The following is a 60,000-nucleotide window of genomic DNA, read 5'->3' on the forward strand; positions in this document are numbered from 1 at the left end:
CCCAAGGTCATCTGCCATCTGCTTGGAAATCTGCTAACATCACTGCCCTGCATAAAAAAGGTGCAAAAACAGATCCCTGTAACTACAGACCAATCAGCCTTCTCCCAATCATGAGCAAGGTGATGGAATCCATCATCGCTTCAGACATGAAATCCTTCCTCTTCTCCAATGGCTTGATTTCCAATCATCAATTTGGTTTCAGACCAGGTCACTCTACCCTGGATATGCTGCTTCTGCTCTCCAATCAATGGATGGAGGTTCTCAATGCCAGACAGGAAATCCGAGCCGTATCCCTGGACATATCACGTGCTTTTGACACAGTCTGGCACCCTGCCCTACTCACCAAACTCTCTTCCCATGGTATTCAAGGCCATCTCCACTCATGGCTCGCAGACTTCCTCTCCTGTCGCAGTCAACGTGTGGCCCTAAATGGAGTTCTTTCATCCCCACTTCCTGTGCAGGCTGGAGTTCCTCAAGGTAGCGTTCTGGGCCCTGTTCTTTTTCTGGTTTTCATCAATGATCTCTCGGACTCTCTGGAAAATCCTCTATTTGTCTTTGCCGACGACTCCACCCTCTGCCGTACCATCTGTCATCCCTCAGACCGGCAAGCAGCAGCTTCTTCACTCACTGCAGATCTGGATAAAATCACAAACTGGTCCAACACGTGGAACATGTCTTTTAATCCAGACAAATCTCACACTCTCACTATGTCTCTTCGAAAGGACCGTTTACAAAACCCCCCCATCCACTTTCTCAACAATCCTCTGGAAGAAGTCTTTTCCTTCAAGCTTCTAGGTCTCACTATCTGCCATGACCTTTCCTGGGAAAGTCACATTTCCAACCTCGCCTCAAAAGCCAGTCGCCGACTGGGAATCCTCTGTCGTGCTAAGTCCTTCCTGGGCCCTCTTGAGCTCCTGACCACTTACAAAGCTTTTGTCCGTAGCCTGATGGAGTACTGCTCTCCCCTCTGGGCTGGTGCTCCTGCCTCCCACCTTTCTCGGCTTCACGCTGTCGAAACCAGGGCATTTAAGATCATCGGCATCTCCCGCAATGAAGCTGAGTCTTTGGGCCTCTCACTCAATCACCGCAGGTTGGTCGGTGGTCTTTCTGTCTTCTACCGACTCCTCTCCAGCCTTGCCCCCCCTGCTCTCTCTGCGATTTGTCCCCACCACATTTCCACAGGGCGCTCAAGGTCCGCCAACAACCCCCTTCTGGTAAAACTACCAAAATCACGATCCAAAATCACGATCCGGTCAATCCAGCCGTTTGTCGCACTGAACTTCTTGTTGTTGAACTTTTCCGCGAACTGAGCCGCTTTCTCCCGCATCAGAGGTCCAGAAAGCGGTGCTTCCTTTTCTCGAGAAGTTTGAATCCACTTGACCATTGCTGATTCGACATCGGGTGCGTTGCCGCTTCGCTTGCATTTCTGAGAAGAAGACGAATCCACTTTATCTTTCAGAATGGCCTCTCGATCTTTCAGAATCTTGCATAGGATCGGCTGGTTAATTTCCAACTTGTCTGCAGCTTCTCGTTGGCTCATTCTGGGCAAAGCGTCATCGTCCCTCAGGATTTGTGCTTTATCAATGTTTGAACGATCCGTCCGCTTTCGTTTTCTGTCCATCGTGGAAATGACGACACGCCTAGTGCTTAGACTGCAGCTGTCAGCCGTCTGCCTATCTGTACAATGACTACCGAAATCACTGTAGTGGCATAGCGTTATTTTTAGCGTGACGTCAGCCACCTGGTGGCAAAAGTTGGAACTGTGCGGCCAGTAGGCGCTGAACTGTCGAAGTGGATGGCCAGCAGCTGATTCTATGAAGCGGGTTTTTGATTCTAATAAACGGGAAAAATTGTGTACATTTAGATACAATGGAATCGGTCTCAACGATTTTGATTCTATAATACGGGTGATTCTGTTAACCGTGATTCTATTAAGCGGGTTCCACTATATATATATATATATATATATATATATATATATATATATATATATATATATATATATATATATATATATATATATATATATATCGTCATTATCATCATCATCATCATCATCATCACCATCACCACCATATACTGCAAATAAAGTTATTTCTAATCACTCACCCACTCATCACTCACTGATATAAATCTTTAGTACACTTTATGTTGGCTAGAAATCTGAAATTTTGAATATTTATGCAAGTCGAAGCCAACACTCCAGGAAAAAAAATATAAATCACAAAACCATCAAAAATGTCCATCAATGAAAATATACGCAAATAAAAGACAGCTGGTGCAGCTTTGCTCTGCTTACGGCGGGTCACGTGACGCAAGACAGGCACAGTTGCCCATCTTGCGTCACAATGGACGTCATGGGCACAATTGCATGGGCACGATTACTCTCTGAAGGAGCTGTTGTTTCTCGGTTTTATGGTGGCACGATATGAGAAGTGCCTGTGAGTGTGTATCGTTTACAGGTGATGTACATTAAGTGAAAGGGAGTCATCAACATATGTCGTTTACAGGCGATGTACAGTGTCAAACAAGTGTTGCAGTGCATATTTCAAAGTGTTGCATGTTGTCATTTAGTCAGACCGCTGTATCAGGAACCCTGGTTAGAGTAAATTCAGAACATGTTTTCGTCAATGCATAATTTCTCTGTATTCACTATCGACAAAGCTGGAAATTATCCCGCAAATAAAGAAAGATCGCATTGTCCCAGAAAGTGGAATGCAGATACAAGGCTGTACATACGAAAACCCAGTTTTGCGGTTTTTTGGAAGTGGAATTTATGCATAGCAGGATATTGCCATGGCAACAATTGATATCTTCAGCTTGGCGTACCAAACTTTTCATTTCACTTTAAGCAGTGATCGTGGTTGGTTGTGCAATGCAAAGCACGACCTTTTTTTCGATGTTTGACGGTTTTTTTTGTGGTGCTTTGACTTTCCCTTTTCAGACTGTACAATGGTAAGTGTTACAGTGTATACTTTAAGTATTGCATGTTTATTACTTGTCAAAAATTTTTATTGCCTAAACCACTCAGCCGATCGTTCTGAAACTTTCGCAGATTGTAAGCACCATCCCTGCGACAGTCGCATGTTGCAGGGATGGTGCATTTTTTGAGGTCAGCATAGGCCAAAGGTCAACAGCTTAGGTGCAATTTCTAAAATCGTCAATTTTCATCCGATTGACTTGAAATTTGACGACACAGGAAATACCCAAGCTGTGTCTGCACGGCACAGCTGGCAAGGATGCATGTGGGCAGACATATCGCATCCCCTTTCAGGCCCAGTCAGTGTGCCGGTCATCACAGAGGGAAAGAGGAGAGGCATGGTTGGCTGGGTGACAACGTGGCACGGCAGGATAGCCTGGTAAAATGGCACAGCCTTCAGTGGCGTTTGGCTCGGGAAACTTCTCCAATCCCTGCAGGCTTCTCAAGTCCCTACCCCCCACCTCTAGCCCTTATGTGCTTCACCCTCCCCTCTCACTCACTATTGGGCCAAAGCTCAGTGGGGGGTGGAACGACCCTTCACGACCCTTCTTTCTGAAACTCTGACGTAACGGGCTGTCAGCTAACGGCACCTATACCATTCTCTTGCCGATATACCTTGGCCGCAAGGCCTAGTGAGTGCTTTAAAGCACATTTAGACAAATTTCACAAAGGAAGAATATAAAACATAGGATCACAGGGATGAGGATACTTAGACACGAACACCAGTGTAGGTAGATTGTGTCTGTCTATTACATAAGCAATGCATATCTAATATCACAATTAATTGCTTTATGCTTATGCTAAACATTCACTTTAAAGGGGAACCCAAACACAATTTTATTTTCTGGAAAACCATTGCAAATCATTAATGATGGTCTAATTTGAAGGGAAAGCCTGGTGTTGGTTTTGTGGTGAGGGTGGCTGGCTTGGAATCCTAGGATCCTGAGTTCAAGCCCTATTGGCTGCTGAATTAACACCAGGTGTGGTTTACTCAGGTTGACTCAGCCTGTCATCCTTCTGATGTGGACAAAATGAGTACCAGTGTACTGGTGGAGGGGCACAGCATCAGTAGCACAGCTGTGCTCCAAGAAATGGTCAGAGTGGTGACCTGTCCAAGATTGTGCCAATTAGCCAAGGAAAAACTGCTTTGGTAGTTCCAATGCTCTGTTCAAGAGTATGGTCCACGATAACAATAGTTTGAAGGGGAATTTTTTTTTGCCAATCACAAAGTTCTGAAAAAAGTTCTGAAGTGTCAATTTTCGATTTTCGCCAGTGACGTCACACCTTGAACCCACCTTGATCCAAACAGTGGCTTACATAGAGAAACAGTGTATTTCGAGCTTGGATTCTGGAACCGATTCCACCATCATCAGGAACTCTGAAGGTTCTCGATGTGTTGAAACTGATCAGTGGGATTTTGAAGAAACTATTGGAGACAAAATTAGTGATGGAAATGATTTGGGGGGAATTATGGAGCCATTTCGTTTTGAGCCTTATGCGAGCGATTTCAACGACAATGGAGGTATTAGAGAAAATGAAAACACCGGTCGCACGTTCACTACAGATTGGTAGGCTTTGTTTTTCCATTCAATTGACGATTTATAATGGACTTTGTATTCATTGATAAAGCAGTTATATTACTCCATCTGTCCATCAGAAACATGACGCTGCATGACATGGCATGGACACTGCCCAGACACACACAGACACCACAGACAAAATGGGTGATGACTGCTTTGTCCCACCATTGTAGGCTTACCAGGTGTCTTGTATGATATGGGATCATCCTGTTCCATACTTTCCATGGATGCCATTTGTGTCTGTGGTCATGCCGTGTCCGTGCTGTGTCGTGTCGTGCTCATGCCATATCAGTGATGTGGTGCCGTGTCCATGCTGGGTCATGCCGTGTCGATGTCCTTGCTTTTGGGCATTTATTATTATTCGTTCTCCGTCCCAGTTGAGCTGACCTCTTCTTCGCCATTCCAATGAGTCTTCTTTGTCCATCCCAACTCGGTCCAATTATTTTTTGTATTTTCCTGCTGTTTTGTCGTTCTCCCAGTTCGTAGTGTATATTTGTTGATATTTCTTTTTCTATATTTTTTTTGTCTTTTTGGTAATTGTTGGGGCTGTATTTGTTGCTGTTTCATTTTCCTGTGCGGCATCTTCTATTCACACCTGTTTTTGTAAATTCCTTCCAAGGTGAATTAGGGATACTTTTTCAGGTTTGTTGTTTTCATGTTTGTTTCCAAATTAAATCTGATAGCCTGTTGAGCATTTCTCAAGCTCAGGTCGTCCGCCACTCGTCGCTCTGTGCACCTGGTTGAGTTCCACCAGGCCGCTCCCTCTCTTTCGTCTCGACAGGTACATTCTCAGCATGTACTGGTTTTTGTGGAACATTTTGTGGATGGTAAGCAGTTTTCTTGTTTTGATGTCAAACTTATTGATTTATGATTGGGGCCAGTTTATTGTTCCACAGCTGTATTGGAACACTGGTGCTGCGAGTTCGTTTATGGGTTTGATAATTATATATCTTCGGGAGGGATACGTTTTCAGGATCAGCTTCGTTCTATGCAGGTATCATTTGGTAATTGTTTTACACATTTGTTTGTGACATATTTTGTGGCCCTCTTCTACTCCGAGGTAATTGGATAATGCTTCATTTTCTAACTGCTGTATTCTTATTTCAAGGTCAATTTTTATGTTGTCTATTTTTCTTGGTTTACCTTGTACAAATGTACACTTGGCACGCTTATTGAGTCCAAATTCATTTGAATGTCCTCAGAGAACTGTTTTACTAGTTTTAGCTGTTCTGTAAATTTTTCGTCATTTGGTGTGAGGAGCTTTAAATCATCCATGTATCGTACGTGTGTCACCTTTCCTGTTTCTTTGGGTGTTCTATTGATGGTTAGGGTATATCCGTGTCCTTGTTACCTCCACCACTGAAGGTGGAAGGGGGTTATGTTTTCACCCGTGTCTGTCTGATTGTTTGTCTGTTTGTGTCAAAAAGTTGTGGACGGATAAAATTTTGTGGACAGGTTAGGTGCGTGACAAGGACGAACTGATTCGATCTTGGTGAAGATCAGGATCCGGATCCGGCTACGAGAATTATTTAATTTTTTGAGTGATTCTTCACCATTGAGAGATAGAGCCAAAAACGATATATAGCACGATATCTCAAAAAGTTGTGGAAAGATTCGGACGAAACTTGGTGGAAATGGGTGTGTGACAAGGAAGAATTGATTCAATTTTGGTGAAGTTCTGAATCCGGATCCGGATCTGATAATTTTTTAAGTGATTCTTCACCATTGAGTGACAGGTATACTGTCGGAGTAGCGACGCGGCACTATACCATGAGTGCCAGCATGCTGGTATACTATGTCGGAGTGGCGACCTGTCCAGAATTGTGCCCAATCGCCAAGGAGACTGCTTAAGCAGCACCAACGGTCTGCACAGAGTATGGTCCCAATGGATGGAATGGATGGAGAGATAGGGCGAAACCGATATATAGCATCATTTCTTAAAAGGTTGTGGACGGATTTGGATGAAACTTGATGGACACGTTGTGTGTGTGACAAGGACGAATTGTTACAATTTGGTAGAGATCCGAATCAGGATCCGGATATGAGAATTATTTAATTCTTAATGTGATTCTTCACCATTGAGAGATAGGGCCCAAAACGATATAGTACTGTATAACATGATATTTCAAAAATGTATTGGGCCTGATATGTTCTCCTGGATCAGGCATTGCATGGTGGAGGTATGCACTCTACCGAGTGCCCTTCTAGTTTGATGATGAAGATACTCAGTGGGTCCAGAGCCAGACAAAACAAGAGTGGGGGGAGAGCCTGTCTCCCGGAAGATCCCACGCCATATCTTCACATCTGGTGATTTCGATATTTCTTTCTGAGTGCTGTAATATCAATGTGGTATTCCAAAGCTTCATTGTTTTCTCAATCAGTTTGATAATTTGGGGATTGATTTTGTAGATTTGCATGCATTTTATCATCCATGAATGTGGGACACTGTAGAAAACTTTCTTATTATTTATCCAGGTGGTGGACAACTTGGTTCTTCACATTTTGCAATTTTCAAGTGTGGCCTTGTTCAGTAGTAGTTGTAAATTGTTCCATAACAACCTCTCTAATATCCTTTTTGTTCTGCTTCCAAATCTTCTTGTTGTGTTAGGTGATGGTACATCATTTCTGTGATGATGCCTGTTAGAAGTTTGTATGTTGGTAGTAAATAATTTACTAGTATTTATGAGGAAGTTGCGTTTCTTCAGATTTTGGGATGAGAAGTGTGTGTGTGTGTGTGTGTGTGTGTGTGTGTGTGTGTGTGTGTGTGTGTGTGTGTGTGTGTGTGTGTGTGTGTGTGTGTGTGTGTGTGTGTGTAAAATAGCCTTCAGTGCCAATAAATAGTCAAAAAGCTTCTTTATTTTGTACAATGATGGGAAATTAGATTAGAAAGTGTATCTTTTGTAGTTTATCTCTGGATTGTCACTTAAGTGAAACTCGACTCGCTGAATGTATGCCCTTTGGAAGATATGTCCTATTGAGTAATCACGATGGGTAACAACATGCCTGCTGATTGCAGCAAACATGGTAGGGACCCAAGAGGATATGCCAGGAATTGAGTGGCGTCTAAACGCCTGTTGTTTTTTTTCCTCTCTTGCTACTGCTTGCAGACTCTCCCTCCACCTGTCTGTAAAAACCATCATGGCTCAGATAGAACAGCTTTGCCCCTGACATCAGTATCCCTCGAGAAGAAAGCTTGCACCATCTGCCAAATGCAGTAGGATCTGGCCACTGGCCTGGTTCCCTCATGAATGTGGACAAGCATGCAACTTTGAAAATAGGCTAAATTTGGAAGATTGATGGATATACTCCCCCCCACACCCTCCCCCCACCCCTCCTCCCCAAGACAATCACACTACAAATGAGTATAAATATTATGTCACATGTAATTATTGTTTACTCTAAGACCTATTTTAAGGCAATAGCTCAAATCTAATTGTCCTACATGACGTAAGCTGCATATTCTTGCCACAAGTGCTGTCACGACAAAACCACCATAATTATGTTTACTGACTTGCTGTTTATTGGTAGTTATCCATGGTAACAGAGACAGAGTATAATGACTTGGTGTGGTGTGCAGTGCAATGGAGTAGAGGGAGGTCCTCTTTGGGCTGTGGCTCTTATGCAAACTTGCATTTCTGGACACAGTATGGGTTAAGGCCTTCCACAAAATTGATACCTCTGGACTCTTAAGCAAGAGGTATAAGTATAGGACCAGCTGTTTCCCCACCCCAGACATATAGGCATAGTCATTTTCACCCCCTGAAGTTTTCCATCGATTTCAAATTGTATCCACTTGTTCCCAAGCTTGTTCACAAATTTGTCTTCTCTTCATTGGCCATTCATCTTAATTCGGTTTTTCCATGAGTTTCAATGTCTGCGTAAAATTAATTCATTTATACAATATAGTTCCAGCGAAGCAAGATGGGCTATGAATATATTTTGGTCATTGTCGACCACATCACCAGATTCGCTAAAGTATGTGCCACCACAAACAAACACACCAAACACAAACAACTACAGAGAAACTTTTCATTGACTACTTCCAGTGCTTTGGCTTTCTCAGCGGATTCATCATGATCAGGGGAAAGAATTTGAGAATAGACTTTTCCATCAACTGTAAAGGTACGCAGATGTCGAGAGAAGTCGTACAACACCATACCACCCACAGAGAAATGGTAAGGCCGAACGTTTTAATTGGACCTTGTTGAGTATGCTGAGGGCCATGTAAGAAAAATCAAAATCAAATTGGAAAGACCACCTCAACAAAGTTGTTCATGCATGCAACTGCACAAGGCAAGACTCAATGGGATTTTCACCACACCACCTCCTGTTTGGACTTGTACCAAAGTTGCCAGTTGTTTTAATTTTCAGACTTGATGTAGATAGCCCAGAATGTAGTAATGCAGCTTATGCTCACAAATAGAAGCCATGCATGCAAGAGGCATATGCAATTGCCCAACAGAATGCCGATAAAATGGCAGAGCAGTCAAAGACCCAGTATGATAAGGCAGTCAGGAGTTTGCCGCTACTGCCAGGTGACGGGGTGCTGATGAGGCCAGTGGACCAAGTAAAGCCTGAGGTTGGAAATGGATGCATGTCGGTACTGCATCAGAATTTGTTCCTGCCCTTCAGTGGGCTGCCACTTAAAACTCGGTTCGTCCCAACGCTCCGGCCAGAAGGAACCACCAGCAAAGCGGTAGGGCTATTATCTCCATGCTGCACTATACCTAATGATTCCATTGAGGAGAATATGGAGCCACATCTAGTCCCTTGCAAAGGACAATAATGCCCTCAAAATGGACCACATGAGGTAGAAGAGGACCTGACTGATAGAGCTTGAGAGGAACTTCGAAGTCCAAAGAAGAAGCTGCACTGCTCTTCGAAGAAGAAGCTGCACTGCTCATCGTAAGTTCGGAGAATGAGCTAGAAACAGACCCTGGGCCTGACCCCGAAGACAGAGGGGATGATGACCTACTAGCCGGTCGGATGAGTATTGATCGACCTATGCGCCAAGTATGACCACCACCTTGTTTTACCTATGATAGGCTAGGAGAACCCACAGTAAGAGCTCATGTTAACTTGATCTATTTTCCTGTTTGGCAAGTGTTGCCATAGGGGTCTTCCACCAATCACATGGTACTCATGTCTAACAGTATGTAAGGTAGGTGGACTCGAGGACAAGGCACAAAGAGTCGTGGTAATTGCTTTCACAATGGATTCCATGTTGATGTTTAATTTGCGATTGGTGATCTGAACATGGTTAATGTTGAGGCCAACATTTGTTTTACCCAGGGAGAGTGTAAGGACGTCAAAACATTCGTTTTGTTTTTGAAAACAAAATAACAGTTGGTTGGTTGATCACGGGGTTTGACAGCCAATCACGTCGCTTGGCACTCTTGCTCTAAATCACCGCATCAAAATAAAAACGTGGCAAAAGAGAAATTTACAGCAATTCAGAGATCCTCAGTGTGCACAGTCTGCTCAAATGGTTTCATGTGTTTTATTTTACTGTCTCTCTGTGTCTGTCTCTATCTCGTCTCTCTCTCTCTCTCTCTCTCTCTCTCTCTCTCTGTACCTCTCTCTGTACCTCTCTCTCTCTCTCTCTCTCTCTCTCTCTCTCTCTCTCTGTACGTCTCTCTCTCTCTCTCTCTCTCTCTCTCTCTCTCTCTCTCTCTCTCTCTCTCTCTCTCTCTCTCTCTCTCTCTCTCTCTCTCTCTCTCTCTCTCTCTCTCTCTCTCTCTCTCTCTCTCTCTCTCTCTCTCTCTCTCTCTCTCTCTCTCTGAGCCCAGAAGAAGGCTGTAACATTTGAAAAGCTGCTGATTATTTATTTTGCAATTTCATTTCGCATTTCTTGATGTCAATCACTTCATTGTCCCTTTCAGTAATCTTTAAAATCAACATGAACATCTGGATTAAAGTATATTTAATAATGATCTTCATGGAGGAACACAATTTAAAACTAGAAGGGCACTCTGTAGAGCGCATACCTCCGCAACGCATTGCCTGATCCATGAGAATATATCGGGTTCAATGCATTTTTGAAATATCATGCTATACAATACGAAATCGTTTTTGGCCCTTTCAATCGTGAAGAATCGCTTTAAAAATTAAATAAGTCTCCTATTCAGATCCGGATTCGGATTTTTATCAAAATCGAATTAATTCGTCCTTGCAACACAACCAACATGTCCACCAAGTTTCGTCCGAATCCGTGCACAACTTTTTGAGATGTCGTGCTATATATCGTTTTTGCCCTATCTCTCAATGGTGAAGAATCAGTTTTAAAATCATAGTAGTCGGATCCGGATATGGATCTTCACCAAAATCTAATCAGTTCGTCCTTGTCACACACCCAACCTGTCCACAAAATTTCATCCGGATCCGTCGACAACTTTTTTGAGATATCCAGTACACAAACAGACAAACAAACAGAGAGAGGTGAAAGCATAACCTCATTCACCTTCGGTGGTGGAGGTAACAACTTTATTTTGCCCTCTTTTTAACCAAATTCAACATCTGCCACCTGATGTTGCACCACCATTTCACGATTAGCGGTACAAGTAGTTCAGAGCTTTGGCTCTGAGCGAAACCAAGAGCTAACACAATTAACCTTTTTAAAGTCCATGAAATAATTTAAATTGATGGATTAACATAAACTTCTCCCATCACTTGGGATGGGTACTTTTGCTAGTGTCCTTATCATGTAACTTGATTAATCTATCCAAAACATAAATCTTGCAAGTTTAAATAGATTGTTATATCATAATCACATGTCAACTTTTAGTATTATAGCATACCACTAGACACATAGATGTCACCAGGAAACAAGTTGTCCAGAAACAACAGTACTCTGTTAGATGTTTGTCACGAACCCCGCCTCCCCAGCAACACCTATTTGGGGCAACACTGTCAGGATATAAATACCACACTGTGAAGTGTGGTGGCAGTGTTGTCTACCTTGGTAGGGGTGCCCTTTGTTTGTCCATTGGTTTAAAAAAAAAACGATATGTATAAGAGAGCATTCTGTAGTGGACAAACAGTAAGTCCATAACTACATAACTACCCAATTTTAAATTGTAGCAGTTGCTTTTTTTTATTTATGAAATGAAACAAAATGTTTTATTCACAACTCTTTATACTTCCACATGTGCTCCGGAACCGTCAACGCATTTCGTTGATCCGACCGGCACATTCGCTCTTGCTGATCGCAGCATGTTTTTCGGAATGTTGGTGAGAACATTGGTTATTCTCTCTTCCAGTTCATTCAGGTTTTTTTTTTTGCTTCATGCTATTGGACACTCTATCATTTAAATTTTGTTTCATTAAAATCGGTTCATAAATAAAGTTGCAACAACAGCTTAAAATTGGGAATTGACTCATCAGACACCCTGTAGTGGAGGCTCGAGTTAGCATAAGTGTGTTGAACAAGAGTACATTTAGAATGGTCGATACCCCAACAAAAGTAATAAGTGGTGAGTCATCCACTGAAAATAAATAATTAGCTTTACAGCTCATAATACCAAAAAAAAAAAATGTTGTACATCTTGTCACAGTCATCAACAATTGTGGAAAAGTTTTTCTTGATATGTTGAAATTAACCAATATTTCATGCTTGCAGGAGAGAACAGTAACCATGACTATGGATTGGCTGCAGAATACATGTCGAGTATGTTGTTGGTGTTACAAGACAAAAATACACAATGCTGTATGGCACAATATCTATCACTTCATTACAATCTGACAGTAATGATTTAACAACTCTGCACAAAACTGTCCATGTGGCAAGTGCATTGACCAATTTGTCACAACCAACTGTTCTTTTTGAATGAATGTGTACACAGGCATATATTCGTCTGATTTATATGACATTTACATTACATGGCAATAGCAAAGGTTCAAGGGCCAGAATGTACATTACTTGCATAATGGATATTATCACTATAATGTAACAATTTTGCTGTCATATGTACTTTAGATCTTTGAAAGAAACATTAACTGCTGACAGTGGTGGTTCAGTTGGAAAGGAAAGATGAAATACTTGGATACACGGTGGGTGAATATATGAGTAAATGTGCCGTTGTGATATTGGTGCCCTTGCCCACTCATCGCCAAGGAATGAAACAGGATTTTGGATCAGACAGGGGTGGGGGTCTATTTGTGGCACAGAGAGTGGTGGGAGGTGTGAAATAGATGATCAAATTTTATCGTGCTTCTCCATGGGGGTCAGCAAGTGTCCCGGCAAGCTGTAGTGATCTATGTTTCCAGTGAATTCTAATTTATGGATATACAGGTGCTTGCTCTGTTTATCGAAATGACGAACGACATTGGATAAGCTCGAGCCACTTCCAGTTGCAGATATTTCTCCAGAAATTTTGAGTGATCCTGATCCGGATTGTTTACAATCTGGATGACCGACAAAATGGCGGATCCAACACGTGGTGACGTCACAAGCACATGTCAGTGAGAGACCTCAATACAGGCAGCCCGAGGGCTGCTTTAACCTCAGCGTTGCCCGGTAAAAAAGGAAATTGTAATACCCTCTGCCACCACCACTAGGTGGTGCTACATGGTACACATTTACATGGCGAATTTACACACACACATCCCTGCCCCCCCCCCCCAACCACATCTCCACGTGAGGCCTCGGCCACAGAACCAATGTTACCCCCCCCCCCCACACAAAGTTGGATTTGTAACCCAAGTTTGGAGTTTGTAACCTAAAAGATGTGGCTGTGCATAAGGAATAAAGCCAGAGAGAGAGAGACACACACAGAGAGACAGAGACATTTTTATATACACATATATATATATATTTACAGTCTGGACAGTGTTTTGTCTGTCTGCCTGTATCTGTGTTTTTTTTATCTCCCCTCACCAGGGCCAGCCCAAGTACAAATGAAGCCCCAGGCAAGGGGCGTCTTCGGTGCCCCCTCTCCATTTGTTCATTTTTTGAATACTTTATGTGGTCGTAGCAAATACAGGCAGTAGTTAGGGCAGGCAGTGGTGAAGAGATAGCGAGGCCAGGAAATGGTGAGGGGTAGCATAATATCAAGACATTCTTTAAGTATAAAAGGAGTGAAGAACAGGTGAGGACAAGTATGGGCCCATTGAAGAATAGCACAGGAAGAGTGGTTAGTGAAGAAAGTAAGATGGCAGGCTTATTAAACAGTTTTTAGGTCCTCGTGGAGGATCTCTCAGTCTTACTCACGTTGTTGTTCTTCATCTTCTTCTTGTGGACTTTTTAGATCCTCGTGAAGGATCTCTAAGTCTTACTCACGTTGTTGTTCTTGTGGACTTTTTTGTTTCACAGCCTCCAGTTTTCATGGAAACTTCCTGAAACTTGGCATATATATGTAAAAATACCCTGCGCAGACAGTAACCATCTCAGATTTTGAAAATTCCTCCTAGAAAAAAAAGTTATGACGTCAAATATCTTCACTAATTGAAATCGCCTAAAAATTATCTATGAAACTAGGCAAGCTTTTTGAATTCTGTTTGCGAGAATTGAACAGGGCATTAGCAGAGATGAATCACCGCACATATGATACATCACTATGACGTCATATCAATTTTTATGACGTCATTCCTATTTTTTGACATTTTTTGTTTCACAACCCAGAGTTTTCATCGGATCTTCGTGAAACTTGCCAATGTATATGCAGAAAGCCCACGCGCAGGCAGTAACCATCTCCGATTTTGGAAATTCTTCCTACAAAAAAGTTGACATAATATCACCGCTAATGGAAATCGCCAATACCATTATCTCTGAAACTAGACAAGCCGTTTGAATTTTGTTTGCGGGAATCAAGCTGGGCATTAGTACAGACAATTTATCGCAAACCTGATACATCACAATGACGTCATATTCGTTTTTATGACGTCATCATTAAGAGGATGAGGATCTTAGCTCATTTGAGCTTGTTTTGCTTCAATATTTACACAAGAACAGTCAGGAGAATTGCCAATAGCGGACAGTATCTATCAACGAGGTGAGAACTCTTTCAAAAGATTCAGGTCGGAGTGGAGGAAGTAAAGAAATAACTTGGAAAGCGAAGAGTAGATAAAGTTCGGGGCCAGATAATATACCCCCAAGGGTTTTGAAGGAGGTGGCACAGCAGATAGGCAGGATGTTAGATGATATCTATAATAATAAATGTCAGTGTATGTCAGTTAGTTGGTCAGTCAGTCAGTCGGTGTGTGTGTGTGTGTGTGTGTGTGTGTGTGTGTGTGTGTGTGTGTGTGTGTGTGTGTGTGTGTGTGTGTGTGTGTGTGTGTGTGTGTGTGTGTGTGTGTGTGTGTGTGTGTTTTCATGCATACTCCAAAACCATGAAACCTCGCAGCCTGAAACTTTGCAAGTGTACTAAAGGAATTCCAAGGGAGTGCATGAATGAAAATTGGTTTGGGTTCATTAAAACACCCCTTTTGAGGATAATTCATGGCCTTATTTAATTATCTTTTGGTAAGGCATCATCTTTTTGTCATCTCGCTGTCCCTCGCAAGGGTCTTAAATTTGCCTTTTGTTTTTTTTTTTTGGCCTGCTCGACAATGCCTCGACTTGGAACAGGCCACAAAGATTTCTTAACGAAATGCGCTCAAAAATGTTTTTCAATTTCCTCACTCATATCATTGAATTCCTCATCTTCATTATTCATACCTTCAAATCACTTATAAACAGCTGGGGACACCAGTGTCTGTGGCTTTATTTCACTTCCACACATACCATAACCTCTAGAATCTCTTGACATTAACATTTTTGTGTGATCTGCTCTCATTATCCAACTGTCACTTCAACATAGATACATATATTAAAAAAAATGTACACATCTCACATAGACTGACTGTGTTGAGCCTGCAGTGCCACGAGGGGCCTCGGGTGCCTTACCTGCTGAAAATGTGAAAATTCAGTTTTTGGATGACATCGCTTTGTTCAACATTTTTGTGCGATCTGCTTTCATTATCCACTCATCACATCGACATAGATACATATAAAAACTAGAATGACAATTTTCGACGTCACGACGTCACCAGATGTGCCTCCACCCACATTATCACATCATTATACATACTTATACCAAGTTTGATTTAAATCCCTGAACCCAGATTTAAAATATTTAATAATTCTGGCTGCCATATCATGTGTCCGATCAGGTTGAAATTTAAAACATATATTCCACATGTCTATTAGATCATAACTGTGACATTTCACATCGATTGATGAAGTGGTTCATGAGAAAGATTTTAAAAAGAATTTTGTGCAAACCAATATGGCTACCAGACAATGTGACCTATTAATTATTCGTGAACACCCTGATATCCCCGAGGCTTGGGGAACATGTGTGTGAAGTTTCTCTTCGATCTGTAAAGCCGTTCTGGAGAAGAAGATTTTAAAATGTTTGTTGTTCAAAAATCATAGCTGCCAAACCACATGACCTATGACATCATAATTGGAGAACTTTTTGTTCCTCATGGATAAGCGATCATACCTGTAATGTTTCACCTCGATCTGTTCAGCCGTGACCGAGAAGATTTTTGACCGTGTGTAGGTTAAAAACAACATGGCTGGTGAACCACGTGACCGATGACGTCATCAATTTTTTTGCCAATTCCAATTTAGCCATGTACCGACTCTTTTTCCTCCTTCTTCTGCCGACCTACCATCTTCTTTATATTTTAGCCAACCCATATTCACCATATACCTTCACAATTTTTTCTTCAACCTTTAACCTTTCCTTTACCTAATCCTTTCCAATCTTCATCAAAAATAAAAATAAAAAACAGTCTTTTAAAATGTTTCAACTTCCCCTTTCACACATGTGGTTCTCTGTATTGTATCATAATTCACAGCTCTTCTTTTTCTTCTTCTTCAAAAGACTTCAATTCGACCTTTCCTTCATCTCGTGTCTAAAATGTCCCTCTGTTACAATGTCTCTTTTCTCCATCAATCTATAATTTCCCTTTATTGCATCCCTCATGTAATGTCTTTAACCGCATCTCTGACTTAAAAATTTGTAAAATCCCAGTTTGTAATGTATGTCCATGTTCAATCAATCGTCCTTTTTTTCCAACTTCAGTGCCAATTCACCCCACCAACTTAAATCTACCTCCTCTGAACCCCTCACCCTGTTATCCACTCTCCTTACCCCTCCCATCTTGCCCACCATCCTACCTCCACTCTTAGCACCTCTTCACGGTCTTCTGTTTCAGTATCAGTTCCTCCTCTGTTGTCCCAAAGTGTGTGGTGTTCTAACATCTGTGGGCTCCATTCTAACCTAACAGATATCTCTCTCTCAATCATTACACTCCACCACAAACATGCTCCTTCCTTCCTCTCAGCACACTACCCCCCCCTTCCCAACCCCTCAAATATTGTACCTCCCCCTGCCCACCCCCTTCTTCACCATATCATGACCAAGTCTCTTCCTTCCCCTCTCCCCACTTCTCTGATCGCCCTCCTGCATCTTGGCCGTGCCTGCTCTTATTGTCTCCCCTCTCTCTCAAAGCAACCTTCACATTCTTCCCTATCCAAGCTTCCCTCTCACCTTTCCCAAAAACCTCCCCCTCACCCTTCTCTCTCAACTATTCCCCCTCACCCTTCTCTTTCAACTATTCCCCCTCACCCTTCTCCCTCAACTCTCTCCTCTCACCCTTCTCCCTCCAATCTCCCCTCACTCCCCCTTCTCAAAGCCCCCCCTCACATCCACAAAACCGCCTTCTCCCCCCACTCTCCTCTCTCTTCCATGTCATCACTCCACCTCCTACAATCTTCAACTGCCCTCTGCCCCCTCTCTTATTACTCCCCACTGTACCTCAACCCATCACCACTGAGCCTTTTCTCCTCATCATCCGGCCCTCTCCCCTAGCTATTCTGCAATCCCCCACACCACACTCTTTCAACAACTCACCTTACCTCCCCCCCTCCTCCCTCATCCTACCCTCCCCCTCCCCTTGCCCCCTCCCCTGCACCCAAGGCCTCCTCCCCTCCCTCTTCCTTAACAGTGTGGACCTCAAACATCTGGGACCTTCACTCAAACCTGACAGATCTTTCCATACAGGTCACCAATGACAAACCAGACATAATCTGCCTAACAGAAACTTTCCTCCTTCAAGACGTCTCTGACTCTCTAGTATCTCTCCCTGGTTACTCCATCCTCCGGTTTGACAGACCTGAGCCTCGTCCTGGTGGAGGAGTTGTTCTCTTCATCAAAGACTCTATTCCTCACTCTCCATGCACTGCCCTCACTCCTCCACACCCCAGGAATGCCTCTGGCTACGGCTTCCCCTCCACTCCCACCTCATATTTATATATGTGTTGTACCATCCACCAAACAGTGATGACTCCATTTGCATCGCACTCTCTGAAAACATGGAACAACTTCCATCCTCTCATCCCAACTCTCTCTTCCTCATATGTGATGACTTCAGTTGTTGTCATGCCAGTTTGCTAGGTGTGGGTACCTCTCTCACCTGCATGGCATTTCAGCAAAAGACTTCTGGGAGTCATTGGGACTGACACAATCTGTCAACTTCCCGACCCGGATCTCAATCAACAGTACTCCATCTCTTCTGGATCTGATTTCGACCAATTTTCCTGAAAATATCTGCTGTTCTTCCTCTACCCCAATCGGTTCATTATGCCAGTCTATGCCAGTCAGCTATAGGTAAAGCAAATATGGGTTTAGGCTGTATAATGAGGGGGATCGAAAATCAAAAGAGGTGGTGTTAACATTGTACAGGAATTTCGTGAGGCCATATCTAGAATATTGTGTGTAGTTTTGGTCACCATAATTCAGGGAAGACACAGATGCCATCGAGAGGGTTCAGCGCAGGGCTACTAGATAGTTTCTGGGCCGAGCTAGACTCAGCTATGAGAAGCGGTTGAAGGAGACAGGGCTTTATACACTAGAAAGGAGGAGGTTTTTTTTTTTTTTGTATACCTTGTTAAGGCTCGTATGAGAGCTAACACACAACGCATATCAAGGGGGGCATGAGACAAGAGGGGCGGGAGTGGGAAGGACAAAACAGTGGGGAACAGTCATAAGGAGATCTGTGGAAGGGAGAGGGATGAGGCGGGGAATACAAGATGGACATAACAGGGATTTTCAGGAAGGAAAGCAGGGAATTTGAAGGAGGTGGGCTTGGGTGGATTATCGGGGGTAGAAAAGATCGAGGATTTGGATGGGGGATGATAAGAGGTGGTGGTGAACAGCTGTTTTGAAGGCCTGGAGGGAAGAATGGGATTGAACAGAGTGAGGGAGTTGATTCCAAAGGCTGGAAAAAAGAGGAATGAAAGAGTGAAGATGAGAAGTGATTCATGATTTTGGTAGTTTTACCATAAGGGGGTTGTTGGCGGACCTTAAGCGCCCTGTGGAAATATGGTGGGGACAACTCGCAGAGAGAGTGGGGGGGGGGGGACGAGACCGGAGAGGAGATGGTAGAAGACAGAAAGACCACTGATCCACCTGAAGTGAGAGAGTGAGAGTCCCAAAGACTCAGCCTCATCACGGGAGATGCCAATCATCCGAAATGCCTTGGTTTCCACAGCGTCAAGACAAGAAAGGTGAGAGGCAGGAGCACCAGCCCAGAGGGTAGAGCAGTACTCCATCAGGCTGCGGGCGAAAGCTTTGTTTGTGGTCAGGAGCTCAGGTGGGTCAAGGAACGACTTTGCATGATGGAGGATTCCCAGTTGGTGACTGGCTTTGGAGGCAAGGTTGGATATGTGACTTTCCCAGGAAAGATCATGTTAGATAGTGAGACCCAGAAGCTTGAAAGAAAGGACTTCTTCCAGAGGATTGTTGAGAAAGTAGATGGGAGGGGGGGGGGGGAGGTTCTAAACGGTCCTTTTGGAGAGACATAGTGAGAGTGTGAGATTTGTCAGGATTGAAAGCCATGTTCTATGTGTTTGACCAGTTTGTGATTTTACCCAGATCTGCAGAGGGCGAAGAATCTGCTGCTTGCCGGTCTGAGGGATGACAGATGGTACGGCAGAGGGTGGAGTCATTTGCAAAGAGATAAAGAGGATTTTCCAGAGAGTTGGAGGAAGAGATATGAGGAGTCCGTTACGACGAGATATGATAGAGATGTTTAAGATAATGAAAGGTATGGATAAAATAAGTGCTGATGAATTATTCAACAGAGTGAACAGTGGTAGGACCAGGGGCCATAACCTGAGAGTAAAGAAGAGGAGAGTTAAGATGGCAGTCAGGCAGGGGACTTATACTCAGAGAATAGTTAATGCATGGAACGGCCTCCCTGGAAAGATAGTGGCAGCAGAAAAAGTAGATAAGTTTCAATTAGAATTAGATAGGTACCTGGAAGTTATGGAGATAGAGGGGTATAGGGATGTTGACAGGACTTTTCGGTAGTTTAAGCATTGATGGGTGATTGTGTGCATGTGTACGGAGTGCTGTTGGTGGGGGTATGGGCGTCGATTGGTGGGGGACGGGGGGCCTTGTCCCCCCCACTTTTTATCAAGGGGGGGACAACATATCGATTGTCCCCCCCCCATTTTTTTTTCATTGAACGTAAGTTACGTAACACAAAACGAGCTGCTCTGGTATAACCAGGCCGAGATGCTCCTCAAATACAAGAATACATTTTTTAATCTCTATTAAAGTTTTATTGGTGTATTATAGTTCTATTAAAGATGATAGGTTAACAATTCAACATTGAGAATCCGTGCTTCCCAAGCCATGGTCTCCCACCAGCCAAGCGTCCATAGCGACGTCGCTTTTTGATCCTTCGATGTCGGCTCTTCCTATCATTGCGAAGCAGAATTCGCCAAGCGTTGGATTGTTCACCCACTAACAGGGAACGTGACCTGGACATTTTGAGGTATGTTGAGACGTTTTCGGACTTTGTATCGTCATTTTATGAGTGTTTAAAGAAATCGCGGCTTCATGGCCCGGAGCACCACGCCTCAGATAGTGTTAGGCCGCAACGGCTCGGGGCCCCTTTAGCGACAAAAATAGTTTATTTCACCTTTCTAACTTATATCGCCGGATGCTAGATGTTATTACCTGCACGATGATGTGCGTGTTTAATTATTGTGACTTTGCACCGTCGAGTTATAAGCCAATAAAATATTTCGCGGCCTGGTATGCTGATTGAGATGGTGGAGCTTGTGCAGGATGACGCGGTTTCACTCCACCGGCTCGCACGAACGAACGGAAAGATATTTTGTAATTCTGTTTTCATATTTCGCAGTCGATAACAGTGGCCTAAATCCCAAAGTTTAAAATCGGGTGAAAATCGAAGGAAAGTGGGTATTTTGGCGACTAAATTAGCTTTGAATACTTGGGAAACATAAAATAAAATGGTTTGATTCACTCACTTTTGCGGTGGTTAATGTAAATAATTTTTTCATCGGTACTTGGACTTAGGGGAGGTATAGACCTACAAAACGAGAGGTATCATTCGGTCGTTGGGCTTATGAGGATTAAATTATAGATCTTAAAAGGTCGCTGTTGAAAAATATGCAAAATTCACCTAAGCGGTTCGGACAAACGAACGGAAAATTATTTTTGAATTCTGTTCTTGGATTATACAGTATCTATAGGGTAGTAATGAGATTACCTCGAAAATCCGATTTAAAAAGGCTTAGGCTTAGTAGCTTAGCCGTGGCTTGCAATTTTTACTCGGAAAAATAACGTTCCGGAAGGAATTTCTCTTCCGCCATCATCCGAATAATTTTCCGTTTGCACGAGGACAAAGACGAAGGATAGACCGACAGAATAAGGTGTCTAATTAAACTGTGTGATTTAGAATGATTAAATTAGAGATTTTAAATGCGGCGTTGAAAATAAAATAAAGAGGATTGTCAGCTTCTTCTTCACCATGTCGACCCCGCAACGGTTCTGGGCCCCTTTAGCGACCAAAATGGTTTATTTCACCTTTATAACTTCTATCACACTATACTTATACAAAACGTACGGGCACGCACTCTACTTAAACAAAACGCACAGGCACGCACTATACTTGAGCAAAGGCACGCGGTTTCAAAGTTGTTTTTTGTTTTTTGGGTTTTTTTTGCACGTACGGCCACCCACGTATGGGCACGCACCAGTGGAAATGATGAACGTATTTACAAATCAACAAACTATGTACAATAATTGGAAAGAAGAGAGTGCATGTCCAGACGGCAACAGATCTTAATCCCTCGTCTCCTGGTCTCGTGGTTTGTGAGAGGTGAATAATTACATAAATGTTCACATTACAACTGATTTTAGCTCATTCCTTTGGTGAACCCTTTTGATGGCATGCAAATCAAGAACACAATCTTTAACGACGACACTAACTATGAACCAATATCATAATCATCTCACTCAACTTTAGCTCATTGGTTAATTAAATGCAGATTAAATAAAATGATGAATATTAATAATCCCAGGTAATAAAATACCAGGGTATCTGACCCTAACCAAAAGTAATAAAAGTAATAAGCGCGTAGCCGGGAACTAAGCGAGTAATGGAATGCTAAATTGGGAGCTCAGATGCTAAATTAAGAACTGAACTCTTATCGGCGCTCTTTTAGTAATACATGTGCTACACAAAGCTCATCACATGTCAACATTGTGCCTGGAGGTATAGTAACCTAGCCTAAAGTATGTTGACCTTAAAAATGCCCTGTGACGCAAAAATAACCCTTGTAATTAACATGTCCAAATTTATTCAACTGAAATGTAATTCCCTTCTCGTTTCATAGAGGATATGGATATCAGAAATTTTTTCGTTACAGCATCAAGTAGCACATCCCCAACCACTCTCCTGGAGCAATCAAGTTCCCAGAAAGAGGTGGACGATTCAAAGGAGAAGATAGGAGAAAAGGGTGCATGTGCGAGTACTTGGCCTAATTTCCCAGATCAGCCTTTTCAACCTCATGATGTCAGTTGTATCCCAGTCCAAATACTGCCAAACCGAAAGTTGAAGTTTCAACAACAGTGGTTCAAAGATTTTCCGTGGTTTCATTTTGATCAGAGCATCGGCGGTGTACTCTGTCACACCTGTACGGACGCTTCTCGTGAAAAACTTACTGAACTTGCCCGCTGTGCAGAAGACGCATTTGTCTCAAAGGGACTCGTCGTCCCGATTAGCTTATCGGTGTTAAAAACCAGCTAATATTCCGAACGCAATTATGGCAGTTCAATGGAGGAAGGGACGCAACGAGCAGGTGAATATTCAAACAAAGGGGGGCATTTATTGTACACGCATGCAGTCAATGAAGCAATGGGGGGGGGGCAGAATGGGTAAAAGACACGAGCTAAAAGCCTACAGCCGATATCTATTTATTATGTACATGCACTTAACAACAATTCTACTTATCGGACAAGTGACCTTTGACCTCATAATTAGTAGGCTTTTCAGTTCAGACTAACTCAACAACTTGGTAAAGTTTCATGACGATCGGTTTAGAATTATGACCTGTAGGCGATTGACAAACAAACAAACAGACAGAATAGCAAAATCGACCAACCAATACACTTGAAAAATATTCGATGTTGCAAGTCACAAACAAACAGACAGAGAGGGGTGAAAACATAACCTCCTTCACCTTCGGTGGCAGAGGTAATTATATTTCGGAAAGCACTGTCACGGTTGATTCAAAACTTTACAGTTGTGATCCACTGCCCTTGCTCCATGTAATACCTCCTCTCCACTCTTTCTGTCTTCTTCCGTCTCCTCTCCGGTCTCACCCCCCCCCCCCTGTTCTGTCTGCGATTTGTCCCCACCATATTTCCGCAGGGCGCTCAAGGTCCGCCAACAACCCCCTTCTGGTAAAACTACCAAAATCATGAATCACTGCTCACCTTCACTCTTTCATTCCTCTTTTTTCCCGCCTTTGGAATAAACTCCCTCACTCTATTCATTCCCATTCTTCCCTCCAGGCCTTCAACACAGCAGTTCACCACTACCTCTTATCATCCCCCATCCAAATCCTCAATCTTTTCTACCACCGTTAATCCACCCCAAACCCACCTCCTTCAAACTCCCTGCTTTCCTTCCTGAAGGTCCCTGTAATGTCCATCTTGTATTCCCCATGTTCCCTGCCCCATCCCTCTCCCTTCCACAGATCTAATGTCTCTGTTCCCCACTGTTTTGTCCTTCCCATCCCCGCCCCTCTTGTCTCATGCCCCCCTTGCTGTGCGTTGTGTGTTCGCTCTCATACGAGCCTCGACAAGGTATACAAAAAAAATGCAATATGTTTCACAGTGATCTGTTAAGGGTTTTCGAGAAAAAGATTTTTAAATTTACAGTTTTCAAACTAACATGCCTGCCAATTTGCATGACCTATGACATTGAAAATTTGTACTCTGCCCACAATTTCGTTGAGGATCACGGGAGTGAAGTTTAGTTTTTATCAGATAAGGTTTGTTTTTCTATCCAATGTGGCAGCCACACCACGTGACCTATGACGTCATCATTTCCAGACTGTAGGCAGGTATATTGTTGGATGATACTTGGTAAAATTCGCTTCGATCGGACAAGTGGTTCCATAGAAAACAACATTTAATATTTTTGTTCAATCCAATATGGTCACCGAACCACATGACTTCAATTATTCATTATCACCATCGTATCATCAAGGCATGATGAATAGGTGTGTTAAGTTTCCCCTCAATCTCAATCTGTCCATCCATTCTGGAGAACATTTTTGAAGGTTTTCGGGTAAATCCAGGATGGCTGCGTGCCAGTTCCATTGTCTGACAACAATGAAGGTGCCAGTCTTTGAGATTCTTCATTGAGGAATGACAAAAAAACACATTCTGCACATAGCACCAACAGCCAGATTATGTGGATATCATCATCAGTTGGTAGTATACGTGAATCTTGTCTGCAGAAAGAGAGAATAGTCCAGGAGTTTTTGAGGAAGTAAAAAAATCTGCTTTTTTGAAAAGGGGAAGGTCATAACTGTTTGGAAAGACATGAGATGGTAAAGAGTTTCAGAGTTTAGCAGTGAAGGGGAATATATATTATACAAGCATCATAACGGCCCACCCGTGAGTTGCCAATGGTCACACAATGGTTTTGAAATGGAGTGGCTTGTCGAGTCTTTTGTGGTCCCACTAATGGCAGAGGTACGCAATCAGTAAATTCTCGGAAGCAGAATTCAAAGTAAGAGCCAACTTTGTGGCGGAAGTCGAGCGAGTCAAGTCTTGAGGTTAGATTGGGAGAGTTGATAAGTTGGATTACTTTGGATTCAATTCTGTCCAGTAAGTACTGTATGTGCACTATGAGCCTCCCCAGATGAGAGCAGTACTCAATACAAGGAAGGATCAATCCTTTATATTGTTGAAGCAACTGTTCAGTGTGGACAGGTTGGGTGTGTGATGATGTACCTACCCAATGTTTGGTAACTTCATGAGTCATTAATGCTTTTATGGTTTTAAGAAAGATTCAAACACAACTGCTGTGATTGTCTGACAACAATAAGCAGGTTTGTCAGGTCAGGCTAGATTTGTTCTGTGACTTGCTGCAGGTACCAAGTAAACCTGTACTAACCTGTTTCATGGTCGGGTTGTCGGCGACTAAACCGTCCCCCCAACCAGGTTTTCTGGTGAGGAGGGTGCATGGATATGGACACTGAGCAGGATTAAAAACAAAACCTGTCAAAGGGCGGAGGAGCTCCTTGTGAGCCAATGAGCTGACAGCCATCCACATCTGGCGCCCAACTGCGTCTGCGGACGTCCTCCTGCAGTGGGTAACCTTTTCTAGGAGGTTGGTGGCAGGATTTGCACCCCAGCCACCGTAAAACCCTTCATTCCGCAAAATACACTAAAAACGCAAAGAAAACTGAAAACCCACTCCGTGGGTAGCCCTTCACAGGGTAGCTCACTGGATGACAGGATTGGAGCAAAGCCTTCGGGACCCCCCACTCTTCGATGATGGAAGGAAAAACAGAAGGTAACCCTCCCGGGTTGGATTGTGGAAGTGTGTGTTGGGATGGTGTTGAGGTGTGCTGTCTATTGAATGGATATTTAGCCGGACGTCTTGTCTGCTGGAATTGGTTTGCAGATGTAAAGATTCTTATGGTGTCCTCGAAGAAGACACACACACACACACACACACACACACACACACACACACACACACACACACACACACACACACACACACACACACACACACACACCCACACACACACACACGAGCATTTAAAGGCCATTTTCCCCGCTAAAGCGGGGGTTAGCCTTGCAGGCCCCATGACAATCTTCTCCACTTTACCCTGTTTTCTGCATCTCCCCTTCTTAATCCCCTTGCCCACATTTCCTCTTCCACCACATTTAGCCAAGTTTTTCTCGGTCTTCCCCGTCCTCTACTTCCGACGACACTCATTTCCAACACTCCTCTCACCCAGTCACTTTCATCCTTCCTCAACACATGACCCAACCATCTCAACCTGTTTCTCTTCATAACCTCCATCACAGACTCTATTCCCATCATCTTCCGCAAGTCATCATTTGTCTTCCTCTCTCTCAACGATACTCCACACATCCACCGAACCATTCGCATTTCCACCCTTTCCAGCCTTTGTTGCTGCTCCATGTTCAGTACCCATGTCTCACTCCCATAAATCATCGTACTCCTCACACATGAAGCATACACCTTTCCCTTCAGCCTCAACGACACTCCCCTCTTTGTCAGCACGCCACTCAGTTCCCGAAACTTCTTCCATGCACATCTCACTCTAGCAACCGTCGAAGAGTCTGATCCACCTTCTCCATTCAGCATGTCTCCGAGATAGCAAAATGTTTTCACCCCTTCCAGCTTCACACCATCTCCGAGATTCAACTCAACAATTCCTTCATCTGCTGCTCCCTCGATGCACACCTTACACTTGAATGTAGCTGCCACACCGGTTAATGACCCTCTCACCCCACTACATTTTCGATGAACCCATTCAGCACACATTGTACACCGAGTGGAGTTCACTCCGACACCCTTCCTGCACACAGCACATGGCCATTTCCCAGTCCTTTCCACCTCACCACATGCTTTACCACTTGCCATCACCTTCGTCTTTCCGATATTCACCTTCAAACCTTTTGCCTCCATACATTCCTTCCACTTGTTCATCTTCTCCTTCAGTCCATCCCTACTCTCTGCAATCAACACCAGATCATCTGCATACAGCAGCTCCCACGGTAAACCCTCCTTTACCCTCCGAGCCAGCACCTCCATCACAACTACAAATAGAAGTGGACTTAGTACCGACCCCTGGTGCACTCCTACCCTCACCTCAAACTCACCACTGTTCCCATCCTTCGTCCTTACAGCTGTGCGTGCTCTCTCGTACATGGCCATCACTACTCTGATCAACCATTCCTCCACTCCTAACTTCCTCAATGCCCATGTCATTACTTCGCGTGGGACCCTATCAAATGCTTTCTCCAGATCAACAAACCCAAAAAACAACTTCTTCCTCTTCTCCATGTACTTCTCCTGCAACTGCCTTACAATAAAAATTGCATCTGTCATTCCTCTTCCTGGCATAAATCCAAACTGCATTTCGTCAATCTTTACCTTCTTCCTTATCCTCTTCTCCAACACCCTTTCCAATACCTTCATTCCATGCTCCAATAACTTTATTGCTCTATAGGAGCCACAGTCCAGAGGGTCACCTTTCCCCTTGTACAGAGGGACGAGGGTACTCAGTTCCCAATCCACTGGAATGCGGCCTTCTTTCACCACCAGATTACAGATCTCTGTCATTCTCTTCACACCCCAACTTCCCGCTGCCTTCAACATATCTCCCACAACTCCCGTCGGCCCTCCTGCTTTTCTACTCTTCATTGCTCTTATAGCTTCCTCAACTTCCTTCTCAGTTATCTTCTCTGCTGGTCCTAAAACTGGGTTACTCTCGATGTTTCTATCCCATTCATTTTCTACATTCAACAGCCTTTCCATATATCTCTTCCATCTTCCTTTAATTCCATCTGAATCCACAACAATTTGTCCCACTTCATCCTTCAAGCAACTCACCCCCGTCACATCAAATCTCTCTCTCGCTATCTGCTTTGCGATCCTGAATACCGCTCTCTTACCCTCCTCCGAATCCAAGCGTTCTCCAAACATTTTCCTATGGGCCTCCTGCGCCTTTGCAACCTCTTTCTTTGCAGCCTTCTTGGCTTCCTTATAACTTTCATGTGCAGCCTCTTCTTCCACCGTATCCTTTGCCTTTTGCCATTCCTTGAACTTCTTCCTCTTCTCTTCAATCGTCTTTCCAACTTCATCATCCCACCACCATGTTTCCGAGTGCCTCGGTGGTCCTTTTGTCCATCCACATACCTCACCAACGGCTCCCAATAGACTATCTTTCATTGACATCCAACCACTTTCAAGTTCAACCACATCATCTTCAACCATACTCAGCCTCTCTCTTAATGCTTCCTTCACTGTCGCCTCTTTCAACCTCCACACCTTCATCCTCGGTTGGTACTTCACCCGCCGAATTCTCCGCGCACCTTTCACCCTTGTATCGCAGACAACCAGGTGGTGCTGCGAAACAGTCTCCTCCCCTGGGATCACCTTTGTGTCCCGGAGGTTTCCCCTATCTCGCCGACGCACCATCAGGTAGTCAATGGTTGTCGTCAACCCACCTGACGTGTATGTAATAAGCTTATTATTCGCTTTCTGGAATTGAGTATTACAGAGCAACAAATCAGCTCCATCAGAAAACTCCAAGATCCTTTCACCTTCTCCATTTCTCACACCATATCCATAACCCCCATCGACTCCCTCAAAACCGTCTGGACTTCTTCCCACATGTCCATTCAAGTCTCCTCCAACCACAACAACTTCCTCATCTTTCACATTTTCCATCAACTTCTCCATCGCACACCAGAACATGTTCTTCTCTTCATCGCTTCGACCGACCTGCGGGGCATATCCCGAGATGACGTTCACCAAGAGATTTCCGATCACAATTCTCACCATCATCAACCTTTCACTCACTCTAGTCACACTCACTACACTGTCTTCAAACTCCTCAGAAAACATAACACCAACACCATGCACGCCTTCCGGGCACCCTTACCACATAAACTTGTACTTCTGCCCCTGCCTTCCCTTCACCATTCTCACACCACTTCCCTTCCACCGTGTCTCCTGCACACAACATATGTCCACTCTTCTTCTGACCAATGTTTCAACCACTTCTCCAGATCTCCCTGTCATTGTCCCTACATTCCATGTACCAAACCTCAGAAACCGATCTCCACGTGGGGCATCAGACGATTGGTCATCATAAATGGAAAAATTTCCTCCCTTGCTTCGATCGGGTTCCCCACCTTGAGTTTTAACGAGAGGGGGTGAGGACCCCCACGGGGTACTTCGGGCTGTACCCTGCCCATCAGTTGTACTCATCATGGTTTCCTTTTGAGGCGATGTTTTTATGGCCGGATGCCCTTCCTGACGCCAACCCTTTTAGTCGCCTTTTACGACACGCAGGGATACGGTGTACCTATTCTGACCGGGGTACACACCGGTCTGTCCTCGAAGAAGAGTGGATGAGATATCACCAGCACACTAAACAGTTCCCAAATTCCTGCAACTTTCAGTCGAATGTCAGGATTGGTTAATAAGTTCTTGCAATGCTTGGACTAACCCCCCCCCCTTCGGACAACCGCACAAGATAATGGGATATATTTGGGCCATTAACGAAGTAAAAGTAGAGAGAACAACAAGCTCAAATGAGCTAAGATCCTCGTCCTCTTAATGATGACGTCATAAAAACGAATATGACGTCATTGTGATGTATCAGGTTTGCGATAAATTATCTGTGCTAATGCCCGGCTTGATTCCCGCAAACAAAATTCAAACAGCTTGCCCAGTTTCGGAGATAATGGTATAGGCGATTTCCATTAGCGGCGATATTATGACGTCAACTTTTTTTCTAGGAAGAATTTCCAAAATCGGAGATGGTTACTGCCTGCGCGTGGGCTTTCTGCATATACATGGCAAGTTTCACGAAGATCCAATGAAAACTCTGGGTTGTGAAACAAAAAATGTCAAAAAATAGGAATGACATCATAAGAATTAATATGACGTCATAGTGATGTATCATATGTGCGGTAATTCATCTCTGCTAATGCCCTGTTCGATTCCCGCAAACAGAATTCAAAAAGCTTGCCTAGTTTCGGAGATAATTTTTTAGGCGATTTCCATTTGCGGAGATATTTTGACGTCATAACTTTTTTTCTAGGAGGAATTTTCAAAATCGGAGATGGTTACTGTCTGCGCAGGGTATTTTTACATATATATGCCAAGTTTCAGGAAGTTTCGATGAAAACTGTAGGCTGTGAAACAAAAAGTCCACAAGAAGAAGATGAAGAACAACAACGTGAGTAAGACTTAGAGATCCTCCACGAGGACCTAAAATTTTCAACCAGAACAATCGTCGATCTGATCCAGTGATATCTTTCTTGTATAAATGAAAGCATTTGGTCACATGAAAAAATAACAAATTTAAAACCAAGCGAGATATTTGCAATCACAAAGCGATCGCTAAGGGTAAGCCTCCCCCAATCGGGGGAAGCGTCCCCTTGGTGATCACCTGCAATTTATCCTTGGCTTGTGATCCAATGATGGCTGTATTTTTGTTTGAGCCCCAATATGACCTTGACCTTCAAAATTTAGGGCTAGAGTGTAAATTAAGAAAACATGTCTCCATCTACAACCTATCCATAAAACTCAGAGGAAAATTATTCAAGTTATGATCAAAAAGGTGTTTGTTTATAATTTGATCACAATCTGAAAAAGTAGGTCAAGGACACGAATCAAATGTCAGGTGCACAACTTCAGTCCAGGTACACTAACTATTATGATGCAAGAGCCTCTTGGAAGACCAAGCACTCTTTGAGATTCTGCATTGATAAATTGAGGAATGACAAAAAATGGGGGTTTTTTTCAGACTTTTATTTGACCTTTAACCTAGAGGGGTATGATGAAAATTAAGTGTAAATGCGCATTGCTCTAAGTGATCTAGAGAGGCCAATTTCGGTATGATCAGACGATTTTCGTTGAGCTTTAGTGAAAAATGTTAAAATGTGTATAATTGGGTCATGACCTTAAAATTAGGTCAACCCGACATACTTTTTATTTTCATTTTTTGATGCAAAATTTCATTCCGAAATCCCCAGCCGGCTCTGTGACACAGCTCGGACATTGGCAGAAAAAGGGGGAAAAAAACACCTAAATGGTGGTTTAGTACTCCTTGGGATGTAAAACCTTGACTTTAACCCTGATGGGCATGATTTAAATTCAGCATAAATACACCTTGCTCTGAGCTATCTATCTAGAGAGGGCAATTTCGTTCCAGAGAAGGCAACAAACCTTGGTTGTGGTGTGGTGAAAAATGTTAAAATGTCTATAATTAGGTCATGATCGTAAACGAGGTCAAGGTCAAAAAGATGTCAACCCCGCATACATTCTATTCACATTATTGATGCAAATTTTCAATTTGAAACTCCCTGCCAGCTCCAAGATACAGTTGGGAAATTGAGTGTTGAGAGTGCAGGAAGAAAAGAAAATTATTCTGAATGGTGGTTTAGTATTCTGAGGGACGAAGAAATTCTGTGGTACCATTAAAAATAGGGGCGATATCCCTGGGCGCTCACCTGCTAGAATAATGATACTGAGGAGGAGTCAACGTGGGATGGAATCAGCAAAATGTACCAAGGAATCAATGTTATAGCAAGTACTTATTTCAGCAAGCAACCCCCCTCCCTCCCCAGTAAACCACCTTAGACCCCTTTTGACCTCAAAAACAATCGCCTTCTTCCTTATGACAAACTTCACCATATGGTGAAGGTACACCAAACAAACTTTGGTGCATCACGGGTGATGAAGGTTGTCATCAAGTTTCATTAAAATTGTGTGTGTGGTTTCAGACAAGAAAGCAAATACATATTTGGCAGGGAAGCCCTCCCCCCCTCCCCCGCCACAGTAGACCTCCTTGGACCTCAATTTTTTTTAATCGCGTGATCAAACTTTGGTACATCACGGGTGATGAAGGTTGTGGTCAAGTTTCATCAAAAATGTGTGTGTGGTTTCGGAGAAGAAAGCAAATACATATTTTGTGAGGAAACCCCCCCTCGTAGACCTACCTCGACCCGATTTTTTTTTTAATGTTGTGAACAAACTTTAGTAAATCGTGGGTGATGAAAGCGGTGGTCATGTTTCATTGGAATTGTATATGTACATTAGTTTCTGAGAAGAAAGCAAATACCTCTTTTGGGGAGACAACTCCTGGAGATTCGCTCCATTAAACCCCTCAGAACCCAATTTTGTTTTTTTAATGCCATGAACAAACTTTGGTACAACACGTGTGATAAAGGTTGTTGTCAAGTTTTTGCAAAATCATATGAGTAGTTTCAGAGAAGAAGTTGCAAGTGTTTGTGGAAGGACAGTCGGACGGACTGACTGACTGACGACGCACCGTCCCATTAGCTCCTCGGAACTATGTTCCAGGTGAGCTAAAAATTGTGAGCGCTAATTGTAGAAACAAACCCTACAATAGCAATAAGCCTTCCCCTATAAGCTTAACTCGGTGGTGTAATGGTTGGAGGATGGTTACAGCCTCTGCTTTGAGTCTGAGAGGTCAGCTGTTTAAACCCTGGCAGAGAATACCAGTCTTTTAAAATGGTATGTGCTGCTTCCTTCCTTGGCGTTCAGCATTTTAAAGGATAAAGGAATGGATAATCTTATAAATTATGGCACAGACCTGGCGGTCAAAAGACACAAATGGGGAAGATGGGAACACACAAACTTGTGATACAAAGTGAAACTAATACCCCACTAGTGGGCATGAAAATACCGGACACTCCAGAACAAAGGTGAAATGCAGATGAGGACTTGGGTGGACACGAGCTTGTATTGTCAATGGTTATGGCACTCTGTACAGGGATGTGTGGTACAGGATGAACATGACGCCGAGCGATGGCAATGATGAGGTCAGAAGATGAAGAGACGACTCCACTGTCCTGAGAGGCTGCCCAGGCTTACATGCTCTCACACAAACTTCTCCCAGAACCTTCTACCAAGGGACCGCCTTCCTTAAAGAAAATGGCTCTCTGTCATTGGCTGTCACTGCGAGTGAGCAGTGTCGCTCTGCTCAGGACATAGCATATAATATATACCCGAAGGGTGAGTAAACTGCTAGTTTGTGATATTACCATAAAAGGGCTGACAAGATAGCTTTGAGGTATGAATGCTCACCTTTGAGCTGTCGAGCCAAGGTTTGAATCTCAACCAAGCTATAAACTCTCACCCTGGTGTGATGTGATGCATCAGTATGTGTGCCATCCTGATGGATATCAAACCGGGTGCCCCCATCTGCTAGCATGAGTTGGTGGATGTTAAATATCTCATGGGAGAAGAACTGGCCCTTGCTGTTGCATATCAGAGGAGTACTTTTGCAAAGACTCAGGCAGTTGTTACGAGCATCCTGACTAAATGCCAAATTCCTGCTTTAACCGAAAGGGTGCCCTGCATCAGCAGCAAAGCTGTGCTCCCAGGAATAATGCAAACCCGCATCCACGTGTTGTGTATGAAATTATATTATAATTGCCATGGAAATGTGGGAGAAATAGTGGGGGTTCCGAAGATATTGAGGTTCGTTTTTGTTTTAAGTAGTGTGAAAGATGTCTGCTTGTATTGATGTGCTGGATCATGGGGAACTCACGAGCCCTAAAGGAAGACGTCTCCACTTCTGTCCTGGTGATTAAAACTCCCTCCGATTCGACTTTTCTTTGATCAATCGCAACTGTGCACCAGAATCTCACTTGCCGGTTACCAGTGGCCTCACACGGTCACCTCTGATCTTTAAATGAAAGTGCCAGTTCCTCTACCTCTTTCTCTGTAAACTTAACATTAGAGGGTAGGACTATGGACACCTGCCTTGGTGTGAGAACCCAAGAGAGCACCAGAGCAGTCTGATCAGTCTTGCATGTTACTTCAGTGACATTGAGAGAAGGGGGGTTATCATGAACCTGCATGGTTCCCTGGGTGAACAAAGCGCTATGTGTCAGAATTGGGCAGCCATCATGAGAAACTGTATCCCAACTTGGCCTTTACACAAATATATTTTCACCCATTCTTCTACAAAATTTACTTTGGTATTTTGCTTCCTCCACCTAAATTCTACCCTTTTCCCCCTCCTGTTTATGGGCATAGATATGGCCAGGTGTATACCCAAAGCCCCCTCTTCCTGTTTGTGGGCATAGATATGGCCAGGTGTTAGGCACCGTTTTCTTGTTTAGAGAGTTTGACGTTATGTCTCGTCTTTGTTGGGCTTTGCACAGACTTCTTGCAACACAGGGTAAAAGTGTTAAGGTTATTTATTGCTGTCTCATCGATGATTATTCCTGTTGTATCAAATGTTCATGTTAAAATCATACATTGTAGAGGCATCTTGGCATTGCCAGTATTTTCCATACAGGCAAAAACTTTTCCCACACACTTATAACAGACAATGTTGCATGGTGATTGAGGCCTCAGGCCTTGTTTCCAGCATAGACTCCACTCCTGTAGTTTGGGCAGAGCATCCTGGATATATGATCAAGTCAGGTGAGGAATGGGAGCATGCGCCAGAGCAGCGCGTCGCTGCATCCACTTTCTGCTGGTACTCCAAGGGCCTCCGTCTAGCCATCCCCCAGGCAGATGCCAGGCCCATCCCCATCTCCTTGAGATGCCGATCAACCTGCTGCAAGCACAAGGCACGTAGTTGGCCCATTGGCCTCCTCCACTCACGAGACTCACACACTGAGAAAATCTGCTGAACAGGATTAGCATCAGGAAAACGAGCCACATGTCCATACAGCCGCAGCTGACGCTCACGGACTATGCAGGTAACAAATCTCATTTTAGTCTCTCTCTGCAACCGCTCGTTGGACACAAAGTCCGACCAGCGATAGCCAAGGATTCTCCGAAGAGACCTGGTACCAAAGGAAATAAGTCTCCGTCTCAGATCCTTGGTCAGAGTCCAGTTCTCACATCCATAGAGCAAGAATGGAAGCACCAAGGACCTGAAGACTCAGACTTTCGTCCTCCTGCACAGGTACCCGCAGCGCCACACCACATTATCCAGTGAATCCATGACTCCCCAGGCCTGACCCAGACGTCTATTGACCTCTGACTCACAGCCAGCAGAGACATGAATATCACTGCCAAGGTAAGTGAATCTCTCCACGACCTCAACATCCTCACCACAAACAGGCACAGACAGGACAGCAGCATCCAAGATGTCAATGAAAGCCTGAATCTTCGTTTTGACCCAGGAAACCCGTAATCCCAGCGGCTCCGACTCCTCATTCAGCACCTCGAGGGCCCCCAAAAGGATATCTAAAGTCTCCGCAAAGATGACTGCATCATCTGAGAAATCAAGGTCAGAGATCTTGACATTCACAAACGATGCACCACAGCTTCATCACTCCGACATCCTCCCCAGAATCCAGTCCATACAAGTGCTGAAAAGTTTGGGGGCCAGTACACACCCCTAACGAACTCCTTTAACAACTGGAAATAAATCACCACATCTCACAGCACTCTCAGTACCAGAGTAGAGTTCAGACATCAGATCGATCAGTTTTGGTGGCACCCCACGAAGACCAAGAATCCTCCAGAGGACATCCCGATTCACCGAATCGAACGCTTTACAGAGATCAACATAGGCTGCAAGCAGCCCCTGCTGAAAATCTCGTCTGCGTTCGGTGAGGACCTGAAGAGCAAGGATACGGTCAATCGTTGACCTCTTTGATGTAAAGCCTGACTGCTCTGGACGCTGGTGCTCAAGCAGATGGTGGCGAACCCTATCAAGAATTATCCGAGAAAAGACCTTGCCCGGCACTGAGAGCAGCGTCACCCCTCGGTAGTTGTTGCAGTCTTGGCGATCACCCTTCCCTTTCCAGAGAGGAACAACAAGGCCCCTCTTCCAATCAGTTGGGATGATGCCTGTGTCCCAGGCAGAGCACAAAACTGCATGCAATGACACAAGTGCAGCATTTCCACCAGCCGGAGAAGTTCAGCATGGATGCCACAGATCCCTGAAGCTTTTCCCCATTTCAACCGGTTCACAGCAGCCCGTGTTTCCACAAGCGAAGGTGGACCACAGTTGATTGGAGGGTCAGCAACAGGGATTGTAACACCCCTGATGTCCATCTCGACAGCTGGTGGATCAGCCTGGTACAACCACTCAAAGTAACCGGCCCAGCGGGCCTTCACTTCAGACTCCTCTGTCAAGAGCCTACCACTCTCTTCTCTAACTGCAATGCTCCGAGGGATGGGCTTGGATGAACGCAATGCGCGAATTCCCCTGTAAGCGGGACGAGAATCAGCTGACCATCGGTGATGCTCTACCCCTTCACAGATTCCTCGCACATAGGCCTCCTTGTCCACCCTTAGCACACATACAGTTTTACGCCTCAGCTCCCTGAACAGCTCAGCTCTGCCATTCAGCCTGGCCCTGCTACTCTTGTCAATGGTATCCAGTGTCCCTTAAGAGACAAAATTCTTCTTTGCCCTGCGGTGAGTTCCAAGACATCCACCGGCAACATCAAGGACGGTGGTCTTGAAGGCGCTCCACAACTCTTCAGGACCTCCCAAAGTACCCAGTCCCCCCAAATTTCCACTCAACTTGGTAGCAAACTTCTCAGCTGCCCTCTCATCCTTGAGCTTGCCAACATCCAGCTTCAGCTGGGATGGTACCATTCTCCCAGATTTAAGGTGCAGCTTCAGAGTTGCTACAACAAGCCGGTGGTCAGTATTGAGGAACTGAGCACTCTGGTAGACCCTGCAGTTCTGGATCATCCTCCAGCGACCATCAACGAGCACATGGTCAATCTCCTTTGCCACACAGCCAGCATTGGAATACCAAGTCCAGCGATGAGCTTGTGGGCGCTGAAACCATGAACCGGTCACCCTAAGTCCATGACTTCTTGCAAAGTGAAGAAACTTAGTGCTATTCAGGTTCATAGTTCCTGACCCATGGGGACCAACACACGTCTCATAACCATCCCCATCAGTTCCAGTCGATGCATTGAAATCCCCCGAGACTAGAAGTGTATCTCGTCTGGGGCACTGATCAACCACAGACTCGAGCGTGGCGTAGAATGTGTCCTTCATGGTGAGACCACTCGCCTCAGTCGGAGCATAAACAGAGACCAGGGGAAAGACACCAAAGGAGTGACGAATCCTTAGTCTCATAATACGCTCGTTGACCGGTGTTACCTCAATTATCATTGGAGTCAGCTTATTCGACACAGATACAGCAACTCCTTGGGTATGGTAAGCATCAGGGCGACCAGACCAATAGTAGGTGTAACCACCCACCATTATCTCGCCGCAATCCGGTCTCTGAACCTCAGAGAGAGCTGCAATACCGATGTCCAAACGCTTGAGCTCAGATGATAACAGAGACAGGTGATCATCCTCTCTTTGGGATAGGACATTCCAGGCACCCACCCGAAGGGACCGCCTCAGGTTAACCCAAAGAGACCGAAGGGACCGCCTCAGGTTAACCCAAAGAGACCGCCGTCTGGTGGACAACACCTCAGCCCCACTCTGACACAATCTCCCGCAATCTGAGCCGGGAATGTTACCCCGTGGTTTTCCTCCTATTATCAAAGATTGGGGGTCCCGAAGGCTTTTCCCCAATCCTGTCATCCGGTGAGCTGCCCTGCGAAGGGAAGCTGCACAGGAGGTACTCCCACGGAGTGGGTTTTCAGATTTCTTTGCATTTTTGTGTTTTGCAGAATGAAGGGTTTTACGGTGGCTGGAATGCAAATCCTGCCACCAACCTCCTCATAAGAAGTAACCCAACTGCAGGAGGATGTCTGCAGACACAGTTGGGCACTAGATATGGATGGCCGTTGGCTCACAAGGAGCTCCCCCACCCTTTGACAGGTTTTGTTTTTAATCCTGCTGGGTGTCCATATCCAAACACCCTCCTCACCAAAAAACCTGGTGGGGGAGACGGTTTAGTCGCCGACAACCCAACCATGGAACAGGTTTCTACAGGTTTACATGATACTTGTAGCAAGTCACAGGTCTAATCTGGCCTGACCTGACAAGAATATGATGGAATTTATTTTCTAAGCCTCCCCCTGTAGCATAGAGGAAAGCTGATTGCTGTTGTGGGGTTTGTTTCTGCAGTTAGCACCCACAATTTTAATGGTACTTCAGAGTTTCTTCGGCCCCTAAGGGAACGAAACTACCACTTAGAAAATAGTTTTTTTTCTTCCTGCCCTCTCAACACTCCCAATTTCCGAGTTATATTTCAGAGCCCTCTGAGACTTTGGGAACGAAATTTTGCATCAATAATGCGAATAGAAAGTACACGGGGTTGAATTTTTTTGACCTTGACCTAATTTTTAAGGTCATGATCTAATTATGGAGATTTTACCATTTTTCATCATAACTCAACTCAGGTTTTATGGATAGATTGTAGATGGGAACACATTTTCTTTATTTACACTATCTCGAAATGTTGAAGGTCAAGGTCATATGGTGGTCCATCATTGGATTATCCAAAAATATGGCCATCATTGGATCATGGGCCAAGGATAAGTCATAAGCGATTGCCAAGGGTAAGTCTCCCCCGACTGGAAAAAACTGCATACTTTGTGATGGCAGATATCTCGTTATTAGTCCTCTACCGGTTTCACTGGAGCGGAGTGTAGGTTTGACCTCCATCCGTCTGGTCCATCACACCTGTGGTTTTTCACACATACCCTTTAACATATTCAACTGAAAGATATACCCTGTGTGCACGATATCTCATAAAGTTGTGGACAGATTCGGATGAAATTTGGTGAGAACGTTGGGTGTGTGATAAGGACGAAATCATTAGATTTTTGAGAAGATCCGACTACGAGAAATTTTATCAGCGATTCTTCACTATTGAGAGATGGGGCCAAAAATGAGATGTGGCACGATATCTCAAAAAGTTGTGAACGGATTCGGACGAAACTTGGAGCACATGTTGGGTGCGTGACCACGAAAAACTGGTTAGGTTTTGGTGCAGATCCGAATACAGATAAGAATACGAGAATTTTTTTAATTTTCAAAGTGATTCTTCACCTTTGAGAGATTGGGCCAAAAATGATATGTAGCATGGTATATGTTCTCGTGGATCAGGCATTGCATTGCACTGAGTTCCCTTCTAGTTATGGATTAGACCATAGTTTAACTTTTCACCTTCCGTCACCCAGCTTTGCCAGGTGGCTCGATTCGATAAAAAAAAAATGTATCGATCAAAAATGAAACGTCAATTTAAAGCTAATAATTTAACATATTTGCAAAAGTAAGCGACCCAACAATGAATGATCATTTAATTGTCTTGCACATTTCCAAAAAAGTTTAATGTCAATTGATACAAGCATTATGAGATATAGCTCGATTAGTTATCACAAAATCGAGCTTTGGGTTCAACAGGATAACAAACTTGGAATCGACCAAACAAATTAGGCTAAGCACATGTTGGGTAATAAGTTTGGCTAATAAGTTTGCATCTCCCTGAAAGTTTTACTGAGATTGTTGCAACCATTGCATACATGGGTGTTTGAATTAAAAGTACGTCGAGCGCTGTGCTTGCCCTACTATAGTCAGCCCCACTCTTCCAACCCTCACACAAAACTCCCCAGAGTGAATGTTTAAGTTTATAAATTGTCAAATTTAATTGATATGGTGGAGAAAGAGTGCCGTTTTGAAGGTCCGAATGGCCTCCTCCAACGTCCAGTATCCTCCTCGTTGAACGTTTTGAATGCCCATCCCTATGATATAAGGTGTCAGGTGTCAACATTTTTTCCTTTGGTGGTTGTAGCACTCAGGGTTTGTGGTTGCAGTCATGGTCGCAGAAATATTTGCCCTTGTGGAAAAAGCATTCCATGTTCTGTAAGACAATTGCAATAATAATAAGTTGGAAGTTTTTTTTTCTTCTGATTAAGTCAAGTTAAACACAGAGTACACTCTAAATCATGACACCGTTCATGATGTTTGTGAGAAAGTTATAAAACTTTACGTTACCGCACTTCATTTGCTAATATCATACAATGTATACACATGAAGTGAAGCCAGCTCCATCAGTTCTCGTCTTGTTAGATGCAGAAGTTTGACCCAAGTTATGTAAGTATAATCATAATTATAATATAATGCAGTTCAAACTTGAAGAGCACTCGGTAGAGCTCATACCTCCGCCACGTGATGCCTGATCCACGAAAACATATCGGGCCCAATACATTTTTAAATTAAATAATTCTCTTATCCAGATCCGGATTCGGATCTTCACCTAAGTCGAATCAATTTGTCCTGGTCACACACCCAACCTGTCCACCAAGTTTCATCCGAATCCGTCCACAACATTTTGAGATATACTGTACACAATCAAACAGACAAACAAACAAACAGACAGAAATGGGTGAAAACATAATCTCCTTCACCTTCGGTGGAGGAGGTAACATTGATTGCTGTTACATCGACAGCAATGGCGTGGTAGTTGGTATTCGAGGTCGTGGATGGTATACAGACTAGCAATTGAATAAATGACACCGTGGACGCAAGTCGTTAAGGGTACACTCTCGAAAGGCCAGTTCATCTCGACGGACACGCTAGGCACGCCAACTATGGGCAGGTGCCAGAGATAGCCCAGCAATTGGGACCATCAGAGTATGAAGTTGGCTTGCTCCATTCCACATCATAGGCGAGAATGCGACAAGCACTTTGAATCCCTCTTGCTGTCAATCCCATAATCTCATGGTCCTTTCTACCTTTGGTTGTATGTTTCTTCAGGTCAAATCCAGAAAACATGCTTTATTATTAGATTAGAAATGAGAACAATTATTTTTTTCTTTTTTCAGCATGCCAGACTGGAGTGTGTTCCGTCAGCAAACAGCTTGCTTACCTCTTGCCAAGCAGGTTGCTTGATTCGAAGCGCTCAAGCAAGTACAGTAACGGAACGGAGGTGGTCTCCATGGAAATTAGAAACAGTGCTGCCATGGTGCTCAAACAAATGCTTTCTTGGACGTTCGGTTTCAGTTTTACTTGATCCTCTTGTGAGAACTTCCCGAAACAAATTTATTATCCTGCGCTCATGGAGCGAAAAGCGGCGTTAAGTGATCGGTAGTACGTCGTACGTGTGTGCATTTTGTTAAGTGTAAACTGAAAACCGTTCAGTGGAGGAAAGTGAAACTTTACATGTCACATGACCATGTGAAATAGCGGTCACTCTTTTCAGGTCAACATAGGCCAATTTTCTAAAAATCCTCAATTTTCATCCGATTGACCAGGAATTTGAAGAAGATTTTCATATCAGCTTACTGAATTCAACCATCAATTATTTTTGAAGTCAAAATGTCAACATAGGCCTAATTTCTAAAATTAAGAGATAGGGTTAAAAACTATATATATATATATATGTATGTATGTATATGTATATATATATATATATATATATATATATATATATATATATATATATATATATATATATATACATATATATATATATACATATATATATATATATATATATATATATATATATATATATATATATATATACAATATCCAAATCTGTTCATTATATGATAAGCTACTAGTGTGCCAAATTTGGGGCTTTCCTCACAAAATGCACAATTGTTATGCTATATTTAGCTAAGTTGCCCCACTATATCTGCTCTAGCGTAATATCTTTCCTATCTACCTTCCTGTTGTTGAGCAACTTTTGAAATTAATTTTTGATTTTCCTTGAATCTCCTTGCTCTTTCATTTGCTTTCATTTTCTGTATTTATTTCTTGAAAAATTGCCTTTAGTATCTCATCTTGTTTAACCACAATATATTTATCTTTTCCAGTCGTGTGCTTCATCTAATCCTCAAATTGCCTTTTACTACATAATGTTAAACAATTGTCTCTCCAAAAATTATTTGTGTCTATTGACTTGAGCTCGAATAAAATAAAAGTACGAGCATTATTTCTTATCGAGCGACGAGGGATTTGAAAGTATGATTGGCCAAGATGAAAACAAATAGAAGAAGAATGTCGCCCTCTGGTGTAGTAGCTATCCATAACCGTTTGGTTTCCCTCGTTCACACAATCATCAAATATAATAAGGTTCTTTTTTTAATTCATCCAAATCTTGGGGTGAATGTATATCATCCGTATTATCACAAAGAATACAACATAATGAAGGAGTAGTTTTGTTTTTACATTTTTGAGGATGACAAAATGAAGTGAGGCACAAAGCACCACTTTCTTTCGATGGAACAGTTTCTCTGTATGCAACTTTAACACTGGGACTGAAATTCGTTTCTCAGCTTCTACTGGACGAAATCGGCTGCAACTTTCAGAAGTAAATCCTTTATACGTCGAGGTAATATGTTCCAAATTTCAACAAAGTCCATTTCCGCATTCTTGAGTTTTTAATGAAAAACCTCGAAATTAGCAATGGTGTCTGTCAGTCCGTCCGTCTGTCTGCCCGAAATGTGGTGGTGCTCATATCTCAAAGGCTATACATTGAAACGAGCTGAACCTTGGAATATACATTGAACGATACATCCAGTTAATGGCTTTCAAAACAACTTCCACCTAAGTGCCATCGATTTTGTTTTCTGCTAGTTTTCGTTCAGAGGGGAGACCCCCAAAAAGTTGTACGCGGAAAAATTTTGACTCCGGTAGGAAAATATGAAATGCGAGGGTTCCTAACGTATGAACTGTTGGAAGAAAGTTTGTGAAATTTTTAATATGAATAGAGGGACACTTGCTTAAGACTTTGAACTTACCCACAGCCACATAATTAGGGACAAAGTAAAAATTATAGGCACACCGTAAAAGTGAAGAAAACTGGCTGAAACATGAAATGCCGGATGTAAAACGGAGAAACCACTCTATATATTGTAATATATTCCAAGCTTTCTCTGGGTCTGTTAGTGCTCAAGCAAGCACTCCAACAAAACGGAGTGCTTGGCACTGCTTAACAGCTTGGTGTGAGTTGAGAGAAAAGAAGACTAAGAGGAAGAAGGCAGCCAGTCTTTTTCTTTTCCTCTGTGGAAAGCCATGCGTCCTTCGTGGCAAGAGCAGCTTCAGAGTGAAAAGCTGTGTTGTATAAAGGACTTGACCACATCATAAAGCTGAGTTAGAAAAAGATGTACCCTTGTTCACATAATCCTCAGTGAAGGATTTGCATTATTCGACTGTGCTTGACCACCAGTAACATCCCTCCTCCCCCCTGGTGTAGTAAGGGAATACCTGGAACAGCATACGCATGCATTTTAGGTGACCGGGCTTTAATTAAATCAGCACAAATATTCAGACAAACACGTTGCTCAGTCACCTCTGTGTGCCTGCACGGTGTGACCTACATGGGGGGGGGGGGGATGTATTGATCTCCCGGTCAACGAGGACCTCCAGAGCCAATAATTAGTACCCTGAGCTTCTCCTTCTCCCCCCCCCCAATTGTGGTGGGGAGTGGGAGGAGGGGTTGTAACACAAGACAAGACCATGACGCAATGCAACTCCAGCCAAGCACAGTCACTGATCTCGTGGGATGTGTCAAGTGACGTCACCTTCCAGAGCACTCGGTAACAGCGATGCAATCTTTATGATGTCACTTTCTCTCCAAAGTCAGCAGGGCAACACAGAACTTTTGAAAAGTTGCAATTTGCCCAAAAATGCTCAGTGCGCATGTGCAGAAACCCCAGGAAACTGTCGAGTTTGGGGCATAATAAAATATATTGTGTGTTCTGGATAAGGATTGTTTCCTGAAACGGCTCCCAAAGCTTCTAAAATAAGTCAAAAATACTTGGAAAAGCACCTGAGAGAAAGAGCTGCTCCTCTGCACAACGTAAGAATTGGAGAACTTCCTCAGCTCACTGAACGGGCAGCTGCTGGTCGTACAAACTGTCCACCGTGTGGCTCGGTGCAAGGCCCGAGTGGACGGACGTGTGCTATATAAACCCCTGATGGATTGCTACCAGGAAATGGACTGTGTCTCTATTAGGTGCTTCTTAACACTGATGGGAAGGACATATCTGGGACTTATGAATTTACAGGATAAGTTTAAAATTACATTCACTATTCATCATGTTGGGAGGTGGGAGCGATGGGAGCTTTGAGGGCAGTTATCAATATGTTGTTTGTTTGGCTCCAGGGCCACAAGAGAAACTATACTCGATTTTTGCATCTATTGATAAAGGTTGAAGTGTGTGGGTGTGTGTGTTGTTATCTCCAGATGCTGGTTTAAGGAGGAGGTCCTCCCAGGTCACGAAGTATCCACCTCCATTTCGGAAAGAGGGGTCACGATTGATGGACCAAGCTGTGAAGTTTTGTTGTTACCTCCATCACCGAAGGTGAAGGAGGTTGTGTTTTCACCCCTTTCTGTCTGTTTGTTACTTATGAAATCTAAAGATTTCATAAGTATATTGATGACTTCCGTCCTCTGTTTGTTTGTTTGTGTGTTTGTGTGTGTGTTTGTTTGTAGGCATGATAACTCGAGAACGGAAGAAGCTACCAATGTCAAATTACACCACGTGATTCAGGAGGCTGATGGCTAGTGCTGATTAGATTTTGGTCAAAATCAGTCAAAGGTCACGGTGAGGTCAAATATTCGATTTTTGATGGTTTGGTACAGAATCATCGTAGAAACTTCTGGTTTGTGTCGTTACCTTTTCTGGAGACAGCTTTTATTAGACAAGGTCAGAGGTAAAGTTGACGATTTCGTAAGTACCAGTCTATGACTGCTTGTTTGTTTGTTTGTGTAGAGGATATCTCAAAAAGTTGTCGACGGATCCAGATTAAATTTTGTGGGCAGGTTGGGTGTGTGACGAGGACGAACTGATTAAACTTTGGCAAGGATCCGGATCCGACGACTAGAATTTTTAAAGTGATTCTTCACCGTCGAGAGTTAGGGCCAAAATGATATATAGCACGATATCTCAGAAAGTTGTGGACAGATTCAGACAAAACTTGGTGGACATGTTGGGTGTCTCACAAGGAAGAAATGTTTCAATTTTTGGTGAAGATCCAAATCCGGATGCGGATCTTCTAAGTTTTTTTTAAGTGATTCTTCACCATTGAGAGATAGGGCTAAACCGATATATAGCACGATATCTCAAAAATTTGTGGACAGATTGGAATGAAACTTGGTGCACAGGTTAACCTCGACTCGTTTAATCATGCGAAGCGACCTTAAACAACTGAATCTGTTTTAGTATCGCGAATGTGGCACTCGATTCCTTGCACACAATTTAAAAATCCCAATCTGAATGACAGAAACATATTTGTTTTTGAAACAACGCAATGTGTACACCAACTTCAATATAACTTGCACACCTATTGTGCACAGCCGTACACATCCCAAACAGGTAGTACTGAAAAAATTGTCTTACCTTTGGGAATCAGCAGGTGTCGCAGGAGTTCGCTCCGTTCGGCCTCTCCATTTCTTGTATTCTGATATTTCCATGAGTCCAACTTGCATTCAGCAACAGAACAATTATGGTTAACCATTTTGAAATTGCCACTCTTTCTATTAAATACTGAAAATTATGTTTAAAAGATGAGTTGAATTACTGATTTTGCGCTAGCAACGGCAGGTTAAAAGTGCACAGTGAGCCGAGCCGAACTGAGTCAGTGTTTTCATACACAGCACATGAGCAAAAGGACTCATTTGGCATTCATACGTCATTTCGAAAGTTGGGTATTCATGCCAGTCATCTCATCTTCTTGTGATATGCATCGCAGTTCATGAGCGAACTATTATTAATTTAATCCCTCTTCTTTCAAATTGATGGTATTATAACATGGTTTTGAAACCCCCTCCCTCTGGTAGGGGTTTGTTGTTAAACCACTTTGCACTATTCCACCTGTACAGGTGAAAAATTGCAAGTGGTCTTTCCACAATCATGAGGGTGGTAGGGGTGGACAGGGAGTTTTTTTTCATCCCCATGAAATGACTCTGGGTACCTGACTACATGTGCAAAATTTGTTGGAGATCTCCCAAGCTGCTTTCGAATCTTAAGGTTCAGACCTACTCAGGTATGTAGAGAGAATTGGCGAATTTTAGTGTGATGGATGAAATTTGAATAATCGTAATATTGTTATGGATTTGGAAGCCATTTACACACAGACAACAGTCCCTAAACTTAGTTATCTCGAGAAGTATGTGTTTATAGATAGGGTCCCATACCTGTGTCTAATGGGAATTACATGTGTGCGCTGCCGAGTTTCTTTTAACAACAACACCTTCACCTCGCTTCCTCACACCGATGCATTGGACCACGTACGTGGGTGGAGATTTCCATCGCTGCAGATCGAGACTCTGCCCAGGAAGGCAGGGGCGTGCCCCTTGGGCAATCACGCACAGAAGGCGGCTTTCCCACGACACTTCGGCCAATGAGGGTTGACATTCCATCAGAGGGCGGCTTTCCCACGACACTTCGGCCAATGAGGGTTGACATTCCTTCAGTGGGTGGCTTTCCCACGACACTTCAGCCAATCAGGATTGACATTCCTTCAGACAGCGCCTCAGACGGCGATTTGCTCACCCCGGAGGGAAAAAGGAATAAAAAGAAACCCCAGGCTGGGTAAAGCAGAAGAGGGTCGAGGTGGTGGAGGTCATCGTGGTGGTAAAAGAAGGATTGTGGTCGTCGTCGTGGTGGTCATCATCATCGTGTTGCGGGTTCGAGTCCCGCCGAGATGGATCATCGTCGCCTCTGATCTTCTCCTTGGCCTTGGTCGATTGGTGCGTGGCTGGTTGGAGAGTGCGGTACCTGGTGCTTGGAGCGGCATCGTGTTGCGGGTTCGAGTCCCGCCGAACCGGATCGTCGAAGACCACATGAAGTGGACATGTCCAAGCACAGGCTCTGGTCTCCAGCTCACCTGTCCTCGAGCTGGAGGCCTTCAATAAAGACCATTGGGGTCCATTTTTGTGTGTGTGCATCTGTGTGTGTGCTCGTTTATAAGTAGGAATTGTTAAGTGCTTTTGCTGTACATTATTTGCATTCTTTATAGTCTGTTTAACTCTGCTCTTGTGTGTTCCCTCCCCCCTATTGTAAATAAATATCAATTTGTTGAATGTTTCAGCTCGACTTTGTCCTTTCCTTCATTGGTTTAGCACGGTGCGTGTTGGGGAATTAAAAAGGCTGTTGCTGCCGTAGTTGTACATTTGGACCTACGGGGCCTCGGTAACCATCCGCTCGGGTTCCGCACGGGTCGAGCACGCATACGGCTCGTCCCGTACGAGTGCCGTCGAGGGTGTGAATCCTTGGTAGCTCGCCACATGGGCCTCTAGGTATTTTGAAGTTTGGCAAATAACCCTGTGCCCACGGGATTGATTTATTGACGATTCACGGTCCTGTAAGGGACCCATACCTTTCGGAGTTTTCCGAAAGGTACGATCTCGATTCCAGGTGTTCGGTGGTCGACCCTACTGCTCCACCCAGCGGTCGTGCTCACCACCGACGCCTGGCTCCACAACAATATATTGGCAAAACTGTTGCTTTTGCACCTTGCAATTGTTTGAGGGTTCGCCTTCGGCAGTCCATAAGAACATCTTGGTAAACAGTTTATTCGGTTGATCTCACTTTTCATTTTTCAATTTTGCTCTCATTCATGAAAGAAAGAAAGACAGACACACAATGAAAGTGTGAATGAAAATATCAAAAAAAACTAGAAGGGCACTTGGTAGAGTGGATGCCTCCACCATGTAATGCCTGATCCAGTCGAACATATCGGGACCAATACATTCTTGAGATATCGTGCTATATATATCGGTTTAGCCCGATCTCTCAATCGTGAAGAATCACTTTAAAAATCATCGGATCCGGATCCGGATCTTCACCAAAATTGAAGCAATTCGTCATGGTTCCACACCCAACATATCCACCAAGTTTGGTCCGAATCCATCCACAACTTTTTGAGATATCCTGCCCACAAACAAACAGACAGAGAGGGGTGAGAACATAACCTCCTTCACCTTCGGTGGTGGAGGTAACAAGCCAAGCAAGCAATAACCATCCGGAGAAGATAGCTCAGACATGGCAGACTCACCTTTGAGCCATCTCGTCTGGGTTCAATTCCCATCGCGATGGGAGCAAACTATGAGCGAACTGTCACTGATGTTCAGCACCACATGGAGCACCATCGCTTCGGAGGGGACGTCAAGCAGTCTCCTTAGTCGAGCAGGTGTGACAGATGACGCAGTACCTTTGCAAAAGAGCAGGCCATTGTGTGCCGGTGCCTTTGCCAAACTCCGAATTCCTGTCATGATCACAACTGGCAAAGCAATGGCAAACAACCCATTGTCTTCCCTGCTTGGGTGGTAAGGGAATAGTGGGGGGGAGGCCTATGTGCTCGATTTGGAGTTCGTGTGCAGTTCATGTTAATTTTGCGCAACCACCATAAACGTATTCTATTGGGTCCGACTAATCGGAAAAACGATGTCGCCATTTTTTCTGTTGACCTTGAGTGACCTTTCCTCAAGGTCAAAGGTCAAGCGTCATTACAGTGACCATTCTTCGTTCAAAGTATATCGACCTTGGTACCAAAATCTGCCAAATTTCACAAGGAACATTGAATATGCCATTTGTTTTGTCATTTGACCTCTCAGATGTTTTTCAATATACAAATTAATTATGTAAATGACCTCATTAGAGATAAAAAAAATATATATATGCATAATTAGCATATAGTCTTCACCATAAAGCCCATTACATATATTATGTTTGTTCTTTTCAGAGACTTTCCAGTCAATTTCCATGATTTTCCAGGCCTGGAAACTGAAACTGAAATTCCATGACTTTTCCAGGATTTTCCAGGCCGTGGGAACCCTGTACACATTAATTATTTGACTTGTTTCAGTTATATGATCGATTTGCCCTTGCCCCAATAATTATTTTTTAATATTTGTCTGTTACAGAAACGTGAATCATCCGGACATCAGCTTGAAGATGGAATTTCAGAGACCTGACAGTCCCTTCCAACGCCAAAAGACCACGGCAGGAGACCAATTTCAAAGTCTGCATAGTATGTCAAAGGACTGCCAGTGATGGACTTGTAACAGAGCCAGAATCTGAATCATATTCAAGATTTTTGAGTTTCGTTCACAAACGTGGGCAGTATGGAGATGGTGAATTCCCCGAGATTAGCCGCAGATTGGAAAAAGTTACAGACACATACTTGGAAGCCAACAAAGCAAAATGGCACCGCAAATGCTACAGTGAGACGTGTCACACCGGTCACCTTGAACGCACTAGAAAGCGTTATGAGAAGGCATGTCAACAGCAAGAAAGTCTGCAACTTCAGAAATAAACGTGGTCGCCCTAGCTGCTCTAGTGCGAGTAATCAAAACGAACAAGCAGTAGCTGCTTCTAACCAAACTGACACTCTACGTTTCACACGGTCTGCAACCCCAACATACAATAAGGAGTTGTGCTTCTTTTGTCCAGAAGATAACAGTCAAGAATTACACGAGGTTTCCTCATTCAATGTCGGGGAGCAAATACGGAAAGCTGTTGAACAGAGTGCCTGATGAGACATGGAAAGTGCAACTAAGTGCTGCTATCAATGTGGACGATGTTCGTGCTGTTGACGTGAAGTATCACCTGGCATGTTGGGTGAAGCATGTTCAGCGAGCACCAAAACGAGACAGCCAGGACAGGCAACGGCCAGCAGAAGCCACAAATGTTGGTGCAATTGCATCAGATATTGAGTTTCTTAGCCCGTTCAAAAGCCTTCTCGCAGATTGTACGGAGCTCAACATGTCGGAACTGCACAGCACGTACTGCAGCATTCTTGAAACACATGGTGTGAACATACTACCGCAAGCACGTGATGTGAAGCAAAAAGTATCCTCCAATATAGACGATGTTCACTTCAAGAGGCCAAAATCCCGCAGGAAGTCAGAGCTGGTTTTTTCCCCACAGCAGTGCATGATGCCGCCATAGAAGATGCAATGGCAAAGAATACTGATCGTAAAATACCCCAACTGTTTCATAGTGCTTCGATTCGAAGAGAAGCTACAGCTGATGAGGTCAAGAAACCATGGGAATTTGATGGAGAGTTGACAATTGATGATGCAGAAAAGCATGTGCCCAAAGCCCGAAATTCCTTCATCTGTTGGCTACTGCAAGGGTCAGCCAGGAGCATTCACACAGCAGTACGTTCAGCCAGCGTTCACCAAGATGTCCTAGTCACTAGTCAAAACATCATGCACTCCTACAAGTCAAAACGCCAAGTCGAGTCCAAATTTGTGATGAACTACTAACAATTAACATTATCTTGAGACTGGATGTGCTGGATATATATATATATATATATATATATATATATATATATATATATATATATATATATATATGTATATGTATATGTATATATGTATATATATGTATATATATATATATATATATATATATATATATATATATATATATATATATATATATATATATATATATATATTGTTGTGGTTGAGGAAATTCACAAACCACCATTCAGGTCCCGTAGGTGAGATATCTCTGTAAGTACATGTGTAGTTAGCCCCAAACCCGTTGTTTAGAGGGAATAAATGTGATTCATTCGGGCTGCGACCCTTTAAGATAGCCGTTTTTCTGTTCTATCTCTATTTTGAACCAACCACGTCTCAACCGCCATCACACAACAACCACCAACCGCAACTCCGCTTCACAACAACAACGCCAACAGCCACGACCTTTACCTTCACAGCACACCATCCCGCAACCATCGCATCACCGCCATTCCAAGCGTCACAGTGGCCAGGGACCTCCACTTTAGACCCTCCACCACCTTCGCCTCTCCTTCTGCGGCCATTCCCGCACTGCTTGTGGGCACCGAGCGTCAGGCTGTCCTGCACTCGTACAGGGCGCGCGCCGAGCCGCGGATACAAAGTGCGGCCTTTCCGAGGAGAAGTCGGATCAGGAATGATACACGCCCACTTCTAATCCGTCCAATCATCAAGCGCGGGGCGATTTGGCCCCGCCTCCAGGCGTGTCGGAGTAGAATCGATATATGCAAATTCGAGGATCAGGGAGATTCACGCCCCTTTTTCTCCATCCAATGGGCGAGCGTGGCTCCACCCCCGAGCTCGTTCTGATCCACAAATTTGAATATGGGTTCTCCTACACCACTATAAAGCGCTGAGCGCGGGGCAAATTCGGGCAGTTTTTGGGTCGGAAGAGTTCGATGAAGAGTTTTGGAGTTTTGGGCTCGGGCGAGTTGGAGAAGTGTGGCAGCGGCAGAGTTTTTCGGTCAAGGGAGTTGGAGAAGAGTCAAGGCGAGTTGGAGAAGTGTGGCAGCGGCAGAGTGTGGCAGCAGCAGTCAAGTCGGGTCTGGAGGAGAGTCAGTCTGTCGGGGTTCGGAGTCTGTCGGGGAGCTGCAGAGAGGGGAAGCCGGGAGCGCAGTCGAGGTCGCAGTGGAGTCGCTCGTCGCGGGACCCAAGCAAGCCATCTATCCTCTTTCCCCAGACCATCAACAACCTCCCCCCTTCCCCCCCCCCATGCTGAGATAGTGCGAAAAGGGGGGCCCCGTTCCCACCCCACTCCAAGCAGTGCCAACGAAACCCGCGAAGGAGCGCGGAGTCGGGGCACCGCCGCCACATTTGCGGCTCATCACAAGACGGGTAGGCTCCACCCGGTCTCGCGGCCCACAGGCCCGTCTGCCCCCCTTGTCTTTGAGGGTGGCCCTTTTCTTTTGCTTTTGAGTATATGTGTTGTCGGCGCCGTCTGTAAAGTAAAACTGTGTAAGTGTTGCCGTGTGCTCGCGTAGTCGGTAGTAGATCTGCATTGTTGTGTTTCTTTTGTTACATCTGCTTTTGGTGCATAATTGTAATTGTATATGTGTGCTTTCCGTGTGCCGCGGAATAAATGTGCCTTATGTTGAACTGTTTTCCCGTTTCGCTTCGTCTTTTCTTTAATTGAATCTCCATCTTACTTCACGGAAAGGGTTGGTAGTGGGCTTAATACGCCCGATAATTAATCGGAACCGTCGAGGTCGACGATATAACACCGCTCGGTTATCCCGATAGTACGGAACGGGTCGCTTCAGTGGCCCGTGTCCGGAGTCGACCTGCGGCGAGGTGCGATCGCCCGGTCTACCCTCCGTGTGGGTACTTAGGTAGGTCGAATTTGGCGAACAACCCTATCCCACGCGGGGGGCCGATTGGCACGATCGTGGTGAGGCCGAAAGCCCCACCCGTGACTAGTTCCCGGCGTTAGTCCGAGAGGGTCACGACAGAATTGTCCGTCCGGTGGGCGACGTGCCGCGATTCGAGTTACGTTGCCGCTCGCACGCCGGCGGGCGCGAATACCGCAACACTGGTGTCAGGTCGTGGGACACAAACCCATCCCCCTCCTCACGGCACTGGTGTCGGAGAGCGGGAAAACGGGCTCTCCTGTCTCCAGCTAAATTCACGGGAATCGGTCCAGGGGTGAGAGGAGCGACCCCCGATTCCCTCCAAATTACGAGCGATTTAAATTAACCCTTTACGAGAAATAAGATGGCGTCTCAAGGCGAGCGGGAGCCGGGGGTATTAGAAATGGATTTAGAATGTGTAGAATCCATGGTCCAGGATGAAAACCCCGAGCAGGAAATGTTGGTTGTACAGGACGAACTCGCCCAACTGAACCCAGAGTCCGAAATAGGTGCGGCGGCGGCCGCGGTGTATGACACCTCCCCTCCTCCTCTCCACCACAACCCTTCCCCGATCCCTGCCGAAACGGCTCACCCAAGCGCACCCGACATGGCCCAGCTATTCGCCATGCTGGCAAAGATGAATGCGGATGCGCAACAAATGAATGCGAACATAAACAGCAAAAGAAATGAAATGAAAAACGAAATAAAAGGCATGAACAAGCAAATGAACGAAGTGAAACGAAAATGGAAACAAACGCACTCAAAATGAAGGAAGAAATGAAAGAACTGCGGGGTGAGACGCAGAACATGGGCTGAAGCCTGCAGGCGGGCATGAAGGCAATAACCAGGGAGCTTAAAATGGTGACGCCACGTGTGGGAGCGAACGAGCTGGGAGGGAGTGCAACGGCTGTCAGGCCCGCGGTGGAGGCGGGTAAGGAAAAAATAATTCGGGGGACGTGTTGGGCGAGGGTCGTGACGGAAAAAGTGACGGTGACCGAAAGGGAAAAATTAAATGGGGAGACCAAAACGTGTGAGACGAGACACGAGGTGACGACAAAGGAAATAAAAATAGTTGAGACAAGGGAGGTAAAGGGTGAAGAGATGACAGAGTTGGCAGAGACACGGGAGATGGGAACGATAGAGGGAAGACTACACAATGAAGACGGGGTTAGAGACGCGCACACACACACAGAGGTAGTGGGGGACAATGGGGGTGAGCTGGTGGACTGGGTAGAGACCTAGTGCGAGCAGCTGGATGGCCTCCTCCAGGAACGAGGGGAGGGATTATGCCCCCTTGAGGCGAGTCACGACCAGGTGGGTTCGGTCGTGCTTTGCGAGGTTGAAGGGAGGAGAGCTGCGAACGGGTGCACGGAGAGCTTGGGGGGTATAGAGGCCCCGGAGACCCTTGTGGGGACACGAATCCCCAGTGTGGTTGTCCCGGTGTGTGTGGTGCAAGGTGTGAGTGCGTCCCCGTGTGTGGAAACGACCCCGTGTGTGAGTGGTGTGGTGGTAAGTGTGCCGGAGTGCGTGCTTCTCAGCACGCCGTGTGTGGATGAGACGCCGCGAGTGAATGGAGCCACGTGTGCGAGGGAGGTGGCATGCGTGAGTGAACAGCCGAGTGCAAGGGAGACCGTGTGTGTGAGAGAGCGGTATGTGAGGGAGATGGCGGTCGGCATGTGTGAGCATGCAGCCGCGTCTCCCGGTGTGAATGTAATGGAATGGTGTATGAGCGTCGTAACACGCAGGTGTGCGTGGGTGGAATGGAGACGGCGACAGAGGAAAGAAAGCCGGGTAGCGGCTGTAGCTGTTTCGGGGACCGTGCCGGGTTTACCCAGCAGCGAGCGCGAGGTCCGTGCTGTGCAACGCACAAGGCCCCCACGTGCTCGCTTGCGGGAGTGAATCCCGGTCCGGAAACGCACGCGGTGGATTTGCCGATCCCGCGACGGAAAAAGTTTAGGCAGGATATCGGATTTGGACTGGACGGGTTCTCCACGCGAGCGGGTGTGTTCAGCTCCAATGGGCAGAGCACATGTGTTCGTGTGGGGAACCCCTCGAGACGTGGGGCTTGTGTTTTTTTTTATGCGCACGGTAACGTCATGGCTGCACGTGGGGTTGGAATCTGGCAGGAGGGGTGTCCCTGCCGGATGGTACCGTCCAAGGAGGGACGAGGTACACGTGCAGCTGCATGACGTCACGGGCAGGTGCAAAGTGCGTGAGCTGTGAGTTGCCGCGCTGGTGCTGCGCATGTGGGAAAAAAAAGAAAAACAAGCCTCGCTTTCGGGTGAACAGGATTCCTGGGCAAGGGGTGGAAGACCCCCTTACCCGGGCACAGGATGGAACTAGCTAGGGGGAAGGGTTAGCTTAGCTAGACCGGCTCCATGGGGCAGGGGTATGTCCTCATGGGGTCCGTGGAATGGATTAGGTATAGGGATTTAGATGAGCTGTAGGTGGGGAAATGAGTTGATGACATTTTGGAGACAGAGACAGACTTTGGATGTGTAGAGGGGACGTAGTTTAGCGACGTAGTGTTAAATGGAACGTGCTATAGTTTAAGGGACGACGTGGGAGCACGAGTTAGTTAGGGGATGTAGTTAGAAGGATGGCAGAGTTCAGCGGTGTGTGTGTTGAAGAGTAGTGAGGTGAGGACATGTTGAGTGAGTGAGGCCAGCGGGTCTGTGTGAGTGGAGCGAATGGGGAATGCATGGTGCGATGAGTGATTGGGGGGAGGAGTGACTCCCGCCCAAGGGACCCCCAGGGTCAGTGTAGAGTGAGTTAGGGGGTTAGTCAAATTAACAAAAATGGAAGTCGTTTTGTTGTTGGTGGGAAAGTAGGCTCGATACCCGTTTGGAGGGGTGCAGGAGCCCTGTTGACGGGCTGGGAGCATGGCTGCGAAAGGTAAGTATCGCTGAGTGGGTACCCCGGGCACCAGGCTAGTCGGCCGTAGTAGGCCAAGGGCCCATGGGGGGCCAGGATAGCGTAGTGGGCACGGGTGCGCCCGCTTGGTGCGGGGGCCCGGGACACCAGTAGCCGCGTGGGCAGTGTTGTGGGCACGGTTGACCCTCGGAAAGGGGCCCGGGAAGCCAGCCTGCCACGTGTGCGTTTCAGGGGAGGTGCGATGGGGTGCACTCCCCGGTGTTTAGGGAGCTGGTAGGCTCGGAGGCAGTGTAGTGCCCGGGGGTGCCATAGCTGGAGATTCGGCAGAGGGTCGTGCCTGCCAAGGGGAGCCACGCGTCCCAGCCATGAGACCGTGTGAGGGCACGGAGAGAAAATTGAGGGGCGAGGCCCGAAATTGTGAGGACACCAACACAGGCGACGGGAATCTGGGTTGTTAGAACCAATAGTTTAAGCGAGAGGCGCTTGTTGAAAGCCCCGGGGTAGTTTAAAAGTTAATGGTTAGGGTAGATAGGAAGTGTACCCCTCCGCACCATCCATCCCTTCGCTCTCGTTTTTGGCCGCTGGACCCACTTTGTGTTATAGATCGCTGAAGTCTGGGGAGACCATCCTGAGGCTTGAATTGGGCCTCGACACAGGACGCTAGCTCTCCCTTATTCCCCTCCAGGAAGGGAATGTAGGGGTTGGGAGAAGGCTAGGTGACACGATAGGTTAGCCGAACAAGGACAGTAAAGGAGGTTAGGGGACGATTTATAGTGGGGAAGTAAAAATAAATAAAACCAAAAAAATTAGTTGGGGCTAAATTGGGTTTGACAAATTAAGGGGGTGGGTAGGGACAGTGACAGGCAAAGGCGATAGGTTGGGAGGGAGACCGTAGGGTAGGTCCGAGCCCGCCTTCCAAGTGGCCAGCACCACCGCACCCCCTCCACCAACCTGCACTGCACAGCAAGAGGCCGGCCAACTTCATCGGCTGGCTGTGTTTTGCTGCAAGGCCTGTGCCGGCTGGATCGTCTGCAGCTGCTGTGCTTCAACGCCTGTGCCGGCCACTTCATCTGCTTTCTGTGTTACGTCAAGGCCTGTGCCGGCCAGATCGTCTGCCGGCTGTGTTTGCCTGCAGCGGCCCTGTTCTGCCGGCTTTGTTTGCCTGTCACCTTTGCCATGCCATGCCCACTGCCCCTGTTCACCAGGCCCGTTCAATTTTTGCTTTGCCCCCCCCCCCCCCCCTGTTCATTGCCATGTGCGCCAGGATCAGAAAGCAACAGTTTGCAAGCTGCAAGAACTGCCCTGTTGGCAGCTACAACACGGGCCTGCAGTGGCGGCCTATGCACCGTGTTTGCGTCCATCCATTCATCCATTCATCCATCCATCCATCCGTTGTGCTCATTGCGTGTGCCACTTGAGCTGGCACGGAGACTGCGTTTGTGCAGCCCGTGCACCGTTTTGTTGCTTGCGTCAGTGCCCGTTCAGTGTTCTGCAGGGACTGCCTTGCGGGCAGCCGCACCAGGAGACTGCGTTTGTGCAGCCCATGCACCGTTGTGGTTCACTGCGTTCAGTTCAAAAGGGAAGGTCTTGGACTGCGTGTGAGCAGCCGGCCACGTTCCCTGCCACCTGCATTGCTTGAGCCAGAGACTGCATGCGAGCAGCCTGGCTCCCTGCTAACTGCTTTCTTTTTGCAGAGTCCATTGATCCTGGGCCATGGTTTCGTGTAAAATTTGTAAGTTAAGGTTAAGATGTACTGTACATATGAGTGCGCCCCCGGCATGTATGTCTTAGCGCCGGCAATTTTATTTAAATCGTCTGTGTGAGTGGGTTTGTTTAGTTAGTTACTCAGCCCTCAGGTTATTTATTTTGGGGACACGAATACCATGAATGTCGCACTCAGGGATCCGTAGGTAAAACGTATTAGGGGAGAACTACACATGATGGCACACGAAAATTTGACGACTTGGGACGAGTCTGTAAAAAGGGGAGGGGGTAGTGTTGTGGTTGAGGAAATTCGCAAACCACCATTCAGGTCCCTTAGGTGAGATATCTCTGTAAGTACATGTGTAGTTAGCCCCAAACCCGTTGTTTAGAGGGAATAAATGTGATTCATTCGGGCTGCGACCCTTTAAGATAGCCGTTTTTCTGTTCTATCTTTATTTTGAACCAACCACGTCTCAACCGCCATCACACAACAACCACCAACCGCAACGCCGCTTCACAACAACAACAACACCAACAGCCACGACCTTTACCTTCACAGCACACCATCCTGCAACCATCGCATCACCGCCATTCCAAGCGTCACCGTGGCCAGGGACCGCCACTTTAGACCCTCCACCACCTTCGCCTCTCCTTCTGCGGCCATTCCCGCACCGCTTGTGGGCACCGAGCGTCAGGCTGTCCTGGACTCGTACAGGGCGCGCGCCGAGCTGCGGGTACAAAGTGCGGCCTTTCCGAGGAGAAGTCGGATCAGGAATGATACACGCCCACTTCTGATCCGTCCAATCAGCAAGCACGGGGCGATTTGGCCCCGCCTCCAGGCGTGTCGGAGTAGAATCGATATATGCAAATTCGAGGATCAGGGGAGATTCACGCCCCTTTTTCTCCGTCCAATGGGCGAGCGTGGCTCCACCCCCGAGCTCGTTCTGATCCAGAAATTTGCATATGGGTTCTCCTACACCACTATAAAGTGTCGAGTGCGGGGCGAATTCGGGCAGTTTTTGGGTCGGAAGAGTTCGAGGAAGAGTTTTGGAGTTTTGGGCTCGGGCGAGTTGGAGAAGTGTGGCAGCGGCAGAGAGTTTTTCGGTCAAGGGAGTTGGAGAAGAGTCAAGGTGAGTTGGAGAAGTGTGGCAGCGGCAGAGTGTGGCAGCAGCAGTCAAGACGGGTCTGGAGGAGAGTCAGTCTGTCGGGGTTCGGAGTCTGTCGGGGAGCTGCAGAGAGGGGAAGCAGGGAGCGCGGTCGAGTTCGCAGTGGAGTCGCTCGTCGCGGGACCCAAGCAAGCCATCTATCCTCTTTCCCCAGAGCATCAACAACCTCCCCCCTTCCCCCCCCCCGCGCTGAGATAGTGCGAAAAGGGGGGCCCCGTTCCCACCCCACTCCAAGCAGTGCCAACGAAACCCGCGAAGGAGCGCGGAGTCGGGGCACCGCCGCCACATTTGCGGCTCATCACAAGACGGGTAGGCTCCTCCCGGTCTCGCGGCCCACAGGCCCGTCTGCCCCCTTGTCTTTGAGGGTGGCCCTTTTCTTTTGCTCTTGAGTAAATGTGTTGTCGGCTCCGTCTGTTAAGTAAAACTGTGTAAGTATTGCCGTGTGCTCGCATAGTCGGTAGTAGATCTGCATTGTTGTGTTTCTTTTGTTACATCTGCTTTTGGTGCATAATTGTTGTAATTGTGTATGTGTGCTTTCCGTGTGCCGCGGAATAAATGTGCCTTATGTTGAACTGTTTTCCGTTTCGCTTCGTCTTTTCTTTTATTGAATCTCCATCTTACTTCACGTAAAGGGTTGGTAGTGGGCTTAATACGCCCGATAATTAATCGGAATCGTCGAGGTCGACGATCCCATGTCCGGAGTCGACCTGCGGCGAGGTGCGATTGCCCGGTCTATCCTCCGTGTGGGTACTTAGGTAGGTCGAATTTGGCGAACAACCCTATCCCACGCGGGGTGCCGATTGGCACGATCGTGGTGAGGCCGAAAGGCCCACCCGTGACTAGTTCCCGGCGTTAGTCCGAGAGGGTCACGACAGAATTGTCCGTCCGGTGGGCGACGTGCCGCGATTCGAGTTACGTGGCCGCTCGCACGCCGGCGGGCGCGAATTCGCAAATATATATATATATATATATATATATATATATATATATATATATATATATATATATATATATATATATATATATATATATATATATATATATATATAGAGCCCGGATATATGTTTAATGAGGCACATGTATGCTAATTATACATGTGTTGATCTGTAATTAGCTCATTTGCATATTGCCAAAAAAATGAATGGTCAAATGATGAAACAAATGTCATATCCACCGTTCCTTGTGAATTTTGCCACATTTTGGCACCAAGGTCGATATACTTTAAATGAAGTATGGTCACTGTAATGACGCTTGACCTTTGACCTTGAGGCAAGGTTCTCTAAAGGTCAACAGAAAAAATGGCAACATCATTTTTCCGGTTCGTGGGACCAAGAAGAATACATTCACGGTGGTTGCCACGAATTAACATGAACTGCACACGAAACTACATCGGCCCCCCCACAAGAAGGTAAATTCTCTGCTCATAAATCTCTTTGTCAGCAGGATAGTGCGAATGCAATAACCTGTTACCCCTCCCCTGATAATAACCCCATCCACATCACAGTGGTGTTAGTACAGGACAATATGTTAACTTTTTAGAGAGAACTGCGTGGTTAGCAGGATAGCTTCGAGGTATGCACACTCGTCTCTGAGCTATTCAGTCTGGGTTCGAATCTTGACTCAGCTATATGCTGTCGCTTTGGTGCTTCAAATGCAGGACAAAGTGAATAAACATGAAGGTATAAAAGTGTGGATGAAAGTCACAAAGGAGGTCGTCTTGGAAGCCGCATCTTCCTAAAGGAATGTGGTGGAGCCTTTGCTTTCTCAAATCCAGGATTCATGAGCATTTCCTCGTTGACCTCCCGAAGGACATGCTTTATGCTCACCTTAGTCAAAGTCCAAGCCCTCTCGTTTTGTTTTGCTCTTCCATGGTCTTCACTACCAAATACAGACAAAGAAAGAAAAAGCCAGAAGTACACCAACAAATGTAGGTTATACCCAAGGGTGTACGAGGATGGGAGGAGAAGGGGAGGGGGACAAATGCCCCCCAAATGCAGCGTAAATGGCCCTCAAAACGTTCATTGAATGGAGTTTCAGATGTTTGTTAATCAGATGTTCGTGTCGCCGAAGAGCCATGATTAGTTTACCAATTTCAAATTCCCCTTATTACCTTAGTTTGTTTCTTTGATTTACTCACAAGTGTTTCAATAGACTAAAGAGGGAATAACCCCATGAAATAGCTTGCTTATTATGGCTGGTCTTTCATTGGGGGAAGTGGTTCCCAAAAACGTGTGTGCACGGCCTTGCACAAGGTCTTTTGGAAATGACGTTCGTGACTCAGACTGGGTTGTGCTACGACTAGGTGGGGGGATGGGGGATGGTGGAGGGGGATAATGGTGGATGGAAGGGGATGGTGGTGGAGCAGGGAGCAATGGTGGAGGGAGGAGGATGTATTGGGTGGAATGGTGGTGAGGGGGGTGGTGGTGTGGCCACTGTGATAGGGAGAGGGGGAGGGGTTGGTGGAGGGACCGCTGTGTGATGGGGGAGGTGGGGAGGTTGGTGTGGTCGCGACGGGGGAGGTGGGGGGGGGGAAATTGTGAAGTGACCGTGCTGTGTGATCTAA

At 45.3% G+C, this 60,000-nt stretch overlaps 1 pseudogene across 1 annotated transcript; it reads left to right on the forward strand.

Moving 5' to 3' along the window:
- The first annotated feature begins 5,113 nt into the window (after positions 1-5,113).
- On the forward strand, positions 5,114-49,835 carry LOC147010799 (uncharacterized; annotated as a pseudogene). Its single transcript, XR_015052103.1, has 3 exons — positions 5,114-6,867; positions 43,778-43,895; positions 48,461-49,835. The product of XR_015052103.1 is annotated as an uncharacterized LOC147010799 (transcript).
- The last annotated feature ends 10,165 nt before the right edge of the window (positions 49,836-60,000 follow it).

This window comes from Eptatretus burgeri, chromosome 16 (assembly GCF_056783735.1).
Source record: "Eptatretus burgeri isolate ZD-2024b chromosome 16, Ebu_testis_v1, whole genome shotgun sequence".
Taxonomy (NCBI): domain Eukaryota; kingdom Metazoa; phylum Chordata; class Myxini; order Myxiniformes; family Myxinidae; genus Eptatretus; species Eptatretus burgeri.